Source organism: Xyrauchen texanus, chromosome 11 (assembly GCF_025860055.1).
Source record: "Xyrauchen texanus isolate HMW12.3.18 chromosome 11, RBS_HiC_50CHRs, whole genome shotgun sequence".
NCBI classification, from domain to species: Eukaryota; Metazoa; Chordata; class Actinopteri; order Cypriniformes; family Catostomidae; genus Xyrauchen; species Xyrauchen texanus.
Genome location: NC_068286.1, coordinates 16,131,626 through 16,203,714, shown reverse-complemented (window position 1 = coordinate 16,203,714; position 72,089 = coordinate 16,131,626). Strand labels below are relative to the sequence as shown.

Sequence of the window (72,089 nt, the reverse complement as noted above, 5' to 3'; positions counted from 1 at the left end):
ACGCCATTTTTGTCCCGACAAAGTAGTCAGGAGAGAGAAGATTAACGTCGGTGGATTTGAATTTGAATAATGGATTGTAGGCTACCGTACTGACGTCTTTCCGTGGTTAAAACAACAGTCCTTCTGATGTAGGCTACATTCATGTTTAGCCTATTTGATGCTATAAATTAACCAAGGAAAAGATGATTGGTTCACGAGCAGCTTTAACTGAGGCAATCTGTCATGACACATTAAAGAGCCACAAAATAGTAGGTCTATTTATGGTTTAATTTTCTTTGAATGACCAAATTTGAAAGTTGAGACTTTATTAAATGTTACCTGCTTGGTCCTGTCTGTCAGCGCTTGTCAGTGTCCTCTATGTATTTTTCACGTACATTCATAGCTATAAGCTTATTATTAATAGCTATGTTTAAAACTTTAGGTGTCGATAACGTATCATAGCCTACTCCAACATCGAAAGTGCAAAGTGGGGAGTTGAAAAAAACTTACGGTGCTCTGTCATCTGCAGCTGCAACCGGTGGCGCTCTTAAGGTGCTGGTGCATTGCCGTGGTGCTAGAATGGAAGGCCATCTCCATTTTGCAAAGACGACATATCACGGAATTGTTTCCTTTTAAATTAAAGAATTCCCATACTTTAGAGGAACGAGTGCATGCCGCCTTGCACTTCTGATAGTCTGAGGAGCCACTCGTGTTGCTACTACTCGCCAGCGCCGCCATCTTTGTTTTGGGTCTGACGAATCGACGCGCATATTTTGCGTCGACGTATTTTTTACGTCGACGCGTTGTCCCAGCCCTATTAGGTTGACATCCCAAGCGTTCTGACTCCTGCTCATGACACATCTCATACGTTTGCCAGTTTGCGCTGGATACATTTTGCGAGGGCCCTACATCCCCCTGTGACAGGGGGACTTCTCGTTATTATTAGGGCCCAAGCACTGAAAGTGTGAATGCCCCACTGTTGTTCTAAGGATTATAATTTTCATTATTAGGGCCCGACAGCCTGCACCAGGGGTGCTAAATCCCTATTGTTTTTGGAATGTTTTTTCACAATTATTAGAGCCCAAGCATTGAAAGTGTGGAGGACCTATTGTTCTTCTAAAGATTATTATTAGGGCCCAAGCACTAAAAGTGTGGAGGACCTATTGTTCTTCTAAAGATTATTATTAGGGCCCAAGCACTGAAAGTGCGGAAACCCTTTTGTTCTTCTAAGAATTATTATTAGGGCCCAAGCACTGAACGTGTGAAGCCCTATTGTTCTTCTAAAGATTATTATTAGGACCCAACCACTGAAAGTGCAGAAGCCCTATTGTTCTTCTATAAGGGTTATTATTATTATTAGCACCCAAGCACTGAAAGTGTGAAGCCCTATTGTTCTTCTAAGAAATATTATTATTATTTGGGCCCAAGCACTGAAAGTGCGAAGCCCTATTGTTCTTCTAAGGATTATTATTAGGGCCCAAGCACTGAAAGTGCGAAGCCCTATTGTTCTTCTAAGAATTATTATTAGGGCCCAAGCACTGAAAGTGCAAAGCCCTATTGTTCTTCTAAGGATTATTAGGGCCAAAGCACTGAAAATGCGGAGCGTTATTGTTCTTCTAAGGATTAAATCTTCTTTTCAATGTTTGCAGTATTTTTGGGGTACATAACATGTGTGAAAACTCTTAAAAGTTTGCACACACGTCAGAGTTGCTGGCCATTAGGGTGTGGCAGAGTTACTGGTGGGGGGGGGGGGGGGTGCAGAAGGGGTTCTTCGGCGCCACCTAGAACATGGGCAGCACATCACATTTGAGGTACAGTCACCAAACTTTGTACACATATAGATCTCATCAAGCTGGACAACTTTCACACTGACAGTCATAAGCTCTGCCCAAAAGGAAGTTGGCCATTTTGGATTGTTTGGAAAATGCATGCTGAGGAATTTGATATACTCCTCCCAGGGATTTAATGGTACAGAAAACAAATGTGGGCGACATCATGCCAAGACATTGACGATGCTAAATTTCGAAGGGATTTTTGATATGTCAAATGGTGTTGCCATGGCGAAGTGACAAAATAACATAAAAAATGGAACAAGGAAAAGTCTTGTATCTTTTGCGAGCAGAAAATAAAAAACATCAAAATTGAGCCAAATGTTTGTCCTTGTGGGCTGATCACTTTTTGATCATGTGACTAATGTGGGTCACAGTCATAGCCAACTGTCGGAAGGAAGTGTGTCACTTTTATCAGATGTTGAAAAATCCCTATTATGTTGTAGCGTGGCCACATTAGGGGATGTTTTATATATAAGGTTGATGACTTTAAACTAATTATGTTTGTCATTTATGCCTATTTGTTATATTGCTTTCCCCTGTATTTCTGTTAATCCCTCAGCTCATATGTGTTTATCCCCGATCTCTGTTCACGCGAGAACTTCGCGTTGATTCATCTTACGTGTTTTCCTGCCACGTATTCAGGAAGTACTTTCAGTTTCTATTTAAAGAACCGCTATGCCGGTTTCCAGCGCTCATTTGCGAGTACGCACATTTACTAACTCACTCATTCAATTGGATTACGCTGGTGACTGACCTGGGAGCGCTGAAACGCCGTTCCTCCTGGAGGTTATTCGTTTGGCCCGCAGCCAGGATTACCTTTTATCAGAGGACATTTGGTCATTCATCACTTCATCACTTCATCACTTGGTCGTGCTCACGGACAATACAAACACCCGGTGAGGCTGATCTGGACACTGTAAATAACTCTGTGCACTCTGGACTTCACTTTTACTTGTATATACACCTTGTTTGTTATTGTAAATATTATTAGTTTTGTAAATACACTTGAGTTTATTGGTATTTGCATCAGTGTTGATACATTATTTTCTCCACATCATTTCCTATCTCTAGAAACGGTACGGAAGATCCCATAGTGTAAACTCAACTTTAATATTGGAGAGTGTTACATAGTGGTGGCCCGTACGGGGAACTACGTGCCGTTTCTATTTGTTGATAGTGTTTTTTTTGGTGTTGATAAATATGGAAGACATGACACAGGTAAATGGAGCAGTAATTAATGTACATAATGATGAAATTGAGAATGAGTTAAGGTGTAGCTCTGAGGAGACTGAGGATGCTGATTTCACTGCGGGCCGGTTTGTTACCAGACGTAACCCGACAGATGAAATAGCATCTATAATAAGTTCATTATATAATTCTGATGAAGATGATGAGGATGATAATGTTGAAAAAGAAATGGTGAACATAAATGTTGTACAAACAATGCAAATGGAGATTGATAAACTCAAGGTGGATTTATTGGCTCTTAATGCAAAAATACAACATAATGAACAGGAATTACAACAGTCTGTAGATAGTTCCCTTAATAGGGAAACTAGTTTCCGGGAGTCAGTGGACGCTAGCTTAGCAGACTTAGAAGATCATTTCCAGAGGTCTATAGAGAAGTTGGAGAGAGCGGTGGTTGATTGTTTCCTGCGGAGAGATGCAAGATGGGAAAAGCAAATGAAAAAAATAAGATTCACCAGTACCCCATCTCGATCTCAAGTACAGACTTTTTACCCTGCCTCTTCCCCATCTACAGTCAAGGCCTTGAAAACTCCCATACCAGCAACACGACTTAAAGTCCCACCTGTTAACAGATGCAACGCTACCTATGACGTTACTGCTGGAGTGGGTAAATTGAACAGCAATGAAACAACAAATAAAAGACCACCTGAACGCCATACCTCAAAAAATCTAGCAGGAGTATCCATTGCTCAAGCACACCCTATGACATCCCTTCTAGTAGTGCCAATAACTATAGAAGGACGAGAGGTGAAGGCGGTACTGGATACAGGGAGCACATACACCCTTATGCAGGAAAGCCTGTGGAGACAATTAGGAGGGGAAACAAAACCTTACACTCCAGGCCTTCTTCAACAGTTCATTATGGCTGATGGAAAAATGCACCAGGCGATCAACAGGAAGACAGTCTGTTATGAGTGGCATGAAAAGATATGCAGGTTGGACACCTATGTTATGAAGGATGCTCACCTGGCCTTTCCCCTTATAGCTGGTCTGGACTTCCTGAGAGCTGCTGAAGCCATAGTGGACGTGGGACACTGGAGATATGGTCTGAAAATGGGCAAAGGATATGTTTATCATCCATTCCTAAATGCACTTATAAATCCGATGCTGTCTTCACATTTGATGGGTGAAAACATGGGTACGACCGCTGAGGTGAGTCTATATTATGCCTTACCTCCAACCTGGAATCCACCTACATATGACTTACCCACACAAGTTGTTCCCAGCTGGGACTCCGACAATCAGGAGGAATTACGGAAGCTGATGGATAATTGGCCTCGTACCACCTCTCAAGTCCTGGGAAAAACATCTGTGGAACAGCACAAAATTACACTGTCCGATGAAATGCCCATGAGATCCAGAGCTTATAGGGTCTCACCATTCAAGAAGAAGATTATTGATGCACAAGTAGAACAAATGCTACGAGACCAGATCATCGAGCCTTCTTTCTCTCCTTGGTCATCACCTGTAGTCCTGGTCCCCAAACCCGTTGGTTCCTACAGGTTCTGTGTGGACTATAGGAGACTTAATAGTAAGACCATACCTGATGCTTATCCAATGCCAATTATCCACGACATCTTGGAATCCATGGAAGGCGCCTCCTGGTTCAGTACATTGGATTTGCAGTCAGGGTACTGGCAGGTTGAAATGGAGGAAGCCAGTAAAGCCAAAACAGCCTTCATCACCTGCCAAGGTCTATTCCAGTTCCGCTCCATGCCTTATGGATTACGGAATGCCGCTGCCACCTTCCAGAGGCTGATGGAGAAGGTCCTAGCAGAGTTGAGAGGGAAGTTTTGTTTCGTGTACATTGATGACATCATAATCTACTCAAGGTCTTTATCAGAACATGTACAACATCTGAACACCATCCTGCAACGACTAAACCAAGCATCACTTACACTGAACATGAAGAAGTGTCACTTCTTTAAGAAGCAGCTGAAGTTTCTTGGACATATAGTCTCAGAGAAAGGAGTGGAGGTCGACCCTGAAAAGACCAGAGCGGTTGCTGACTATCCTCCTCCCAAAGACATTAAAGCCCTCCAACGCTTCTTGGGATTAGCCGGGTGGTACCACAAGTTCATTCCCCATTTTGCCGACATCACAGCTCCCTTAAACAATCTAAAAAGAAAGGAGTTAAATGGGATTGGACGCCTGAGTGCCAAACCAGCCTGGAGAATATAAAACAAATATTACAGAACCCCCCAGTATTGATGCAACCTGACCTCAATCAACCTTTCCAGGTTCATACAGATGCCAGTGATGTGGGCTTAGGAGCCATTATTACCCAGCAAACTTCTGAGGGGGAACGGGTAATAGCATACGCATCACGAACATTGCGTGGACCTGAACTGAATTATTCGACGGCTGAAAAAGAGTGTCTAGCTGTAGTCTGGGCGGTGGAAAAGTGGAAACATTACCTGGAAGGAAGACAGTTCGACGTTTACAGCGACCATGCTGCCTTAATTTGGGCCTTCAGCAGCCCTAAAACCTCCTCTCGGCTGAGCCGGTGGACTCTTAGGTTACAGCAATTCATCTTCCAAGTACATCACAGAAGAGGATGTCTGAACCTAGGACCAGATGCCTTGTCACGAGTCTGTGAAGCTCCTGAAAGTGAAGGTGTGCCCTGTCTAGCCATAATCAAATCAAAATGTGCCTCTGACATACCCCACATGTTACAGGAAATCTCACAAGCACAAAGACATGACAATACGGTGTCTCTCCTCCAACTGGCCCAAAAAACCAGAAAGGTTCAAGAAAACCAAATAACCTTTGAGGTCCACCAGGGGTGCTATATCGCCGGGTTCCTGTCAAGAACAATGGAAATAAATTCCAACTGGTTGTTCCTCAGGCATTAATTCCTGGTTTCTTACATTACTTTCATGATAACCCACTGGGAGGACATCTGGGACGACTAAAAACACTGCTGAGGCTCTTGGAGGTGGCGTGGTGGCCTACTGTCCGTAAGGATGTCTGGCAGTATGTCAAAGGATGCGATACCTGTCAAAAATATAAACACGAAAATACCAAACCAAGTGGTTTCCTACAGCATACACAAGTGACAGAACCAGGTCACACTTGGGGGATGGATTTCATGGGACCTTTCCCGACCAGTAAGAAACAAAACGCTTACTTACTGGTGTTAGTCGATTATTACACCAAGTGGGTAGAGTTGTTTCCCCTTCGAGATAGTAAGACCCCTAGGATTGTCAAAATTCTCAGGGAAGAGATCTTTACCCGATGGGGGGTGCCAAAGTACCTCATTTCTGACCGGGAGCCCAATTCACCTCCAATGTGCTCGCAGAGCTATGCAGGTCCTGGGGAAGCATCCAAAAACTTACTACCAGCTATCATCCTCAGACAAACCTGACAGAAAGAGTAAACAGGACGTTAAAAACAATGATTGCGTCATATGTGGGACAACATCATGAGAGATGGGACCAGTGGTTGCCTGAATTAAGATTCGCTATCAACACAGCACATCAAGAAACTACAGGTAGAGCACCTGCTGAGTTAATGATGGGCAGACAGCTACATGGTCCACTGGAGAGGTTAATCTTCAAAAACCCCACTCCTGACCAAACCTCATATAATATAGTTGAAAGACAGACCATCATGGCAGAGGAGGTAAAGCACCGAGTAGGTGTACAACAATCTAGACAAGCTAGATACTATAATGCCCGACGGAAAGATGCGCAGTTTCAGCCGGGTGATCTAGTCTGGGTTAAAACTCACCCTCTCTCGTCTTCCTCGAATAAATACTCTGCTAAGCTAACGCCCAAGTGGGAGGGTCCAGCTGAAGTAATAAAAAAAATGGGGCCAATAAATTACACCGTTCGCTGGGGAGACCCATGTAAAACAGATATTTGAAATGTGGTTAACCTGATACGGACGATCTCCTCCTATGCCGAAGGCTGGGGGGGGGGGGGGAGCTATGTAGCGTGGCCACATAAGGGGATGTTTTATATATAAGGTTGATGACTTTAAACTAATTATGTTTGTCATTTATGCCTATTTGTTATATTGCTTTCCCCTGTATTTCTGTTAATCCCTCAGCTCATATGTGTTTATCCCCGATCTCTGTTCACGCGAGAACTTCGCGTGGATTCATCTTACGTGTTTTCCTGCCACGTATTCAGGAAGTACTTTCAGTTTCTATTTAAAGAACCGCTATGCCGGTTTCCAGGCTCATTTGCGATGCACGCACATTTACTAACTCACTCATTCAATTGGATTACGCTGGTGACTGACCTGGGAGCGCTGAAACGCCGTTCCTCCTGGAGGTTATTCGTTTGGCCCGCAGCCAGGATTACCTTTTATCAGAGGACATTTGGTCATTCATCACTTCATCACTTCATCACTTGATCGTGCTCACGGACAATACAAACACCCGGTGAGGCTGATCTGGACACTGTAAATAACTCTGTGCACTCTGGACTTCACTTTTACTTGTATATACACCTTGTTTGTTATTATTGTAAATATTATTGGTTTTGTAAATACACTTGAGTTTATTGGTATTTGCATCAGTGTTGATACATTATTTTCTCCACATCATTTCCTATCTCTAGAAACGGTACAGAAGATCCCATAGTGTAAACTCAACTTTAATATTGGAGAGTGTTACAATGTTCGCCTGAATTGCTTAAAAAAATACAGACTAATGTCAAGGCATTGCACATTTTAAATTCTGAAGTGTTTCTTGATATTTTAAATACTGTTGGCATGGCAACGCATTAAATGTCATGATTCCTTTTTGTACATATTCACATGTTTTGAGGTATTTGGCATAATTTAATTTTAAAGTTTAATGTTAATAAACATATTTATTACATTTTATTTAAATAAAATATAGTAAAAATATCAACTGAAATGTAAAAATACAAGAAAACTCATGTCTAATCCACTGTCTATTAATCTGAGTGGCAATTACAAGAAATGCCCAATAGAGGGCATCCAAGCTCCATTGTTGAATGATTTCCAACAGTTCTGAGTCCAGAATGGGCGGGGACTGAGTTCATGAGTTGTTTGAGGTCTTTTGCAGGCGAATCCCATAAAAAAAAATGCAAACAACGTGTCCCCACTCAATATATATACATCAACTGAGGTGCGGATGCAATCTTTGTTAAAAACCTTTAACCCTTTCCAGCCGGAGCGTTCAAATTTGGGAATAATTATTCCCATGGTTCTTGTCTCAGTGTCTTTGCCGTCCAATCACCAATTTTATTTCTGAAATCTGCTAGATACTCCTGGCAGTGGCAATATAAGCTAAAGGCACATATGATTGGTTAAGGGGTTACTGGGCATAAATAACAAATCAACGTCATCACCATCATCCTTCATTTGCCTGGGAGGAGACAGAGGTGATATCATGGGAGATTTACTCCAGTGTTGGACTTACTGGTTCAAATTGAAAACTGAGGTAAGGTAAGAACTAGAGATGCACCGATTGCAATTTTCTTGGCCGATTCCAATTTCCGATTTTTTGCAAGTGTGACCTGCCGATACCGATTTTTTCCGATTTTCTTTCTAAGAACTATTATTGACCACATATACAAACAAAATCGACTTTTCTTCAACGCAACTGTGGCAGCGGGGGCGTGGTCAAGCGCCCGTCCGGGAGAAAAAGCGGTAAGGGCGCTCACACCTGAGCTAAATTATGTCTAACACCTGTCTCTAATTGCAGTAGCTTGAGGAGAGTGGCATAAAAAGCAGCAGCAACAGAGCCCAAGGGAGAACCCGACACGAAGGCCAAGAAGCTAGTGTGTTGTATTAGTGAATGATTTAGTGTGTGAATTAGTGTTTGAGAATTAAAAAACAACCTTACCTGAATCCTGTTAGTCCCGGGTTTCGGCACCAGTGTAAAGAGTTTCCATGGAGGAAGGGACGGAAACAGCAACAGGATTCAGGTAAGGTTGTTTTTTAATTCTCAAACACTAATTCACACACTAAATCATTCACAATATCACGTGCACATTTTTCCAGCAGGTGTTTAGCTGAGCGTACAGCCCTCTCAGCTAGCCCGTTTGATTGAGGGTAGTGGGGGCTGCTGGTGACATGGCAAATGTCCCATATGTGGGCAAATTCTTGGAACTCCCTGCTTGTGAAATATGCTGCGTTGTCTGTCATTAACTGTTGAGGAGCTCTATGGGTGGCAAAGTGGCGCTTTAACCTGGTTATGATGGTCGTGCTGGTCACGTTTGGGAGTTGGTCTATTTCAAACCAGCCGGAGTATGAGTCAACGAGCACCAGGTGTTCTTTCCCCCCCCTCTCAAAAACGTCCGCGGCTGTGAGAGCCCATGGCAAGTCTGGTATATAATGCAATTGAAGGGGCTCCTTTGTTTGGTGTGGTCTGAGGGCATTACAAGGAGCACACCTGGAGATTTCATGTTCAATGTCCTGGTATATGCTGGGCCAAAACATGGTTTCTCTGGCCCTGCGTTTTGTTGCTTCTAGGCCCGGGTGGCCCTGATGCAGCTGTCTGATATAATAGGGTTGCAGTGAGTGGGGAATGATGAAGCGCTGACCACGGAGCAATAGGCCATTATCAACTGTGAGTTCGTCTCTTATGGCATAGAACTGCCTGAGGTCATGTGGCAGCTTCTTTGATGAGTCAGGCCAGCCCTCCGCAACGACCTCAGATAAGCGCCTGGACAGATGGTCTGCCTGTGTTTCCTGCCTCAGTTCCACAATTCTTCTTGAGGAGAGAGCTTCCACTGTCATCACGTCGTAGTCCTCACTAGTTTCAGCCCAGTCAGTGGAGGGCAGGTGTGCACGCGAGAGCGCGTCTGCTAGGTATAGCTCTTTGCCTCTCTTGTAAATGACATTGAGGTTGTAGCGCTGCAGCTTAAGCATCATCCTCTGAAGGCGCGCAGAAGCTGAGTGTAGTGGTTTTTTTAGAATAGTGATGAGAGGCTGATGATCAGTTTCGACAGTCACTGGACGGCCATATATGTAGTCGTGGAATTTCTGACAAGCGTAGACAAGGGCCAACAGCTCCTTTTCTATCTGAGCGTAGCGTGACTCAGTCTCTGTAAGTGCTCTTGAGGCAAACGCCACCGGTTTGTTGTTCTGGAGGCAGACAGCACCCAAGCCATGCTGCGAGGCATCTGCAGATAACACCACCGGCTGATGCACGTCAAAGTACTGAAGTACAGGAGGACTTGTGAGTAGTTCTTTAAGTCTGGTGAATGCTGCCATGTGGTGTTCCTGCCAACACCACTCTACATCCTGAAGCAGGAGTTGACGCAGGGGTGCTGTGGTTTCGCTATAGCCCGGGATGAATTTTGACAAATAGTTTGTCATACCCAAGAACCTTTGGACTCCATGCTTGTCTTCTGGGGTTGGCATTGAACGGACAGCATCTGTCTTTGTTGGGTCGGGCTTTATGCCCTTGTCAGTTAGAAGGTGACCCACATACGACACCTCAGACACCCGAAAACGGCACTTGTCAGGGTTAAGCTTAAGGTTTACGGCACGTATTCTGTCCATGACCTGGCGGAGGCGCAGGTCATGCTCTTCTGTTGTGCTGCCCCAGACGAGGATGTCGTCAACCACGATTGCACATGGTTGTCCTTCAAAGAGCTGCTCCATACACCTTTGGAAAACTTCACTACCCGTGGATATCCCATAAGGCATTCGGAGGAAGGCATATCGGCCTACTGGGGTCATGAAGGTTGTCAGCTTTGATGACTCCTCACTGAGTGGCACCTGCCAGAACCCACACTTAGCATCAAGGATGCTGAATACCTTGGCTCCTGGCATGTCAGCGATCACCTGTTCCACTGTTTTCATAGGATGATGTGGCCTGAGGAGGGCTTTGTTGAGGTGGACAGGGTCAATACACAGTCTTACGGCACCATCTTTTTACGTGCAGCCACCATCGACGAGACCCACTCAGTGGGCTCCTGAACTGACTTAATGACTCCCAGTTCAGTCATTCTGTGGAGTTCATTGATTATTTTGTCTTTCATTGCCAATGGCACTCGTCTGGGAGCACATATTGTAGGGTGCACAGAGGGGTCCAAGCGATGTGATACACCACAGGCAGTTTGCCTATGGTGCTGCAGTCAAAGAGATCTTTATACTCTGTGAGCTCGGGGTCCCCTTGTTGGAGATCGTGCACATTCGGGCCAAGATGCACAAAGCCTAATTTGACGCTGTCTCTGAGGCCCAATAGAGGTTTTACATCATTGTCAACAACATGGAACTGTAGTGTCCCACATGTGAAGTTTACATTAGTGACACCTAAAGTCCTTATAATCTGACCACCATAGGCCACAAGGTTGACTACATGGCTGTGGTCGACATGAGCGCCTGGGTCGATGTGCTGGAGAACGCCTCTAGACAGTACATTGCACCGGGCTCCAGTGTCAATCTTCACCTCAAGTTGCTTCCCTGTGTTGGAAGTGGACAGGATGGTAAATATCTCTCCCTTATCAGCTGGCACCTCTACACTTTCACAGTAAAACAAATCTGCTGGTTCATATGCAGTTTGTGCATCAAGTTCACTAATTCTATGTGTCTGTCCTCCTCTGCGTATGGTGTGGGGTGCTCTGTTTGACTGAGATGGACCTTGTTCTGATCTGTTGTATATGCGTGTTTTGCTTGATCTGCAGCATTTAGAGAAGTGATTCCACTTCCCACACGCATTGCAGCGCTTGTTGAAGGCTGGACAGCTGCTGCGGTCAGATGAATGCTGGCCACCACAGTTCGAACACGTAAAATATTGCACTGCACAAACTTCACTTTCCTTCTTTAGTTCTTTGGTACCAGCTTCTTTTTTTATTTCTTTGTTTCCTTTTTCAGACTGCTCATGTAGCATGCATATTTCGATAGCTGAGTTCAAAGTTAGATTTTTTTCTTTCAGCAGCTGTGTGCGGATGTTGTCATTGTGAATGCCACATACCAATCGATCTCTTAACAGTTCGTCGTGCAAAGTCCCAAATTCGCATTTTCTGGCTAGTGTCTTTAACGTGGCAACGTAGGACTGTATTGTTTCATGTGGCTTCTGGTTCGTTGTATTGAATGCATGTCTGTCCATAATTACATTCTTTACAGGCAGGCAGATTTCTTCAAATTTCTTTACCAGTACCTCTGAATCCTCCGGATCTTCCCCCTCCTCGAAAGTGAACGTGTCATATTTATCTTGGGCATCGGGACCAACGAGGTTGAGAAACGTGTATGCTCGCGACTTTTTCGGTTGCTGCTGAGAGACCGGCGTTGCTGTATATGCGCCATTCGGCTTAAACTTAGTCCAATTGTCCGCAATGTTCTCGTCAAAGATGAGGGAGTCGATCTTACGAAGTCCTTGTGCCATCGTCACTTTAGGCTAACTTCTGACACCATGTAGATGTGTGTACAAACTTACTGACACCTCGTGTACAACTCAGGTCTGCTCTTTATTAGTATTATTCACCTCTGCCTTATTTCCGCTTTTTACTAGACCTCCTACGTCATCTTCTACGTCATAAACATAATCTACAGCGATATCAATCTTTTTTTTTTTTGTAACAGTTATTCACTTGTTTAAGTCGATTACAAAAATAAGTGAACGAAATGAAAAAGACGTTTAAATTTCAGCATTTTGAGTGGACTTCAGCTGGGCACTGTTGCGTCCCTCATTGTTCATCCTCAGCTAAATTCAATTCGGCTATTAGTTTTCAAACTTACCCCTCCGACGACCAACAATTCTTTGACATGGTTATCCCCCTAAATATGTTTGGTAACATTAACCAGCTCTATGTAATTGCATGCCTTCTGTTAAATTACCAGAGCTTTTTGCTTTAAATTGCTGGGTCTAAATGGATGCATCAAGACCAGTGCGCAGTTCTGTTTAGTATTTATACTATTTTACTGTTGTTAGCTACTGCTTTTGTTCAGTGATAAAGAATGGATTTACATCTCTACAACATCATACAGGGATCTGTATTTTCCCCTCATTTTCAGTTTCATGCTTCCAGTGAATAAACCTACATTTGCTTGTAACTGCCTTTTTTAAAAGACTCCCCAAAGCATTGTGTAATTTATTGTGGCCATTACAAACAGCATTTAAACAATACTATTTTTTTAGGTACTAATGAGATATAACCTCAAACACTCACATAAATAACATTTATAGGAAAATATGTAATTTAATAAATTAATGATGACATGTTCAACTACATAACATAATTTGTATACATTGTATACTAGAATTCTATTCTATTAGAATATATTTGTGGCAGATGACAATAGTGAGCACATGAAAACTGCTCAGAAATGTAATGAAAACCAAACTATTTGAACTTTGTAAAAAAAAACTGATTGAAAGTTAACCATGGAAATTGACAAGCCAAAAGCATAGGTAGGTAAAAGTAATCAACCTTTTGTTTGATTGTTTTTATGACTCTCCCGTCTCTGAATATTCTTTGAATAAACCATTTAATAAATGCTATTCCCATTGTTGTTGTGGGTGGAGCAGTTTCCCTTGGCATTCCTCGGTAAATCTCATTCACACACAGAACTGACATGTCTGGAAGGTCACAGGTCCGGTCACAGGCCCCTTTGTACAAGTTACTCCTGAAAATATACACAACTGAACAGTTAGACAAGCATGTATGTACTGTTTGTTATTATCATAAATTAATGCTTTTCATGTCAAATTCTACTTCAGTGTTGTGTAGCTCTACGCTACAGGGGTGTAGTGTGTGTCTGTGTATGGACATTCAGTTCAATTAGAGGTTCATCTTAAGTCTAATCAAGACTAGTCTAAAAATACAAAGTACAATTTTACATTTCAAGTACATATTTTAATTCATGTAGCAGACATACTGCCCATTACTACAGATTACCTGATCACTTCAGCCAATCTTCTCTCTTTGGCCTAGCTGACAACACCACCATCTCATTTGTTGGACCAGGCTTAAAGCCCGGTCAAGAAATTTGTACAAGAACTTATTTAATTTGTGTAAAAAATGTTTAGCTCATATGATCATATTTTCAGAAGGAAGGATTCTGCATGGAGCCTTGAAAGTTGATGTGATTTATGTGACATAACCAGGAAGAAGTGAGACAGATAATGTTGAAAACATCACCTGGGTTCTAGGTTTGTGCCACTGCAGCTCAGACCCTGTGCAGCTGTGAGTAGGGGGACAGCAGTAAATACCTGCTGGCTGTAATGTGAGGTCTGGTAGAGCAAATCTGCAACATGATTGCATAGTGCAAGCCCTGCCACACATGAGCAATGACAGGCCAACAGCTCAACGGGTTTAGAGTCTTTGAGAACAACCTGTAAAAAAAATAATAATAATAATTATCAATTGATACTGTATCTCATGTGTTTTGAGATTCAGGTAAATAATTGTATTGAGAGTGGCTGAGATTACTGAAATACATATTTAATAACAGAACTACATGGAGTCACAGTGTAGCTAATTATGCGTTTTAAACATACTCACGGTGTACAATGTCAAATGCTGGCAACCTACCTGCCTCTACTCTCTGGGAATTTTTACCTGTGTCCACGATGTCTACTACACAATAAACAGAGTGTACTATGTACTGTTGAGTAAAATACTTTTTGAAACACAGTGTAGGCCCTAGTTGGTGCACGGTTCTGTTGGTGCAACAGTAGGCTGTAGGTCCAACAGCATTACAGTCACTATCTATTTTTCAGCCTATTTTATACTGGCACATGGAATTCCCAGAAAGCAGAATATATTAACATTATTGAACCTGCTCTCATTCCCCCACACTCAAGTTGTGTGGTCTCTCTTTTTTCCTCATCGACCTGAAGCAGCTTGCCCTCACAGACACCTCTCCTGCCTCATTCTTGTCAGAAACTGAGGCAACGAATTAAGCAAGGACCACATAGCAAGACAAAATGTTATGCTAGTGCCAAGCCAGGTTATGTCAAGGAGAGTAGCGGGAGACAGATCTATATATCTAAATGCTGCCAACTTAGCGGTTATATTCTGTTTACCAATGCTAACATTAAGCTATCGTTGGTCTTTCAACTTAACAGTAGCTAAATTACGTTCGATAACGTTAGCTAAGTTAGCTGTCTATAGCTAGCTTACAGAACGAAATAATTATAGTGTACTTTTGCTAACTTACCTTCGTAGTCATGGATATAGCTGGATATAATACATCCCTTTTCACGTTTGCTTGATGAAGTCTTTGAATTTGAATGAATCAGGCGGTGTAAATCATCATTTGTGTTGACTCGAGGTAGATCCTGCAGGCAGCACATATAGAACATCTTCAGAAATGACAGTTGACCGGAAATGCCTAAGCTGGCTTATCTAAACCAGGAAGTAACCGTGCATATAGCCCATTGCTTTGGTCTTTTCGCTGCTCATACCAAGGAATGATAGGAGAGGCTACTGACTTGTGGCTGGCTCTGAGCTCTGGCTAGCTTTAGCCGCTTTCCCATTTTAGCTTCTTTTTTAAAATGGGGATTTTCAGCTGGGTGATGGTGTTATAAATGTCTAAATAGGTTTGTTGTTCCGAAGGTTATTGTGGTGGTTCCCCTGCGGTTTACTTTGGCCTTACAATTATTACACATTTCGAACTTTATGTATTTTTCACTCACAGTGAAGATCTTCCACACCAATTACATGTTTACATGTGGCTATGGTGTTATTGTCTGCGCTGCTGGCAACAAAACGGACCGGCTTGTAATCGGAAAGACGTGAGGCTGACCGGCCAGTCACCGGTCCAGCTGAGCATGCAGAAAATCGGCTAATTCCAGTCCCTGGCCGGTCGATCGGTGCATCTCTAATAAGAATGTTATTTAAAATGTGTTGTCAATATTATCTATTGAAAATCAAAACGTTTTAGTTATGAAGCATTTATTTGAAGGAGTATTCTTGTTTTAAAATTACATGACCATCTTTGTTCATCGGACAGGAAGCTAGCCTCTATTTTTAAGCAATTTTCTGTGAATATTGCTAAATAAACATTAGGTAGCAATACTATATTCATTTTTAACTAAATATCAAGAATTTTTTTTTTTTTGGCCAATGTTGTCGCTTGTGGAAAAATTCAACTTAAGTAATGTGAGGCACAGAGCAGATGCTGTTCAGAACTTTTTTTTTTAAGCAGTATTTTTTTTAAACCGTCTGAATGCCCGGATGCTTGCTTTATGTTCCAACTCTGTTCGTGGTGGCACAGGAAAATTAATACTGAAGAAACATCACCTGACACTCGAAAATAAGCTGTAGAACAAGAGCGAAAAGCACTTTGTAATTATTTTGGATTCATTGCATATTGCACCGCTCGCTTTGAACATAGATGTTGAATACACTACAAATGATGAAAAATTTCATATTAATAAGTAGGCCATTGTGAATTTGATTTGTACAAAATAGCAATAAATTAATTCGGCTGAACTGTTCTAAGTGTGTTTTGGAAGTGTAGTCAACATAAAGAATATGGCGTGAATAGCATTCAGGAATCACCGTCATTGTTATCTCGTCTGCTCTAATAAGACCCATTTGCCACGCAGCTGGTATAGGTAGATCTAACATTCACGAATCGCACAAACTCTGAAAGCAAATGACTGTTTTTAATTTCCAATGTGTAACCACTGAGACCAAAAATGATCTAAGGATGATCTTACATCATTCACCATTGAAGATCTAACGGGATGAATGGTCCCCTGTCTCTCCATGAAAGGGCTTACTGGACAGAGTAACTTGGTCAAATTAAATCGGCTGTTAATAAGTTTGAATATTGAATATGCCATATTATTTACTGCACGTGAATTAATAATTTAAGCAGTAATTTAGCAATAATTTAATTTATTCCATAACATAGAATAATTGTGTAGGTCCCCTCTTACCATCAAAACTGCGCCTGTACCAAACAAAGAGGCAAGAAAACACTTTCCTGGGCTTTTGATTTCATCGTACCACGTTGGTGGAATGACCTTCCCAACTCCAAGTGCAGCTCATATCCACCATTGAAATCTGCTACTCCGAATAAACACATGGTTGCTTGCTTTGTTTGTTTCTATTTCTCATATGACTGATACTCACAGTAACACTAACACTGTTACTCTTTTTATTTTGGGTATGGCTGGCCATTCTCGCACTGGTCCCAAGTCAGCTAGAAAGCGTAAACGTTTCCCTGACTCTGTCTGTGTGTTCAGACCAGAGGCGGCGAGAGCGTCAAAATTCACTCTGGCTGCCCTGCCAACAACACTATCGCAGTTCCCTTACGAGGGAACTCGCGATGCGTCGATGGCGCTTTGGGAACGCCTTTGCGTGTTTACCCCTGAAGCACGTATGTCAACTAGTCAATGGAATGAATGAACACCACGGGCAGGTGACGTCATGACCAGGAAAGGATATAAGCACATCCGGTGCGTTACTCGCGTTAGCTTTTGTGCCTCAGCAAAGCGCTCTGTGTCAAAACTGTCTGTCTTATTTATTGTTGTCTGTCTCTCTTTATATTGGATATTATGGCAAAACAACTATTTAAAGCCTGTGCTTCTCCTTGCCCTCGTTATATCACGGGTGGAGATACACATGAGCTTTGTGTAGTTTGTTTGAGAGTGGAGCAGGCGATGTCAGCCCTTGAGGGGTCTGACTGTCAGCATTGTGAGCATCTGCCGCTCCGCGTGCTCCGCTCCCGTCTGTCCACATTTGAGGATGATGGACAGACTCGCGAACCTCAGGGTTCTGGACCAGCGGCTGCCGAGGCAGCGCGGAGAAAGCTCACTTGGGGTTCGCAAATGGATCTCTCGGCGGGGTTGGATACGGGCTCTGCCTTATCTCCTCCTTTACCCGAGGGATCCATTGCTCTCTTGCCGGTGTCGGAAGCCCACGCTGCGGCTTCTTCCGCCCGGGAAGAGAGCCTGATGCTTCGGTGCTCTAGCTCTGAGGAGGTGGAGTTACTGAGCATTGTTGAGAGTGACACAAACACTAATACAATAAGGGGAGAGGATTCGCCATCCCTCTCCACAGCATATGAGGAGCTTATTGAGGTGATAACTCGTGCTGTTGATAAATTAAATATTGACTGGCCAGCAGAAAAAAGAGATACTCGTCCTAAAAGCAAATTAGACAAGCGTTTTCTCACATCTAATGTTTCATCTCAATCACGGGCCCTTCCATTTTTTCCTGATCTACATAGTGAGCTATGTAGATCATGGAATAAACCATATTCGTCACGTCTTTTTAGTCCCCATGTTCACACATATTCAAATATAAAGGGGCTGAAAGATTTTGGTTATGGGTCGATGCCCCCAGCGGAACAGACGCTCGCGAGCTATCTGTCTCCTGGGTCAGCATCGTCCCTGAAGGATCCCGTGTTGCCGAATAAACCACTAAAAACCACATCCAATTTAGTGGGTAAGGCTTATACGGCAGCAGGTCAAGCTGGAGCCTGTCTGCACACGATGGCAGTGCTCCAAGCCTATCAGGCAGATCTGCTGGGGATATCGATAGGAGTGAGGGAGTTAGTCCCGACGAAATTCGAGAGCTTCGCTGGGCTACAGATCTTTCTCTCAGAGCTACTGAAGGAGACCGCCCGTGCTATTGGGCGGTCTATGGCAGCCCTCGTAGCTACTGAGAGACATCTTTGGTTAAATCTTGCAGAGATTAAAGATAAAGAGCGGGCTTTTCTTTTAGATGCCCCTATGTCTCCCTCTGGTCTTTTCGGTGACTCTGTGAATACGGTTGTTGAAAGATTTCAAGAAAATAAAAAACAATCTAAGGCTTTTAAAAAAATTCCTTCCTCGCCGAGTCCATCCCCCTGGGGATGCTGGGCGTGAGCATCCCCAGCCAAGTTCCTTGCACCGTGTGCAACAGAAAATAAGTGTTGCGTCTCGTGCTCCCCCGAATAAATCTTGGGGACCGAGCCAACGCTCTCAGCCAAAGTCGGCTAAGTCTAAGCCGGATCTGAGGACCGTACTTACGGCTAAGAAGGCTTCGGCTCAGAAAAGGTCCTGATGCATGCACGTCAGACCATCGAGGACAGCCCCAACCAGGGTGGAGCGGTGTACACCTCAGAATACGGTGCCCGCTCCACTTCGGGGTCCTCATGGGACCAGTCTGCCAACCCCGCCACCCTTGGTGCTTCGGGGCGCAGTGGTATCCAGCGAAAGTTCGGCGCAATGTCGACTCGACGTTGCGTCGGACGTGAGCCCTCTGAGGGGGGTTCAAAAACAGTCAGTTCGGTTGTTTCCTGCCAATATGCTTCAGGTCGCCGAAGTGGCTGTTCCTTTAACACCAGAGACCAGTCTCCAGAGACTGGTACCCTTAGTAGATTTTCTGACAGAGTGGAAGAATCTGACGAATATATCTCCTTGGGTCCTGCAGAAAATAGAGAAAGGTTACAGAATCCAATTCGGTTCTCCTCCGCCTCGTTACAACGGGGTGTTACTCACGGTAGTACATCCCGAGCAGGCTCTGGTAATGGAGCAAGAAGTAGAGTCTCTCTTAGCAAAGAGAGCTATAGAACGGGTGTACTCCCCCGACAGAGAATCAGGGTTTTACAGCCGATACTTCATTGTTCCAAAAAAGGATGGGGGGTTGCGTCCAATTTTAGATCTCCGTTTGCTGAATCGTGCAGTCATGAAAATTGAAATTCAAGATGCTCACACTCAAAAAGTTCCTGAGGTTTTCTTTCGGGGGCAAAGAATACCAATATCGGGTGCTTCCATTCGGTCTAGCTCTGTCACCCCGCACGTTCACGAAGTGCGTAGATGCAGCTCTGGCCCCGCTCAGGCTGCAGGGCATATGCATTCTGAACTACATCGACGACTGGCTGATTCTGGCGGAATCAGAGCAGTCAGCGGGTCGGCATCGAGATGTCGTTCTCGCTCATATGAAGAAATTGGGGTTGAGACTCAATGCCAAGAAGAGTGTGCTTTCTCCATTACAGAGAACCACTTTCCTTGGTGAGGTATGGGATTCAGTCACGATGCGGGCCACACTATCGCCCGTTCGTGGAGCTGCTATCATCACAGCCACAAAAGAGTTGAAGCTAGGCCAGTCACGCACTGTGAAACAGTTCGAGAGATTGTTAGGCCTCACGGCAGCAGCGTCCAATGTGATCCCCTTTGGCCTGCTGTACATGAGACCTTTGCAGTGGTGGCTCAGGACCAGAGGGTTCTCCCCGAGGGGGAACCCGCTTCGTACGATCAAGATCACGCGGCGGTGCATCTGCGCCTTGATTATATGGAGGAAACATTGGTTCCTGTCCCAGAGTCCGGTGTTGGGAGCTCTTTGCCATCGAGTTGCTATCTCGACAGACGCTTCTCTCACCGGCTGGGGAGCGGTAATGGAAGGCCGCTCAGCTCAGGGTCTGCAAACTGGCGCACCAGATCCTCTTGTGGTCCCTGGGGAAAATACTCTCCCTGAGGGCAGTGTATATCCCAGGGTACCAGAATATAGGAGCAGACACCCTGTCGAGGCAGGTGCTGAGGCCAGGGGAATGGAGACTCCACCCCGAGGCGGTGGAGCTCATTTGGGAATTTTACGGCCAAGCAGAAGTGGATCTGTTTGCGTCTCAGCTTACGACACACTGTCCACTTTGGTTCTCCCTCACGCAACCAGCCCCCTTGGGGTTGGACGCTATGGTACAGACGTGGCCGAGGCCACGTCTGTACGCATTTCCCCCTGTTGCTCTGCTCCCAGGAGTTCTGGAGAGAGTCCGCCAGGACGGAGTAAGTCTATTATTAGTAGCTCCACGCTGGCCGAGTCTAATTTGGTTTACGGACCTAATTCATCTCCTCGACGGCCCTCCTTTCGAGGTACCTGTCAGGAGAGACCTTCTGTCTCAGGCAGGGGGCACAATATTTCACCCCCGACCGGAGATTTGGAACTTTTGGGTTTGGCCTCTGAGGGGGCCCAACTTTTACAGAGTGGTCTCCCGACTGAGGTCGTTGAGACCATTCTTAGCTCCAGAGCTCCAGCCACGAGGAAATTATATACACTTAAGTGGAAAGTTTTCACGTCTTGGTGTCACCAGCATCAGCGAGATCCACTTAACTGTTCAGTCACACAGTACTTGAGTTTCTCCAGTATCGTTTTACATCAGGTTCATGTCCTTCTACCTTAAAGGTTTACGTGGCGGCCATTGCGGCTTTCTACGCCCCTGTGGGTAGTACATCTTTGGGTCGAGACCCCCTGGTTATTTGTTTCCTTCGTGGCACCTTGAGGCTGAGGCCTGCGGTTCGAACTAGGGTACCGGCATAACCAATATTCCAAGGCCTATTGTACTGCAGGCATTCTGTCCTCCTCCGTTTACATCTTCGGACCAGGAAAAACTGAATCTCTTGTGTCCAGTGTGAGCACTGGACACTTATGTCCACAGGGCTGCCCCGTGGAGGAGATCTGATCAGTTGTTTGTCTGTTTTGGTTCACCTAAGAAAGGTCTTCCTGCTTCTAAACAGACAATCAGTAAGTGGATAGTTGAGACTATTTCTCTTGCATATGAGTCCTCTGGCCAGCCGTGCCCTTTGGTGGTCAGAGCTCACTCTACTCGAAGTATGGCGGCCTCTAAAGCCCTCTTATCAGGAGTTTCCCTCCAGGAGGTGTGTGATGCGGCAGGTTGGTCCTCGCCGCTAACTTTTGTGAGGTTTTATAGCCTGGACCTGGAAGCTGCCCCAGGATCCCAGGTGCTTTTTACTTAATTTGCTGACAGTTTTTATCATCTGACATTTTGTAATTATGGCGGATTGGGTATTATCGTTCCCAAAGCGTCATCGACGATCGCGAGTTCCTCGTAAGGGAACGTCTCAGGTTACGACTGTAACCCTAGTTCCCTGAGAAGGGAACGAGACGATGCGTCGCCCTGCCATACTTCCTGCATCCCTGCGATCGACTTTGCTTCGGCTCTAAAAGCTAACGCAAGTAACGCACCGGATGTGCTTATATCCTTTCCTGGTCATGACGCCACCCGCCGCGTGCGCTCATTCATTCCATTGACTAGTTGACATACGTGCTTCAGGGGTAAACACGCAAAGGCGTTCCCAAAGCGTCATCGACGCATCGTCTCGTTCCCTTCTCAGGGAACTAGGGTTACAATCGTAACCTGAGACGTTTTGTGGACACTATGACGTAGTTGAAATAGACAGCAATGTTCGTTCGGAATGCTTGGTTTTGTGAACTATATTTAAAGGGGCTGCAAAACATTCAGACATAAATTCATATTATTATATAATATTATATAAACCATAATATCTACTTCATCAACTCACCTGGCACACGAACAATTTCAGACACCTTTGTCCACGCATCGTTTTTAAAAATTTTATTTATATCCCTGTAAGCAAACAGGGACAGATCATATATTACATGAAAACCCGCCACGGCAATAATCAGTTTCTCCTCCATTTTGTCTTCGGAACTAATGTTTGGTGGGAACCAAACTTTACACGGTTGTGTTCTCTAGACTTTGCTAGAGCGGAGCACTTATATATTTCAATAGGTTGCCGCTAAACCGCGTCACAGCTCATTACCATAATGTTGCCCACACTTGAACTTTCCTCTGACGGCCACACCACATTCTCTCGCTGCTGAGAGACGCTGGCTGGCATAGAAAATGAATGACTTCCGGCAGATTTGACGCTTTTGACACCTCTGGTCTGAACGCACCATGTTTCTTATCCCTCGTACTCTGAAATCAATTCACAGGCACCAAAACCTCTCCCATTTAAGCCATCAATTCTGTATTTACCTAGATAGCGTGCGTCAGGCTGTGCGGTCAACCTCCAATATGATGTTGCGAGAAATTTACTTCATGCTGTTTTTACTAAGGATGTAGTTGCTGAGATATGCAGCTTTACAAACTGTTAGGGGTGGAAGCTCGTTCTAAACTGTAGCGCCACCAACTGGTGTGTCACTTTAATAGTGTTGTCATGGCAGTGGATTAAATTACATGAAGTTGTAGTCAAACTGGAATGGTGGCATATATCTATTACACATTGTATGTTTAGGGTCCATGTTTACATTTATGTTGAGTTGTTGCTGTGTCCATCATGCTTTGTTTTCCGAAAGCCACCGAGTGGAAATGGACCCGTGGTGCTTGGGCCCATCATCGCTGCTTGCAGCTATATTTATTATTATTATTATTATTTGGGCCCATGCACTGAAAGTTCGGAGCCCTATTGTTCTTCTAAGGATTCTTATTAGGACCCAAGCACTGAAAGTGCAGAGCCCAATTGTTCTTCCAAGGATTATTATTATTATTAGGGCCCAAGGCAAGCACTGAAAGTGCGGGGCCCTATTGTTCTTCTAAGGATTATTAGGGACCAAGCACTGAATGTGCAGAGCCCTATTGTTCTTCTATGGATTATTATTAGGGCCCAGGCACTAAAAGTGCGAAGCCCTATTGTTCTTCTAAGGATTATTAGGGCACAATCACTAAAAGTGCAGACCCCTATTTTTCTTCTAAGGATTATTATTATTATTATTAGGGACCAAGCACTGAAAGTGCGGAGCCCTATTGTTCTTCTAAGGATTATTAGGGACCAAGCACTGAAAGTGCGGAGCCCTATTGTTCTTCTAAGGATTATTATTCGGGCCCAGGCACTAAAAGTGCGGAGCCCTATTGTTCTTCTAAGGATTATTAGGGCACAATCACTAAAAGTGCAGACCCCTATTTTTCTTCTAAGGATTATTATTATTATTATTAGGGCCCAAGCACTGAAAGTACGAAGCCTTATTTTTCTTCTACGGATTATTAGGGCCCAAGCACTAAAAGTGCAGAGCCCTATTGTTCTTCTAAGGATTATTATTAGGGCCCAAGCACTGAAAGTGCGGAGCCCTATTGTTCTTCTAAGGATTATTAGGGCACAATCACTGAAAGTGCTTGTGCTCCCAGAAGGAGGTCATTCAGTTTTTCCATCATGACAAGGTGGGCTCCTTCCAGATAATGCAATGGATGGATCAAGACACTGGATGGAAACTGGAGCTGTTCAACCTTACCTCTAAGGTTAAGATGGCGCCGATCTATGGCGACGCGGTGTGGCTCTGTGTTTGTGTTTGTCTTGTTTTGCTTTGTTTTATTGATAACTCTGTCAGTCTGATCACATATGACAAGCATGAACTATTATGTATTCGGGACAGTTTGCAAAATTTCCCGGCCTCCGACCACTGGAGGAATGTTGCTGAAATCACGAGCAGTATTGGCGGTCAAGCCAATGCTTACAGACACAAGCGGCATCCAAGGAAGAGAGGCAAACGGGCTGGCGTTTTGGTTCGACTGAGGCGGAGGGTTCACCGCTCTCCGCTTCCCAGCATGATCTTGTCGAATGTCCGCTCTCTGATTAACAAGCAAGACGAGCTGGCTGTCTTAATCCGATCCAAGCGGGATGTCGCCGACTGCTCTGTGCTCTGCTTGACCGAGACGTGGCTGGATGACAGCACACCGGATGAGGGTCTTCTGCTGCCGGGCTTCACTCTACTGCGAGCTGACCGATCGCGGCAGGACTCACGGAAGAAGTCAGGTGGGGGTGTCTGTTTTTACATCAACCAAGGCTGGTCCACTGACTCTGCTGTTCTCTTGCGACACTGTTCACCGGAGCTGGAATGTTTAATTGTTAAATGCAGACCTTTTTACCTCCCGCAGGAGTTCTCCTCTGTCATTTTCGCTGCTGTTTACATTCCACCTAAGGCAGGAGCCAAGGAGGCTTGTAGGCAGCTGGCGACTCACATAACAGAGGTAGAGAATTCTAACCCGGACTCTGTGGTTTTAATTTTAGGCGATTTTAATCACGTGGACTTAAAGAAATCACTACCCAAGTTCAAGCAGCAGATTCAGACTGCTACCAGGAGAGAAAAGACACTTGATAAATGCTACTGTGTAATATCTAATGCATATCATTCTATTGTTTGGCCCCTTTGGGACGGTCAGATCATAATACCATCTTTCTCATCCCTCGATACCGTCAGAGACTGAAATCCACTAAGCCAACTAAAAAGTAATTAAACAATGGTCTATCCAAGCACAAAATGAATTAAAAGAATGCCTTCATACTACAGATTGGTCTGTATTCAGGGATGAGTTCACCACCTTGGATGAATACTGTGATGCTGTTACTTCTTATATTCACTTTGCTGAAGGTGTATGTTTCCCTCTAAAACCGTGATTGTTTTTAGTAATAACAAGCCATGGTTTAGTAACGATATTAAAAATTTGTACTTGGAGAGGAAAAATGCTTTTCAGAGTGGAGATATTTGTCAGTACACTATTGCTAAATATGCATTTGAACGGGCTGTTAAAAAGGCTAAAGCTAACTACAGGGCCAAGCTTGAAGCTAAGCTTGGTGTCCATGATAGTAGGGGTGCTTGGCAAAGCCTTCAACAGATTACAAACTATAAAAACAGTCATGCAGTTCTTGATGATGATCCTTTGCTACCCAATAAACTAAATTTATTTTATTGTAGATTTGAAGGTAATTCTGAATGTACAGTCAGTTTTAATCCCCTTAATGATATAGCTCCCCCTAAACCACCTTTTCTGATAGAAGAAAATGAGGTCAGGCATCTGTTGAAAAAACAAAACAGCAGGAATGCAGCAGGCCCCGACCAGGTCTCTGCTGCCACTATTAAATGGTGTGCCAATGAGCTGTCGTATGTCTTCACTGACATTTTTAATTGGTCTCTTAGACTATGTAAAGTCCCAGCGTGTTTTAAATCAGCTATAATCATTCTTGTGCCTAAGAAATCGAATGTAAGTTGCTTGAATGACTATAGATCAGTGGCTCTAACCTCTGTTATCATGAAAATTTTTGAGCAAATAGTGGCCAATCATCTCACAACTACATCTCTTGATCCTTTCCAATTTGCATATAGGGAGAACAGGTCTGTTGAAGATGCTGTTTCTCTTTGCACCCATAACATTCTTCAACATTTGGAAGGGACAGCCACATATGCACGGGTACTATTTATTGATTTTAGTTCTGCTTTTAATAATATTATTCCAAAGAGACTGTGTGACAAACTCCTAGGGTTGGGTGTTAAAGAGTCCTTATGTAGGTGGATCCTTGATTTTTTAACTGACAGATCACAAGTGGTTAAAGTTAATAACCTCTTGTCAAAATCAATGTCCACCAGCATTGGCGCCCCCCAAGGGTGTGTTCTGTCTCCCCTTTTGTATTCATTTTATACTAATGACTGTTTTTCTCACCATGATTCAGTCAGGATTTTTAAATTTGCTGATGATACCACTGTGGTGGGCCTCATCACCAATGATGATGAAACGGCTTACAGAAAAGAAGTGTCCATGCTGGCTGAGTGGTGCTTAATTAACAACTTGTCCCTTAACATCTCCAAAACCAAGGAGATGGTTGTTGATTTTAGGAATAAAAATATTATGTCGCTCCAGCCCCTGGCCATCAAGGACAAAACTGTGGATTGGGTGGAAAGTTTTAGGTTCCTTGGGACCATCATATCTTCCAACCTTAAATGGGAGACCAATGTCAGCAAGATTGTTAAAAAAGCTCACCAGCTGACTTTTCTTTTTAAGACAACTTAAGAAATTTAAGGTGTCCAAGGTGGGAATGCTCCACTTCTACAGAGCTGTGATAGAGAGCACACTTACTTTCTCCATCACTGTATGGTGGGGTAATTGCTCAGCAGAGGATAAATATGCGCTGAATAGGGTAGTTAGGACAGCATCAAGGATAATGGGGTTGGACCTCCCTAAGATCTGTGACATCTACAACACCCGTCTACTTAAAACTGGACTGAAAATACTTAAAGATTATTTGCACCCCGCTAATTCCCTTTTAATTCCTCTACCATCAGGTAGAAGGCTAAGAAGCATCAGATCCCGAACCACCCGTTTTTCAAATAGCACTTATCCACAAGCTGTGAGGTCCCTCAATTTACACCAACAATCGTTATCTGCTCTGCTTACACAATTATGTCCTTCTCCTCAGTATCACTAAATGCATTAGCATTTTATCTGATTTATTTATTTATTTGATCATTTATTATACTTATCCATTGGTAGCAACCCAAGTATTTGTCTTTTGATTTTGTTTTGTTTTTATTGTATATGTCATGTTTGATGATGTGTTGTAATTTTGGTCCAATACTGTCTTGTACTGTCCTGAGTGAGCCAAATCACTAAAATGAATTCCAGGCGATTTGTATCGTTTTGGCAAATAAAGACTTGAACTCTAGAGAGCTTTTCTGTTGGATCTACGGCGCATTGCCAGCGGCTTTCTCACTCCTCTGCATGCCAGTGCAGTCCACACCCCGGGGCGCTTCAACAGTCTTCTGAAAGATCAAACACTCTCCTAAAAGATTATTATTTTCAAGAAAAATTAAGAGTTACGCTTGGCATTGAACCTCTTTTTTAAGACGCGTCTTTATCAAGATGTCCTTCCGCCTTTGCGTTGTTCCTGGATGTGTCAGATATCTCTCCGCTTCTGATGGCCATAGGCGCTGCCTTGTGTGTCTGGCTTGCGATCACACCTAGGCAGCGTTTGTGGATGGTTCGTGTACCTGCGAGAACCTGACCATGGCATTGTTGCGGTTGCAGCTTTCCTTTCTTAAAGGAAACTCCACTCCAGCCACCCCCCTCGTTGCTGCTTCTTCCCACGGGATTGAGGACAACCCGGCTGGCGATGGAGGCGATTTGGGGAGTTCAGCAGGCACGGTTTCGCCGGGTAAATCCGCACGAACCACCCGCACCCCAGCACGCTCAATTGCTTCTGTCCGGGCTCGACGTGAGGCTGGCTCACCTCACGGCCAGTCTGATGTCTCCATTGGAGCCGTGGAGCAGGATGATGATGTCGCCACTGCATCGGAGAGCATCACGGCATCTGATGTGGAGGTCTCAGCTGGGCCCCATGAGCGTGGGGTTGGACTGGAACCCTCCGTCCTCCCCTCAACCATCACAGCTAGACGATTTGTCCCTCGGGTCAGGGCACCTGTGCTAAATTCAGTTGATTGGACATGATTTGGAAAGGCACACACCTGTCTATATAAGGTCCCACAGTTAACAGTGCATGTCAGAGCACAAGCCAAGCCATGAAGTCCATGGAGTTGTCTGTAGACTTCCGAGACAGGATTGTATCGAGGCACAGATCTGGGGAAGGGTACAGAAAGATTTCTGCAGCATTGAAGGTCCCAATGAGTACAGTGGCCTCCATCATCCGTAAATGGAAGAAGTTTGGAACCACCAGGACTCTTCCTAGATATGGTCGCCTGGCCAAACTGAGCGATCGGGGGAGAAGGCCCTTAGTCAGGGAGGTGACCAAAGAACCTGATGGTCACTCTGACAGAGCTCCAGTGTTTCTCTGTGGAGAGAGGAGAAACTTCCAGAAGAACAACCATCTCTGCAGCACTCCACCAATCAGGCCTGTATGGTAGAGTTGCCAGACAGAAGCCACTCCTCAGTAAAAGGCACATGACAGCCTGCCTGGTGTTTACCAAAAGGCACCTGAAGGACTCTCAGACCATGAGAATCAAAATTATCTAGTTTGATGAAACAAAGGTTGAACTCTTCAGCCTGAATCGCAAGCATCATGTCTGGAGGAAACCAGGCACCGCTCATCACCTGGCCAATACCACCCCTACAGTGAAGAATGGTGGTGGCAGCATTATGCTGTGGGGATGTTTTTCAACGGCAGGAACTGGGAGACTAGTCATTGAGGGAATGATGAATGCAGAAATGTACAGAGACATCCTTGATGAAAACCTGCTCCAGAGCGCTGTGGACCTCAGACTGGGGTGAAGGTTCATCTTCCAACAGGACAACGACCATAAGAACACAGCCAAGATAACAAAAGAGTGGCTACAGGACAACTCTGTGAATGTTGGCTGTGCAAAATGGCTGTGCACTGATGCTCCCCATCCAACCAGATGGAGCTTGAGAGATCCTGCAAAGAAGAATGGGAGAAACTGCCCAAAAATAGGTGTGCCAAGTTTGTAGCATTATACTCAAAAAGACTTTTAGGCTGTAATTGGTGCCAAAGGTGCTTCAACAAAGTATTGAGCAAAGGCTGTGAATACTTATGTACATGTGATTTTCTTTAAAAAAAATATATATTTTATTTGTAAAAAGATTTCAAACAAACTTCTTTCACGTTGTCATATATATATATTTTTACATTAAAATTATTTTCATATTTCTTTACATACAGATATCCAAGTATGGGGGTTCAGGGGAGAGAAACTTTTGAAAATGTAAAAGTCTAGATATAGAACACATGCTAAATATCGAGGAGTTTTTTTATCGCGATAAATATTGATATCGTTTTATCGGCCAGCCCTATGCCAAAGGATAGAAAATATTCAGCAAAATACTTCAAACAACCTTTTTCAAACATAGTATACCTATGTACACCTGACCAATCCTAAAATCTTAGGACAATGGCAACCGAAAAAGGTAATTCATTATTTTATCATATTGGAGTGGTGGTGGCGTAGTTTACTAAAGCACATCACTGGTAATCAGAAGGTCGCTGGTTCGATCCCCCCACCATTGTGTCCTTGAGCAAGACACTTAATCCAAGTTGCTCCGGGGGAATTGTCCCTGTAATAAGTGCACTGTAAGTCACTTTGGATAAAAGCGTATGCCAAATGCATAAAATGTAAATGTATATTTGTTTAACACATACAGTGCAGTTTATTTGTTTTTATTTTAACAGAGAAATGTTTAGTGAATTTAAATTCTCCTGCTTAGTTGGAATAGTAAATTATACATATAAAGTATATTTTCAATAATAGTTTTTGTTTGATTATTATTATGCAGAGGAAAGTGTAAGTAAAAAAGAAATCTGAATCTGAAATAATTATTTGGGAATTTAGAACTGCAACAATGGAAAAAGTGTGGAATTACACTCCCAATAAATAAATAAATAAATAACAAATTTTGAGCAGTACAATATTGTAAATTGCAAAGCATCTGCATGTGCTTTGGCATTAATTAAACAAATGTTATACTTTATATAAAATGTATGCATATGTATAAGAGTGTAAGTGAAACGTCTCGGGTTACATGTGTAACCCTTGTTCCCTGAAAAAGGCGGAACGAGATGTTGCGCTGCTAAGCGCTAGGGGAACAATCTTGCATTGTGAGCAGCTGTGAATTTGTGTGAAACACGTCAATGAAAATTGACCTGAATTTATAGCCTCGGCTGGTGAAGATCATTAGATGCACCTGTGGCCAGGCTATAAAACAGAGGCGTCACCAGCGTGTCGACAGATACCTTTTCTGAAGAGCAGTCCTGGGGCGTCCCAGTGCGGCAAAGCAGCGCAACATCTCGTTCCGCCTTTTTCAGGGAACAAGGGTTACACATGTAACCGAGGCGTTCCCTTTACAAAAGGCTTCACTACAATGTTACGCTGCTAAGCGCTAGAGAACACAATACCCACGCCGCCGCGCGGGGCTGTCCGGACCCCTACGGTTGTGCAGCGTACTCACAAAAACACGAGAGGTCTCAGACATGAGCTTGAGATGTCGGCTCAAGGGCATAGGGGCCGGAGTCGCATAAACATCCAAGCCATTCATTTTTGATGAATGTGTGCGGAGAGGATCAGCCTGCCGCATCACAAACTTGTTCAGGCATGAGCTGAGATGTCGACTCAAGGACATAAGAGTCCGGAGTAGCAAAGCATCTAACCCATAAAGTTCGATGAATGTGTGCGAAGAGAACCCTATTGCAACACAAACTTGTCATAAAAACTGATGAATGTGGCGGAGAGGACCAGCCTGCCGCATCATAAACTTGTTCAGTCATGAGCTGAGATGTCGACTCAAGGGCATAGGAGCCGGAGTAGCATGAACATCAAACTATAGAATCTGATGAATGTGTGCGGAGAGGACCAGCCTGCCGCATCACAAACTTGTTCAGGCATGAGCCTGTCATAAAAACTGAAGAATGTCTGCGGAGAGGACCAGCCTGCCGCGTCACAAACTTGTTCAGGCATGAGTTTGGGATGTCGACTCAAGGGCGTAAGAATCGGAGTAGCAGAAACATCTAACCCATGAAGACTGATGAGCGTGTGCGGAAAGGACCAGCCTGCCGCATCACGAATGTGTTCAGGCGCGAGCCTGCCATAAAAAACCGAAGGATGTGCTGCGGAGAGGACCAGCCTGCGGCGTCACAAACCCGCTCAGGCATGAGCTTGGGATGTCGACTCAAGGGCGTAAGAGCCGGAGTAGCATGAACATCCAAACTATAAAATCTGATGAATGTGTCGGAGAGGACCAGCCTGCGCATCACAAACCTGCTGCAGAGGACCCCTCTAGCCAAGGCTTTAGAGCGGCGACCCCTCTGGTGGAGTGAGCCCTGACACCTACTGGCGAAGCTTGACCTGGCGCCTCATAGGCCAGGGCAATAGCATCCCTCACCCAATGTGACATAGTCTGCTTGGTAGCGGCTGCCCCTGTTGCGGCCCCCAAAGCAGACAAACAATTGCCCAGACTTACGCCACTGGCTAGTCGCGGTGGACATAAGTTTGAAGGAGCACGGACTGGGCAGAGTCCGTGAAGACTTTCCTGCTCGGCGTTAAAAGCGTGGGGAGCAGAAGGCTTCAGAGTGACAGGGTGTAGTGTCGAAAAAGGCACCTTAGGAAGGTAGTCAGGATGAGGATGCAGGATAGCTTTGGCCATACCTGGGGCAAACTCTAAACAGGCCGGCAAAACAGACAGAGCCTGTAGATCCCGATTCTCTTAAGAGAGGTAATTGCCACAAGAAAAACCAGCTTGAGAGTCAGAAGTCTATCAGGCGCTGACTCTAGAGGTTCAAAGGGGTTTCGGCCAGACCCTCCAGGACTATTGCTAAGTCCCATGAGGGAGTTCTGGTCCTAACAGGGGGCCTCAGTCAGCCTGGCTCCACGAATGAAGCGGCGAGAAGAGGTGCCTCCCCAAAGGCGCCCGTCCATCAAGGCGTGGCAAGCCGAAATGGCGACCACATAAACCCTGAGAGTAGCGGGGCATATGCCTGCTGACAGTTTTTCCTGCAGAAAGTCCAGAACTGAAACAATTTGGCAGTGAACTGGGTCTGCACCATGTAAACTGCACCACCTTTCGAAGACACCCCATTTATTGGTGTAGATTCTTCTGGTGGAGGAGCCCTAGCACTAAGAATGGTCTCGATAACTTCAGGCGACAGCCCTGTGTTCCTCAGTTGGTACCCTTCAGGGGCCAAACATGAAGTTTCCACAATTCGGGCGGGGATGAAATATAGTCCCCTGTGCCTGAGACAGAAGGTCCCTCCTGTCGGAATCAGCCCAAGGCTGAGCCGTCGAGGAGAGATATAATTTCTGAGAACCAAATCCTGTTAGGCCAGTGAGGCTATCAGTAAGAGGCAAGACCCTTGCTGGCGAACTCTGGCTAAGACTCCGGGAGCAGAGAAGCAGGGAAAAGCATACAGACACATTCTGGGCCATGTATGCGCCATCGCGTCCAGACCCAGGGGGCTGGGTGACTCAGAGAGAAGTAGAGGGACATTGCGCAGTCTCTTGAGAGGCTGAAGAGGTCCACTTCTGCTCTGTAAAATCTCTCCCAAATTTGTTGTACTACCTCGGGGTGGAGTTTCCACTAGCCCCTCGGTATGTTCTGTCTGGACAGCAAATCTGCTCCCACATTTAGGCGTCCAGGGATGTAAATTGCCCTGAGTGACAGGAGCTTGCCCTGGGCCCAAAGGAGAATCCGGCGTGCCAGCAAATTCAGGTGGCGAGGCGTGAGACCTCCTTGGCCGGTTTATGTAGGAGACTGCTGCTGTGTTGTCCACCCGCACAAGGACATGGCAGCCTCTGAGATGTTGGAGGAAGTATTTCAGGGCCAGAAATACGCCATCAGCTCGAGGCAGTTGATGTGCCAATCGAGCTGATGACCCTCCCATTCCCCTTGGGCTGGGCGACCACTTAAGATCGCACCCCAACCCGTCAGGGAGGCGTCTGTCGTTAGCATCCTGCGACGACATGGCCTTGCAGAGTGGGACCCAAGGTAAGGAACCGGGGTCTGAGCCACATAGAAAGGAGCAAGCGTCGTGGCGTAACCCTTATTTGCCTTAGGGGACTGGCCCTTGGATGAAATCCCTGGCTTTTAGCCACAGCTGAAGCAGTCTCATATGGAGAAGGCCCAAAGGAATAACCGTGGGCGCTAGGCGCCATGAGACCTAGTATTCGTTGATACTGAAGAACAGTGCAACTTTGACCTAGCCTGAGATTGCTCAGGGAGTTCAGGATGGAGCTGACACGAGCGGGAGACAACCGTGCCGCATCGTGAGCGAGTTCCATATAATCCCTAGATAGGCAATTTCCTGGGTTGGAGCAAGAGCGCTCTTCTGGACGTTGAGCCTCAGACCCAGAGAACCTAGATGAGCCAAGGCGATATCCCTGTGATGTACTGCCAGTTCTTGAGATTGTGCTAGTATCAGCCAGTCATCTAAATAATTCAGAATCGCGGATGCCCTGGAGTCGCAAAGGAGCCAGTGCTGCATCCATGCATTTACGTGAATGTCTTGGGGTGATAGGGCTAGGCGAGATGGAAGAACCTGATACTGGAAGGCTTCGTCCCGAGCGAACCTCAGGAACTTCCTGTGCTGTGGCAGAATTCCAATATGGAAATATGCATCCATGAGATCGATCGTGACCAGCCAATCGTAGCGTTGGATCTGAGACACGACCGACTTGACAGTTAGCATCTTGAACTTGAGCACCCTGACTGAGCGGTTCAAGCCTCGAAGATCTAGAATCGGGACGCAACCCCCACCCTTCTTGGGAACCAGGAAGTATCTGCTGTAATAGCCTGACTCTTTCTCTGGAGGGAACATGTTCTATGGCCCCTTTTGCCAAGAGATTCTGCAGTTCTTTCCACAGTAGACATGCCTGCTCGGTCTTCACGGTAGTGGGAACCACGCCGTTGAAGCGTGGAGGCGTGAGCGAATTGAATTCTGTAGCCTTTTTCTACTGTCTTTAGAACCCACATAGAAATACCTGGCAGAAGTTTCCACGCTGCCAGGTTCTCTGAGATGGGTACTAATTTCAACACTTCCTGTTGAGGGGGTGTTGAGTGTTCCGTGTCCTGGACTAAGGCAGGAAGCAGCGGTACACCCAACTCTTCGTTGGAAGCCTCTATCACCCGAAACACCAAAGGCGGGGAGTGAAGAGGTTTCAGTGAGGGTATCGGGAGGGCGAAGTGGATGATACAGCGCCCGTCCTGAAGGGAACTACCCTCACAAAGTTGGGCACAAGAACGTCAGGGCTTCTTTCTTTTAGAGATCACAGCCCTGAGGTCCTTCTTGAGCGGCTGCTGAGGCTGACGAGCCTGTCCCCAGTCCCTCGATGGGGAGCCACGACTCGCCACGCTCTGTTTTGAGCCTCTCTCCTAGCAGAGGCGAGGCGAGACTGGGTGGCCGGCGGCCCCGCCCCTGAGTCTGGCGAGGAAGAAACTGCCCAAAGGCTTCCTCATGGCTTTTAGCCTCCTGGAATCTGGAGATAACCCGTATTCATAGGCGTCTCGAAGAGACCAGAAGGCGAAACCGGGCGTCGATTAGGAAAACTCTGTCCCTATCTCGGATGCCTGACAGATTAAGCCATAAATGCCTCTCCGTGCTGACTAAAGCGGACATAGACCGGCCAATGGCACGGGCTGACTGCTTGGTCGCGGAGGAGACAAATCCGTAGCTCGACGAAGCTCTAAAAGGCCTCTACGTCGAGAGTTTTCCCGCACTCAGATCTTTTAGCAGGTCAGCCTGAGTACGCCTGTAACACAGCCATGGTGTGCAGCGCAGCACCAGCCTGACCTGCAGCTTGATAAGCCCTCCCCACTAGCATGGAGGTAGTCCTGCATGGCTTAGAGGGAGAGCAGGTTTTCAAGGGCGATGCGAACCCGAGAGATAACCCGCAAGTGTCTCTTGGGCCGGAGGCATCCTCGAATACCCTCGCGCCTCAGCACCCACGATGGTCGAATATAACGGCGTCGAAGGCGCGTGAGCAGCGAGGTATAAGGGTTCCTCCGCGAGCGAGCAAGCTCATCGTGGAGGTCATCAAAAGGGAAGGGACTGATGAGGTGTTCCCTTCCCTTGGCCATCAGACAGAAATCTATCCTCTAATTTGGGCGTTTGGGGGTTTCTTGGTCACGTGGCCAGTCTAATTGAAGTCTGGCCACAGCACGAGTCACCACATCGAGTAACTCCTCAGAGGATTTTGTATCCTGCTTTGAGTGCTCTGATGTGGGTAACTCGAAATCTATAGACCCAAGGGAATCGAGGTCCCCTCCTGAACTGAAGAGGCCGGGCCTTCAAGAACTACGAGAAGGACCAGCCGGATCTGGGGAGAGAGCGGCGAAAGGGGCGCACCCGTCTCTCGCTCCTCAGCCAGATCCATCACGAGCCCCACGAATGAAGTCGCGGTGCTGGCTCTCGGAAGTAAGCAGGCGGCTGAAGCATCCCGACCGAAAGAAGGTCACAATCGCGCACCCGCCCGCCCCAACGCGAGCAGCGTGCTCTTCCCCAAACAAACAAAGCAAAACTCATGCGTGTCTTTGTTAGATCATGAGGCGTTGACAAGGAAACACGCATCGTTTGCTCTGTTTCTCCGTCATTTTCTCTTTTCTCTTTTTTATATATAAATATAAATATATATATATATATATATATATATATATATATATATATATATACTCTTTCAGAGTAGAGAGAGAAAGAAAGAAAGTTCTGCGCACTGCCTAACGATTTCTAACTCCTAACAAAGAGAGAAGAAAGTTTTCTAGCAGGTTGTGAGACACACAGCATAGTATGCTCTGAATGAAAAATTTTTGTCGACACGCTGGTGACGCCTCTGTTTTATAGCCTGGCCACAGGTGCATCTAATGATCTTCACCAGCCGAGGCTATAAATTCAGGTCAATTTTCATTGACGTGTTTCACACAAATTCACAGCTGCTCACAATGCAAGATTGTTCCCCTAGCGCTTAGCAGCGCAACATTGTAGTGAAGCCTTTTGTAAAGGGAACATATTTGTTTGAATGTGACCTTAGCCACAAATATTTTTTTAGTGTATGATTGCAACAAGACAAGAGGAAAGAGGAAAACATTATATGTAATCATTTATCTATTATTTGTTATGCAAAACAACATTAAAAAAGATCTAGAGTAAATAAAAATATAATCAATTAAAAACTAAAAAAAAGTACATGATTTAAATGCATAGAATGTGCAAAAAAAAGATTTCACTTTGACACTCGAGTGGTACTGAATTCAAGAAATAATAAAAATCATCATAAACACAGGATATTATTTTTAGACAAGACATTTCTCTGCAATGTTTTTCAAGTTCTCTGCTCTTAAGAATTAAAAGATGGATTAGGGATTTCAGGACTAGAAATTATACAAAAAGGACTGTAAACTCAGGAAATTCATGTACAGTATGCTGATGAAAGGAGCCAATTCATCAGCATCACCATTTCATATCACCTCGTTAAATAGACAAGGATGTCAAGGATTTATTTACAAAAGTGACTTTCAAAGGAAATGGGGTGCTTGCTTTACACATCCCAAAGTGAAGGTGAAAATAAAGTAAAACTCATCAATTTACTCTAAAGCTTAGTTTACACTTTTCACTCTCTTTAACTGAGAAGCTACCATAATTGTGAATACAGATGTAATTATATCCTTGTCCTTTAACAGTGCAGAGGAATCAGAAGAACAGTGATGAAATAAGAATTGTGCTGATTGGGAAGACTGGTGTAGGAAAGAGTGCAGCAGCAAATACCATCCTGGGAGAGAACAAGTTTTATTCAGATCTGTCAGCCTCCTCTGTGACTACAGTATGTGATAAAGACAGAGGGCGTGCCAGTGGAAGAAAGGTTGCCATTATTGACACTCCAGGCCTTTTTGACACACAAGTGAACATAACAAAGACTGAGGCAGAAATTAAAATGTGCATATCGATGTCTGCACCAGGCCCTCATGTATTTCTTATTGTCGTGCAGCTCGGGAGATTTACATTAGAGGAAAAAAATACAGTGCATCGACTTCAGAAAATCTTTGGCGAAAGTGCATCAAAATACACCATTGTGCTGTTCACTCATGGAGACATGTTGAAGCGAGGACAAAAAAACTTTCATCAGTTTGTTAAAGAAGGTCCTGATCTGCATAAATTTATCATGACAACCATGTTTTTGACAATGCTGTTGAAGATCCAAACCAGGTTGACATGCTGTTTGAACAGATAGACCAACTTGTCATAGCAAATGGTGAAAACCATTACACCAATGATATGCTTCAGGAAGCTGAGAGAGCGATTGAGGAAGAGAAGACACGCCTCATGCAAATGGAGAAAATGAAATGTAATCTTTGAGGGCAAGTGATTTTTTTTTTTTTGCTTAAAGATTGGGGTAACACATTAGTTTAGGGATCAGACATTAGACAGTAATTAATGACTAATAACTACACTTTTAAGTGACTAATTATGGACTTGTTTGGCATTACAATGTATTTATTAAACCTGTATTGGCTGATTTCTTATTCCAGCATTATAGCCCCTTCATATTTGCTTTAGTCATAACAATGAATTTCTTAGTTAAAAACAAAACATATCAATAGCTAGTATGATGCAAAATACATCTTTGAAAGCTACTCAGTACTGTGTGAATGTGCGGTTTATAAGTATGAATTACATGTAGAATGCATATTTTATTTCGACAAAGCAGGGAAGTTTAGGGTTAGGTTTAGGTTTAGGGTTATGGGTTGATGTAGTGTTTGTGGGACTCTAAATAAACACAATAAACATGCTGCAGTGATGCACCTATACTGTATGGTAGTATGTAATTAGGAGTAAAAATACCATCTAACACTATTTGCCCTTAGTGCAAAGATGCTTTTTGTTGCCACTTACACTAAGCAACCAAGGTCTCTGCCTTCTATATTTATTTTATTCTTATAAGTTGCACATTCACATAGAGTAATGAGAACTTTACTATCTATTGGTATCTTTTGTTTTTACCTAATAAGTTCATTGTAGTACAAAAACATCTGTAAAGAGGCTATTAGGCAAGGGTAAGAAATTAGCGATTTCGATTGGACAGCGAAGTCCAATTATTAGTCATTAATTACTGTCTAATTTCTGATCCCTAAAATATAGTGTTATCAAGATGGGCAATAGAGATGTGAACTAAGAAATAATTTGTATGCCAAAAAAATAAAAAATGTTTTTTTTTTTTAGGTAGGAATTATGCTCAACACAAACAGTAATTAAATTACAATTACAGTCAAATGTTTGGACACAAACTAGAGTTAAGTCCAAACCCAAGTATCACAAGACTGAAGAAATGGCATGGGGAAATCAATGACAATCTAAATCCATGGCAAATACACATTGTTATATAAAGTTTTTATAAGTCATTCATATTAATGCAAAAGAGGATTGAAGAAAAATTAAAACTATTATCATTTCACTTCAGAATAGATCCTGGTATTAAAGTTGTGACCTGTAGGAATTTTTAAAACAGTTTGGAGATGTGCCAGAAGGGCAACTATGTCTGAGTCATTTGAGGCTCCTCCTCTTTTCAGCTGCACAAGACATAAAGCACAGCAATGCAAATGAAACTAAAACAAATACGAGCACATTCTGCAGATCTACAATGAAAGGTAGGATTCAAGTTATAGAATTTAATTTTCACATGGAAAAATCGAATTACAATAGCAAATTTCCTTAATATTATACATTTACAAATAAATACTATGACATAATTTTAACACATTATATTAACAGTTGGACCTTTAATCTCAAATTTCCTAAATTACAGCTGAAAGCAGCCAGTCTATAGTGCATCTGAATGAATCCAAGACCTGGTTTCAGTCTTTCTGCAGCACTGTTGCAATTGGTCTATGGGTAATTATTTAATTTTCAGAAGCAACATATTGATTTATTTTGTGATCATGATTCAGTATCATTGCTTGTTGTGACTCTTGCAACTCTGTGGCTTAAATAGATAGTTCGGCCAAAAAATAAAAACTCTCTCATCATTTACTAACCCTCATGCTATCTGTATGACTTTCTTTCTTCTGCTGAACACAAATAATTGTTTTTAGAATGATATCGCAGCTCTATTGGTCCATACACAAGTAAATGGTGAACAGAACTTTGAAGATCCAAAAAGCTTATAAATTCAGCATAAAAGTAATCCATGTGACTCCAGAGGTTAAATTCATATCTTCAGAAGCAATATGATAGGTTGAGATACAGATCAATATTTAAGTCCTTTTTTTCACTATAAATGCCCACTTTCAATTTTACTTCCACATTCTTCTTCTTTGGTTTTGGCGATTGACATTGTTCATGCATATCAACACCTACTGGGCAAGGAGGATAATTTATGGTACAATATGACTTGAAGTATTGATCTGTTTCTCACCAACACCTATCATATTGCTTCTGAAGACATGGGTTTAACCACTGGAGTTGTATGGATTACTTTTATGCCTTTATGTGCTTCTTGGAGTCTCAAAATTCAAGCCACCATTCACTTACATTACATTTTTTAAACTTCTTTTATGTTTAGAAGAAGAAATAAAGTCATACACATCTGGAATGTCATGAGGGTGAGTAAATTATAAGGAAGTTTTCATTTTGGTTGAACTATTCCTTTAAGAATAGATTACATTACTGGTGAGACAAAAGGAAAAGTATTACCCAAACCATAAATCACTGGCAGGCTGTCTACCAGCATTTACATATGAAAAGCCTTTAGGCATGAATTTCCTTGGGAAATAAGAGGGGAAATATGTGTTTCTCATACTTCTTTGAAATTTTTTTTTTTTTTTCAATAATTAGTGATGTACTTCCTCTAAAGAATTCCTTAAACAGACAGCAAAACATGGTGTAATATAACAATATTTGATGGATCAGTTGTGATAATATTTCAATGTAGGCCTATATTTTTGTAATTTCACACTTAAATGACATTCAACCATTCAATCCACATTATTTTACTCTAATTATATACTCATTAACAGATTAGGAAGCCTGACATGAACACTTCATGCAATGGTGATCTCAACAAAAATGAGACAGGTAAAATAAAAAGTCAAGTTTCATAAATTGGTGGATATTTTCCAATAGACCTTACAGTCAGTGTAGCACCATATTTAATTTTTGACAGTAATGAAAATGAGGCTGTCGGGGATATCATCTATTTTTCTGGAGTTTTTATTTTTTAACTGAAAATATTTTGGAAAGATGTTTGTCAGTGGAACAATCAAAACCAAAATGAAAGTACAACCTATTGAAGAGACTGTAGGCTTATTCTATCCTCACAGCCTTGTATTCTTTCCATCAAAAATTAAACATAGATCTACGTTAATTACGGTCCATTGTACATTTTTGTTTGTATGTGTTTTTATGCATAAACATAAATTATTAGACTGGCCTAAATGTTACATATAAAATATAATTTCGTCAATAAAGCATATTACTTTATATTCATGAAAATTAATGATAAAAAATTTAATAGATCGCAGAATCAAACAAATGTGTCTTCTTATATTCTTGTCATCTATAACAGAACAGAAAAGTGAGCTCCGGATTGTCCTGGTTGGAAAGACGGGGGTGGGAAAAAGTGCAACTGGAAACACCATTCTAGGAGAAAAAGTATTTGAATCCACCCTCTTAGCTGGATCTGTAACAAAAACATGTAAAAAGGAGTTTAGGTTTATCAATGGAAGAAAAATTTCAATTATTGACACTCCTGGTCTTTTTGACACACGCATGAGCAAAGAGGAGGTAGAAAAAGAAATAAAGCAGTGTATATCTTTTTCTGCTCCAGGTCCACATGCCTTTCTAGTTGTAATTAAATTAGAAAGATTTACAGAAGAGAATGCCAAAACGATAGAATGCATAGAGGAAATATTTAGTAAGACAGCTTTAAATTATGCAATGGTATTGTTCACTCATGGAGATCAACTTGAAGGACAGGACATTAAAAAATTTGTGCACAGCAACAGAGAACTGCGAACAGTACTCAGAAACTGTGAGGGGCGGCTTTTTGTGATTGACAATAAAAAGCAGGATTCAGCACAGGTTAAAAAGCTACTAGATCAAATTGATGAAATGGTTAGTGATAATAATGGAGAACACTACACTAATGACATGCTTCAAGAGGCAGAGAGAGCAATTGAGGAAGAGAAAAAACGGATCCTGAAAGAGAATGAAGATAAATTGCAGAGGGAGTTTGAGGCTCTAAATTATAAATATCAAGGTGAAAAACTAGAGGAAATGAAAATGCAATTAGCAAAGACACATGAGGAAAAGGCAAGAATTGAAGCTGAGAAAAATAATTATTTCCTTTGGACTGCACTTTTGACAGCCGTCAATGTCATAAAATTATGGTTTTCGTCCTAAAAGTTTGGTATGATTTTAAATCATTACATTTTCCCAAAGAAGTATGCTCTCCACTGAAATTCCAGCAGAATCTCAGAGTTTTCAAACCATATTATTTGCCAAATGAAGGTTCTTAAATAACCAAATGTACAAATAGTTAAATGAAAGATTGACTGGTTTTATTTTGTTATTATTGTTTTTGCATGAAAAACATTAATAACCATTTTATTTGCCCAATATTATTTGTTTTTTACAGAGAGTATAATTGATTGTTACACTTAATATTTAATATGTATTGCTGAACTGATTATTCAAAGTATGGGATGAAAATATTTGTCTGATAAACATTGAAATGTTTTGATTATTGTTTTATTTAATTATTTTTGGTGAATTGGTACTGAACTGTTTTCATAAAACGTTTTCTTTCACTATGCCTGCAATCAGGGGCGCCGCTAGGGTTTCTGGGCCCCTTTTTTATTTATTTATTATGTGATCATATACTCCTTTGATTCTGCCTGACACTTTTGTACCATTGTCATAACTCTGGCTCCTGCAATCTGCTATATCTATGCTATAGTCTTGCACATCATCAAGGTTTTTAGTTTTACCACGAAAAGGCAGGTTTTGAGATGCTAAATGTAGCATCACATCTAGAATTAGTTCTAGAAGAGCTCTGTTTTCCTCAATTTCGGTTTTTAATTGTTCATCCATTTGTTTATTGATACCACTTGTGGTCATCACTGAGTGATCACTGAGTAGGGTTTTCCATTTAAAATAGGAACTTCTGTGTACTTTGTTGCTTTCATGATTTGGAAGCTTGTCAAATATCCTGTGCCATGATACTTCAGACATCTCGTATCCACCTCTATTGCTTAGACCACTCTGGGAACCTCTTTTCAGTTCATTTGAGAAAAGCAAGAATGGAATACAGTATAAAGCATTTGTGCTTTTGCTGTAAGAAAGTCAATCCCTTCTGAGCTTTTCCCTTCCATTGGCGGCCTTTGTGAACTGCAAATATTCTGGAAATTGTTTCCCTTGTGAATCTACTGGCATCTCCTTCAACATGTCTACAACCTTTGTTGCTAACTTTCTGGCAGTCATCTCCCTTTCAGTGTCCATTAATTTGTCTGGCCACAGACCTGGGTCATCGGTTAGGTAATTTGTTTTCTCATCTCCCTCATCACCAAACTCTTCACTCTGCCTCTTTTCTTCAGCTAGACTTTTGTTGCCTTGACTGTACTGCCTATTTCCTTCACCATTGTCACTGCTTCTGTACTTGACCTGATCTTCCTGCCCAGCACTGTTCTCCAATGTGAAACCATGTGAAGGCCCTGGGTCTGGACAAGGCAAAACATTTCAATATACTAATAAAATAAGTCTGTAAATCTTAGTCTGTTAATTAAGATAACTACCCCATATTCATTACATTAGCAACTTACAAATCCTTTCTGCACACATATCACATGAGCTGTTACATATTGACACCATTTCAATTATATTTCAATACATTTAAACAACAATAATAAAGCTTGTTTTCTAAAGTCACCTCCTCCTCCCCCTGTCTCAGATCTTCTTCAGTCAAGGCATGAGTGGTTTCTGACACAGAAGGGGTAGTTTATAGGTCAATGAACAGCTGGTAAAAGAACAATGAACTTTACTATTCACTGAGTGATTAATAAGTTTCTCACACCAGCAGCTCCAGAAAGAAATGTGGAAATTAGCTAAAACACAGACATTGAATCAGTGAGTTGAACTCGAGAATCAGATCATTTCTATTCTCAAAATCATTGAAATGAACGGACTCAAACAAACTATTCACTCACGAATCGGACATCATTACAACACTTCTCTCATAAACTCACCCGAGACAAATAAAGCAGATTTATATGATTACAGTGTAAATTTGGATTGATTCCTCACAGAAAGCCGTTGCAAGGCATCAGAAAGCTTGAATATATACAACTAGTTTTGGACTAGTTTTTGAAGCTGTTGTAATCCCCCCCTCCCCAGTACGGTGCCAATGACTACCCTGATTCAAATTAATATTTGACTGTTTAAAAAAGAGATTTACTGTATTAATTACAAATTCTTGATTTCTGACATTGCATTCTTTTTCACCTTTGTTAATGTAATGCATAAAACATTTGCTGTGACTGACCACATTTACAATAAGTGTCTATAATGTTATACTTTAACTCATGCTGTATATACAATAGTTGGGGGAATAATTTGGTTCTCCAGACATTACATTAAAGATGCTTCTGGGCTGTTTTGAAACTGGCTTGTTTTAATTATTATTATTTTATTTTTTTATGTTAAATTTGAAAGAAAAAAAAGTTCCCAGATGATCAGTTCCCAACTTCCCCATGGATTATTACATTTGACCTCACCAGTCTTCAGTGCTGAACTGATGAATCTAATGAAATTTCTCTGAATTAAATCAGGTTTGAACTTTTGTTTACACCAATTATTAAAATAATAATAATAAACTTTATTTTAGCACCTATAAAAGTAGCTTCGCAAGGTGCTTTACACAGTAAAAATATAAGAGTACAAAACATTATGATTAAAGAAATATATAAACATGCACATCAAAATACAATTAACAATAAATCAGACACACAATAAAACATGCAAATGTGAATACATAACATAGAAACAAAACTAAAATAATCGTCTGTGCTTCTCAAATATCAACTGGACGTGAATTCCACAATTAAGGAGCATAAGATGAAAAAGCCCTGTCACCCATGGAACATGTGCAAATTTGAGGGACCGCCAAAAAAACAGATTGGGAGGAGCGCAGATTACGCTTTGGTTGTATATTGTTAAAAGTTCAGACAAATACTGAGGATCCAGACAATGCAGTGCTTTAAGCATAAGTATTTTAAAATAAAAATGAAACATGACAGGGAGCCAGTTTAAGGATTCCAAAATAGAAGTAATATGGTCACTTGTTCTTGTCCTAGTCAGGATCCTAGCTGCCGAATTTTGTACATATTGCAATTTGTTAAGTGTGGATTTAGAGACCCCAAGAAGACGTGCATTACAATAGTCAAAGGTGTTGATCAGCTCTTCAGCCAGAGAAAAAGTATAGGGGTTAATCTTGCAATATTTCTGAGAAAAAAAAAAAAGTAATTCTGAACAGTATTCTGCACATGGGGATCAAATGTCAAACTAGCATCAAAAATCACTCCAAGATTATTCAGTTTTCTTTGAAACTCCAGAAAAGACCCATAAACAGAGTTATAGTACCAGCTTTGCGAAGATGGTGAGAAGAGCAAAACAAGTGTTATTTACCGTTTAGACAGAGATAATTGTTAGTCATCCATATTTTTAGACAATTTAAAAGAAAAGAAACAGCTGCCATTTTTTCCATGTTTAGAGAGGATATAAATCTGAGTATCGTCTGAATAAAAGTAATGGTTAAGGCAGAGTGATCTTAGGAGCTGACCAAGAGGAAATAAATAAATACTAAAAAGTAATGGGCCTAAAACTGAACCCTGGGGGATACCAGTATAAACTAAACCAATCTCAGGCCTGTAAATACCCATAGACACAAACTGGCTACGATAGGAGAGATAGGATCTAAACCAGTTTAAAACGGTCTCAGAAACACCAAAAACAGTTTCAAGGTGGGTGAGTAAAATATTGTAAATGGCATTGTCGAAAGCGGCACTGAGATCAAGAATTAGTTCATAAATCATTGGTGACCTTGACCATGGCCGTTTCTGTGCTATGGAATTTTCGAAAACCAGACTGAAGGGGCTCAAAGAGATTAACAGTAAGGTGATTATGCAATCGAGAGGCACCAACATATTCTAGGATTTTTGCCAAAAAAAGAAAGATTAGAAATAGGATGGAAGTTGTTTAAATGGTCCAAATTAATGTTTAGCTTTTTTGGAACTAAAGTTACAGCAGCAATTTTTAATGCTGCTGGCTCAACAACAGTACACAGGGAGTTATTTATTATGCAGACAACAGTTGGACACAAGGAGACAAAAAAAGTTTTAAAATTATCTTGTAGGGAGAGGATCAAGTATGCAAGTGGTAGCTTTCATACATGATACAACTTTTAACAAGCAAATCAGATTCAAGTTGAAAGAAATTTGAAAAAGAGGTACCAGAATAACTGGACAAACAGAGTGGTGAGGTAGAAGAGACTGATAGAGTAATCAAATGGATGAGCACCACCTTGAGGGCATTGTCGATTTTAGAACTAAATAAATAAATTAAATTATTGCATAACTGATGTGAGACAGGCAAGGTGGTGCTCATCCATTTGGCTCACTGTCAGTGCTATATTGTTGTTATAGCCATTTTTTTTATTGTTAGTTGGAAAACGTCTGAAAGAATAAAAAGAAAGTAAATATAAACCACATTCCTGATTTCTGGTTAGTTATTTAATGAATAGTGATCGTGTTAGTGTACTTATATTGTTAATTGATTTTCTTTACCTTTTTTGGGGGCTTGTAATTTTATTGGCCAGGACAATGAAGACTGGACCGGACAGTAGCGGAGAGAGAGAAATGGGAATGGGATGCTGGCTGAATTCAAACCTGCACTTTTACATGTCATGAGCTCAACCCACTGTGCTACAGCTCTGGCTCCTGTCCCACATATTGATCAGACTCATCATATGTTTATTATCATTACAATGCTCAGTTCTGATTGCCATTAACCATTTCTATCTAAAATTTTAAATTAGTTTATCTCTAAAAATGACAGAGAATCTTACATTCAGTCTTTTTAATTGATGAAATTGTCATAAATAACATAACTCTTTGACATTTATTAAAGCTGTTGTTCCCCAGAACTAATAACAATAATCATAAGTGCTTTGCTTAAGAGAGAAAGTCCTCTCTTAAAAACAAACAATTATATTTTTTTTACACAGCAATGTGACACATGGACTTTACAAATCCTTCCCAATCTGTTATAACATCACTTCATCACTGACATAAAGGAGGCAAGTTATGACTGTCTGTGATGTACAAATACACATGATCAAATGGTTTTCAATGGATTATCTCTTCAGTGCACTGAAAATTATAAATTAGTCATAATCAGTGAGGCATTTATCAACTTTCTGAAAAGAGAGGACATTATTTTCACAGCTCACTTCCAGGCTTGACAGATTAGTATTCAAAAACTTCAACTCTTTAAAGTACTAAAAACAATTTAGTTCATTAAAATATATTCCTCAAGTTTTAAAACTATATCTGACTGGAATTCAAACTTGACTTGAGACAACTTCACCTCTGATGCCAGCCTGAAGAAAACTACTAACGGACTTGAAAGCTTTTTGCCTATTGTCATGCATCGATATGTACAGTACAGATCACTCTTTTGTACAGTGCTCAGCATGCACATACTTCCTATGCTCATAAGCAGGTGATCGTACACAAGCATGAGGAAACTCATAGTGGATGCATTTCTAAGGTGTTACTTCAGAAACTCTGCAGTTTGGTCAGACCATAAATACACCAGAACACACAGAGCAATACAGTCTCTCTAAGATTCTGGTTATATCTAAAGACCATAAACTAATACAAAACTGCAAAAGGTGAATTAGAATTCTGAAATCACATTCAATCAATTTAGACTGAAGATGTAGAGATGGTCAGTTCAGGATCTATAGTATATGAGACCACATTGAATCTAGGCTGCTGGGAAAATGTACACTCATGTACATTTTCAAACACAAGAGATATATTAAACACTTGCCTCATATTTGCCTTAACGGAATAGTTCACCCAAAACTGAAAATTCTTTCATGGAACACAAAAAAGACATTAGGGTACAACGGGACTAGTAGCCATTTATTTTTTCTCGATCTTGAACATATTGTGTCCAGAAAAAAGCAAATTTCCTTAAAGTTGTGCCTTTAGTCCAATTGTACACTCGGCTAAATATCTCCTTCTGTATTCCATGAAAGAAAAACAAACATACAGTTTGGAATTTTTGTTTTTGAATTAACAATCCCTTTCCAATTTCTATGGTGGCATCTGGAAACACTTTGTGCAAAATGCTTTTTGTGCTGATCTAGGACAATGTTTCTACATATGATTCATTAAAAATTATAAAAAAGCTGAGCTAGAGGGGCCTGAGTAGCTCAGTATTTAAGACACTGGCTCCCACCCCTGGAGGTCGCTAGTTTAATACCAAGGGTGTGCTGAGTGACTCCAGCCAGGTCTCCCAAGCAAACAAATTCGCCCGGTTGCAAGAGAGGGTAAAGTCACATAGGGTAACCTCCTCGTGGTCGCTATAATGTGGTTTGTTCTTGTTGGGGCGCGTGGTGAGTTGGGCGTGGATGCCGCAGGGGATGGCGTGAAGCCTCCACACGCGCTATGTCTCAGTGGCAACACGCTCAACAAGCCACGTGATAAGATGCGCTGGTTGACGATCTCTGATGCAGAGGCCAGCTGGGTTTCGTCCTCCGCCACTCGGATTGAGGCTAATCACTACGCGACCACGAGAACGTTAGTCCCAACACGTTGGGAATTGGGCATGCCCAATTGGGAGAAAAAGAAAAAAAAAAGATGAGCTAGCTTTAGATTAAAGGTGAAAGTCAACTTTCTACATTATAACATCACTTTCAGCAGAAAAATCTGTTTATTCCTAATAAGAGTAGCATTAATGGACAAGAGTGAATCCTCCTGACCACTAAGGGGAGATGATGACAAAATTGAAACTGCTATCCTACATGAGCAGTCCACAAAACCTTCCTTTCTGTAAAACTAAAAGTTTGCAGCATTCACAAATGCCTATTAAATAGTATATCATTTACAGTATTACCATAGGACATGCACACACTGCTTTTAAACTAACACGTGTATCACAAAGAATTATCAACAAAAGTTTTACATCAGTATGCAGCATCACACACCTCATATACTCTCAGGGCAAAGTGAAGAGCACTCAGTCTTGAAGAGGAATGATTATCTAATAAATAAATGAATAAATAAATAAGCTGAAAATGCTTAACCTTCCACTATTATTTGGGATGATGGGTCTCCATCATCCCAAACACAGTTTCATGGCTTGTTTTAAACACAGTCACTTTAAGTGCATCCAAAAAGAGCAAACATTTAAAAGTACCCTTTGTTAATATATTAATAATATTAACTGTGAATCAGGATTATGTTAAATAACCAAAACTATGACACAAAACTGGCCCTACAGGACCAAAAATGTGTCTCTTAATGTGCCTCATCCACACATTGCAAAATCGAACCACCAGTAGTTAAAGCAATTCTCTGTACTTGCTTTTCTCTGCACCACATCCAGTAAGATGACCATACTGATATTACTGCTGCAGCCTGACAGTGTGGTGTTGTAAATACAGTGTCATTTCTAAGATGTTGCAGATTTTTTGAAGTCACTCTCTTTAGGTCTGGGCCTCTGGAAGGGGTAAGCTTGGCTCACAAATTGCTGTGGGTGGAGCCAGACCCTTAGTTCCACGACAGAAATTTGCTGTGGCTGCAGATGCCTCACCTCCATTGAGGTTCCTATACGGTCGTCGCAGGGGTGCACGACGAGGAGGAGCTCCACGCAGGCACATGGAAGGGATGCTGAAACCAGCCAGACAGCAAGCAGGACAGGAAATTACATCGTCTTGTTCGGTAGTGGGTCGTACTGGCTTCGGGGCAGGGCTGCGGTAACCGTTTAGTCTAGCCCATGCAATAGGCCGCCCAGGCCTCAGCAGTCCATTGTAATTGTCCAAACGGGGAAGGGGAGGTAACAATGGCGGTCCATTAGAGACAGGCATAGCCCAGCCATTTGGCTGCAAAGAGGAGGAAGAGGAATAAGAACCACTAATAAGCCTCTTTACTGGTGTGGTGCCCTCTGCTGTGTCAGGGGAGCTACTACAGTCCATGGGCTCTGTGAGGCACTTCTCCACCTCTTCCTCCTCCTCTTCTTCAACTCGTTCTAAAGACACCATCTCTAAATCCAGTACCAGGCCTGAGTCTTCAACTCCATCTTGCCATCCCTCCACTTCTTTCGCTAACTTTCCATCTCCTAGTTCTTCTTTCCTCTCCATATTTTCCTCTTTCTGCTCCTCTTGGTATTGGAAAGTTAGCAGCTCAGGGGTGCACGGCAGGGACCGACACCTTCGAGGGGGTCCGCGGAGTCCCTGTCTACCGCTGAGGGATGGGGAGGCACATGGGTCTGGAGTTTGCGGAAGAGTAAAAGTGAGGGAGATGACAGATTTGCTAGGGGTGTCAAACAGCTTGATGCGACCACCATTGAGGTCTTGGCGAAGAGAGAAGGGGTTGACCCTTACAGGTGTGCCTAAACACGGTGATGTGGCCGGAGGCAATATGTCTGACTGACTGCGTGACAGACGCTGGTCACCTGGATGGAATGGCGAACTTCTTCTCCTATATGGGCTGTCTTCAATGGCAACAGGTTCTGGAGAAATCACAACAAGGAGTTGTCAAACTGAACACAGTTACAGTTGAGGTCAGATATGTACATACACTTAGGTTGAAGTCATTAAAACAATTTTTTTTAACCCAACTAAATTCATATTAGCAAACTATAGTTTTGCAAAGTTGTTTAGTACATCTATTTTGTGCATGACACAAGTAATTTTTCCAATAATTGTTAACAGACAGATTGTTTCACTTTTAATTGACTATCACAATTCCAGTTGGTCAGAAGTTTACATACACCAAGTTAACTGAGCCTTTAAGCAGCTTGGAAAATTATGTCAAGCCTTTAGACAATTAGCTTCTGATAGGAGGTGTACTGAATTGGAGGTGTACTTGTGGATGTATTTTAAAGCCTACCTTTAAACTCAGTGCCTCTTTGCTTGACATCACAGGGAAATCAAAAGAAATCAGCCAAAACCTCTGAAAACAAATTGTGGACCTACACACGTCAGGTTCATCCTTGGGAGCAATTTCCAAACAACTGAAAGGTACCATGTTCATCTGTACAAACAATAGTACGCAAGTACTAACACCATGGGGCCACGCAGCCATCCTACCGCTCATGAAGGAGACACATTCTGTCTCCTGTAGAGGAACGTAGTTTGGTGCGAAAAGTGCATATCAATCCCAGAACAACAGCAATGGACCTTGTGAAGATGCTGGAGAAAACAGGTAAACAAATATCAATATCCACAGTAAAAAGAGTATATATACCTATATCGAAATAATCTGAAAGGCTGCTCAGCCAGGAAGAAGCCACTGCTCCAAAACCACCATAAAAAAGCCAGACTACAGTTTGCAAGTGTACATGGTGTAGCGTATGAATGGATAATCATGGACTCAGCGATTCCAAATACAAAGAACCCACTGTTAAAGCTCCTCTAATCACTGAAATAAGCCAACTAGTCTGTGAAGTACAATGAACTATTGACAAACCTCCCTTCCATGTGACACCCCCAAATCCTTGTGTTTTACCATGTGAGAAAAGCCATGGGAGACTTTGAACGTAAAAATGTGTGTGCCTTTCACTTAAAACCTAGAAATGTCTAGTTTTAAGGAAATATGTGTAATCCCTGTATGTTGTGTATTTCTGATGTTAGATCAAAACCAGTTGAAATTTGTTTTGTTGTGTAGTTTAAACTCTGAGGCCTTATATTTAATAGCCTAAGAGTGTATATACACTTTTAAGTGTACTAAATACACTTTTTTGGTATCAAATTAAACCTTACGACTTGTCCTAGCTGAATATAAATATAAGATCACCTTAGAATTGTATTCAGCTAGGTTTTTACCATCTTTTGAGTCATTCAACCCAAAATCTCTTACGGTCATAAAATATGCAAATGAGCCTTGACTGGACAAAGGGAGCAAACTCGCGCCCAAAACGGAGGGGTCTCATTGGGTCACTTCTACCAAAGGAGGTGTGACCTCCCTACTTTAAAAGTCAGATCCAGCATTGACTCTCTCTCTTTTGCTGCCCCCACTTCACCTTACATCTCTTCAAACACTTCAACTTCTCTTACTTCCCCGCTTCACTTCTGGACCTCCCTTGGACTTCCCCGGCACCCCTCTCTCTTCTCTTCTGCTGAACATTGCAACTTCCCGGAACAACCCTTCAACTCTCTCTTCAAGTGAGTTTCAACTCCACGCTCTGGAAACACCGAACCGAAATCCTCCGTCTCAAGAACGCCACGAGGACACGACATACACGCAGTCTTGCTCAGCCACACTAAGGTCCATTGTGCAAGTATTATTTCATCTGAAATCCAAACGCGTTAAAGTGTGTAATTCCATTTGCTGGCTCTTAAAGGGTTAATTGTTGTAATAAGTTGCTATCCTTATAATAATCCATCTATTTTCCTTATTGCTTTTAGTTTGCTTATTTTATGTTTATTCTATGTTAAATGTCTGTTTGTCGAGTGTAGTGATATATCCTAGTGCCTTGTATTAAAATCAATTATACGCTTGATTGTCTGTGTTTGTTGGTCATAAAACAAAGCCTCTTTAATGTGCGATTTTAAGCTACGAGCTGATATTATCAAAGTAAGTTAACGTGCTTTTGATGAATAAGCTTATAACTAAGAATAACCCTTCTGGAGAATTGATCAGGAGTATCGAGTAAAGTGGTTCGGCGGACGAACTGACTGGTTGCGGTAGCCTACGGGTCAATTCCATTAAGGTGTTATTAAAATTAATATATCCTGTCTGCATATGATGTATATTCCTAATTAATTATAATTCGTTGTGTTTAATTATCTATATATGTTTGAAGCAGACTCTTGGACTATATAAGCCCTTTTTGGGGCATTTTTGTATCTATTGTTATCTGGGTCAAACCGTATGATTACGTGGGCAGTGGTGGCTCAGTGGTTGAGGCTCAGGGTTACTGACCAGAAGGTCGGGGTTCAAGCCCCAGCACCACCAAGATGCCACTGTTGGGCCCTTGAGCAAGGCACTTAACTCCAGGTTGCTCCGGGGGGATTGTCCCTGTAATAAGTGCTCTGTAAGTCGCTTTGGATAAAAGCGTCTGCCAAATGCATAAATGTAAATGATTAATCATTGATTACGATCATTGAAATTAATTGTACATTCCCCAAACCTGACCTGGATACTCTACAATGGGGACAAAGATCTTACTTCTTGGAGAAATTTCCTCTGGTCTGATGAAACAAAAATGGAGCCTTTTGGCCATAATGACTGTCGTTATGTTTGGAGGAAAAAGGGTGAGGCTTGCAAGCCAAAGAACACCATCCCAACTGTGAAGCATGGGGGTGGCAGCATCATGTTGTGGGAGTGCTTTGCTGCAGGAGGGACTGGTGCACTTCACAAAATAGATGGCATCATGAGGGAGGACAATTATGTGGATATATTAAAGGAACATCTCAAGACACCAGCCAGGAAGTTAAAGATTGGTCGCAAATGGACAATGACCCCAAGCATACCTCCAAATTTGTGGCAAAATTGCTTAAGGACAACAAAATCAAGGTATCGGTGTGGCCATCACAAAGCCCTGACCTCAGAATTAGCTTTATTTCCAAGTGTGCTTCCACATACAAGGAATTTGTCTTGGTTACAGGAGCTTCCAGTGCACAACAATACAAAACAGCAACAAAACTAAACTTTAAAAAAATTAAAATATTTTTTTTTTTAATAGAAAATAAAGTATATCTAGAATACATAATATGACACACACACACATGCACGCACACGCGCACGCACACACACACACACACGCTTGGATAAATACAAAAAGACTAGACTGTGAATTGCACATAATTATTGCTCAATGGGGCAGATTTAGCTGTTCATGAGATGGATAGCCTGAGGGGAAAAAACTGTTCATGTGCCAGTTCTGGTGCTCAGTGCTCTACAGCATCAGCCAGAAGGCAACAGTTCAAAAAGGTAGTGGTCAGGGTGAGTGGGGTCCAGAGTGATCTTTCAAGCCTTTTTCCTCACTCTGGTTTAGTGTTTAGTTCTTGAAGGGAGGGCAGGGGGCAACCAATAATCCTCTCAGCAGTCTGAACTGTCCTTTGTAGTCTTCTGATTTTGTAGCTGAACCAAACCAGACGGTTATTGAAGCGCAGAGGACAGACTCAATGATTGCGGAGTAGAACTGTATCAGCAGTGCCTGTGGCAGGTTGAACTTCCTTAACTGTCGAAGGAAGTACAACCTCTGCTGGGCATTTTTCACAATGGAGTCAATGTGGGTCTCCCATTTCAGGTCCTGTGAGATGGTAGTGCCCAGGAACCTGAATTACTTCACTGCTGCCACAGTGCTGTTTAGAATGGTGAGCGGGGTCAATGTTGGGGTGTTCCTCCTAAAGTCCGCAATCATCTCCACCGTTTTGAGTGTGTTCAGCTCCAGGTTGTTTTGACTGCACCAGACATTTAGCTGTTTAACCTCCCTTCTGTATGCAGACTAATCGTCATCTCAGAAGACGCCAATGACAGTGGTGTTGTCTGCAAACTTCAGGAGCTTGACAGAGGGGTCTTTGGCGATGCAGTCATTGGTGTAGAGGAAGAAGAGTAGTGGGGAGAGCACACATCCCTGGGGGCACCAGTGCTAATTGTAAAGGTGCTGGAAGTGAATTTGCACAGTCTCACTAACTGCTGCCTATCTGTCAGGAAGCTGGTGATCCACTGACAGATAGACATGGGAGCACAGAGCTGGTGTAGTTTAGTCTGGATAGATCTGATTGAAAATTTGTGAGCAGAACTGAAAAAGTGTGTGCGAGCATGGAGGCCTACAAAACTCAGTTACACCAGTTCTGTCTGGAGGAATGGGCCAAAATTCCAGCAACTTATTGCAAGAAGCTTGTGGAAGGCTACCCAAAACATCTGACCCAATTTAAACAATTTAAAAAGGCAATAATACCAAATACTGACTAATTGTATGTAAACTTCTGACCCACTGGGAATGTGATGAAAGACATAAAAGCTGAAATAAATAATTTTCTCTACTATTATTGTGATATTTCACATTCTTAAAATAAATTAGTGATCCTAACTGACCTAAGACAGAGAAGGTGTATGTAAACTTCTGACTTCAACTGTACTCTAGCAGTGATAAAAAAAAAAAAAAAAACTCCATCTTTGTTCAGTACAACTTACGCTCAAATCGACAAAATTTGTGGCATAATATTGATTACCACAAAAAATTATTTTAACATGTCCATTTTTTATTTCAAAAAACACAAAAATCATGTTTACAGTAAGGCACTTACAATGGAAGTGAATGGGCCCAGCGAAACATACACACTGTTTCAAAAGGATAGCCAGAAGATATGCAATTTTATTACACTAAAATCATGTAAACACATATAATGTTTATATCTCATGGCTGTTCTTTTGAAACAGTGTCTATTTAAATGTTTATGAACTGGCCTCATGTTTTTTTTTTTTTTTTCAATAAACGGGGGATGAGTTAAAATAATTTTTGTAATAATCAAGAGTTTGCTACAAATTGAGCTTAACTTGTATTGAAAAAGGAAAAATGATCACATTAGCCTGAAATCATGCTCCACATAAATGTGTATTAAAAAAATCAAATATGTTCTGATTAGCTGTGACTGCATCACGACACACAGCAATTTCACTTTCAGTGTGGACTGACTGCCTGTTGCATTGCACAAGGTTATATAAGTAATTACGTTTATACATATGTAAATTATTTTATATATACAGTATGTGCATGTGAGTTTATACAAATTATTTATGTCTTTGTATTTTGGTTCAGTTTGGGCTTTGAAAGTTCTCAAATGGCTTAACAGCTAATTTCTGTTACAGCTTTTATTTTATTTTTAACTATTAATAAATAAATACTTACCAATGTGTAATTTGTAACAAACTTACCTAAGATAACTGGAGCTTCATTTTTCTCCCTCTCTCTCTCAATCCTCTCAAGGATCAGTACTATCTCAGAAAAAGCAGGACGACTGTCTGCACACATCTGCCACAGAAAGAGAATAACAAATTAAGAGAGAGATTCATGGGCAGGTCTAAGGGGTGTGGGGGGGGGGGGGTGGGGGGACTAGATGGGGCATTCCCCCCAAGAGGAATTAGGAGTCCAATGACGAAATTAACAAATTTGCTCAACATATTCACAAAGACTACATGTAATGTGTTTTTATAATTTACAGTATATGTATACGTATATGGCTTACATTGCAGCAGTTGACAGCCAGGCTAAGGAATGAAGGTGGACAGTCTCCCACCATGTGCTCAAATGCGTCAACATCCAGTCCAAAATCCTACAGACAAACAGATTCCTTGGTAATGTTTCATGAGTAATGTACAGATAAGACACTGTAACAGGGTGGAGGGCAGGGCTAATCAGGCTAATCAAGCCTCAGAGAGGGATAAAGGCCGACTGGAGACTGCAGTGGAACAGAGTTTAATAAGTTCCTTATTAAAATATTATTTATATCGTCAAGCCGGTTCTCACCTCCTCCTTTCCCTTAATCCCTTTACAGACACTCACATATTCCTTGTTTTCGAGACAAAATACAAGACTATTGTATATAAATTCTGAGGTTTGAACATTGATTTAAACAGCTACATATGGAAATATGCAATATGCTGCATCACCAGCAGAGGGACATAGCTGTCTAAAATGAAGATGCTGAATTCAACTCAAAAAGTAAATGCTGCAGCAACCACGAAAAATCACGAGTATTCTCCTGTTGGATCAATTATGATTTGAAAATCATGTCGTGAAAAAAAAAAAAGCATGTGAGTAATGAAACAATCAAAATAAATTAAAATTTTAAGACCAGTCATTATTTAAACTGACTTGAGGCAATTATCCACAGAACAAATTTTAAGCCTTGATCTAGGCTTGATTTATGTCTGTTAACCCCTCAAATATTTCTTCTATGTTTAATTTGCTACTGTGGTGGTGTGCGGTCATGTACCTCTGTCCGTGGCAGGATATCTGGATCAGCCTCAATTCGGCCAATAATCTCACAAAGGATTATTCCATATGCAAAGACATCCACCTACGATACAAAAATGCTTATTTTACACAAGTGACAACAGCAAAATCTTGGATGTTGAGAATGAGATGCTAAAAATAAAAGTGTACCTTCTCATTGTAAAGCTCTCCTCTCAACATTTCTGGGGCCATCCAGTAGGGGGAGCCCACAACAGTCAAAGGTTGCTTTTCAACACCATCACTATGACAGAAAAGACAGAGGTTTCATATTTCCTTATCAAGGGGTCAAGGTTTGGTTGATTAGCATGGGGCCATAGGCAATTAGCCCCTACTTTTAGATACCATAGCTACACTATTAAGGTGCCGTAAAGCAACTTTCTTTAATGAAGGCCATTTAAAAGAAGTACTGTATTTAGATTAACTAAAAAAATTTGCTAGTAACATTACTATTATAGGAGATGTTTTGCCAGTGACTCTGCCAGAGGTCTACTAAAAGTGAAAACTGTACTAACTGTTTTCTCTCTCTGCTGCCTGTCATATTACAGCTCAGGATAGATGATAGTGAACAGTTTGAGTGCATTCCACTGGGTACTATCAGACAATCAGCATTGTCATCATGTCAGAACATAATTTTCCTGTGACTCCAGAGTGATTAGGCATATGGTATTTATGGATTCGATAGCTTAACAACTCGCAATGATATGAATAGGAATGGTAATGCAATCCAGTTATAACACAGCTCTGGAACACTTGAATTCTGTTATTAACCAATCAGAATCAATGGTCAAATATTCCTGATTAAAGATCACACATTATTTTGCGGTAATGACTGGCCGACTGTACATCATCACTTATGTATTACTTTCCTTCTTGTTCCTTTCAATCAATAGGTGGAATTCCCAGATAAGTTAAGATACTTTAAAGTAATAGTTCACAGAAAAATGAAAATTCTCTCATTATTTACTCACCCTTATGACATTTCAAACTGTCTTTCTGCTGCAGGACAAAAACAAGGATTTTCAGAAGAATATTTCAGCTCTGCAGGCCCATAAAATACATGTGAATATTGACTAAAACTTTTAAGGTCAAAATGCACATAAAAGGCAGCATAAAAGTAATTCATATGACGCCAGTCAATTTGGGATGAGAACAGACCAAAATATAACTATTTTTTTTCACAATAAATCTTGAAAGCAGTCTCCTTGAACATGATTTCAAGCTCGATTACACACATGACTGTGTGGCAACACATAGCTCCAATGCCATCATTAAGTTTGCTGACGATATGACGGTGGTAGGTCTGATCACTGACAATGATGAAACAGCCTACAGAGAGGAGGTGCACACTCTGACACGCTGGTGTCAGCAACACAAACTCTCCCTCAACGTCAGTAAAACCAAGGAGCTTGTACTGGACTTCAGGAAGAAAGACGGAGAACACAGCCCCATCACCATTAATGGAGCACCGGTGGAGAGAATCAGCAGCTTCGAGTTCCTCGGTGTCCACATCACTGAGGAACTCACATGGTCCGTCCACACTGAGGCCGTTGTGAAGAAGGCTCACCAGCGCTCTTCTTCCTGAGACGGCTGAGGAAGTTTGGAATGAACCACCACATCCTCACACGGTTCTACACCAGTACTGTAGAGAGCATCCTGACTGGCTGCATCACCGCCTGGCATGGCAATAGCACAGCCCACAACCACAAAGCCCTGCAAAGGGTGGTGCGAACTGCCAGACACATCATCGGAGGTGAGCTTCCCTCCCTTCAGAACATATATAACAGGCGGTGTGTGAAAAAAGCTCAGAAGATCATCAGAGACTCCAGCCACCAAAGTCATGGGCTGCTCTCACTGCTACCATCAGGCAGGCGGTATCGTAGCATAAGGACCCGCCCCAGCCGACTACATGACAGCTTCTTCCCCCAAGCAATCAGACCTTTGAACACTTGATCTCTCACGATCAATAATCAGCACTACACTTTATTAATCTTATATCTCACACTGGTCTGTCATAAATATATTCTCCACAACACAACTACTGTGTATATATATATATATATATATTTGTTTTATATACTCTTTATTTTTTATTGTATGTTTATTCTATATTGTGTATTGTTTACTGTACATTGTATAATTATAGTGTTGTTCTAAGTAGGTGTACATTTGATATGTAAATTGTGTTGTGTAAGTATGTTGTTTACTGTAATTGGTATATGTCTCGTCACTGTCATGACTGCTATGTTGCTTGGAACTGCACACAAGACTTTCACCTACTGTTGCACTTGTGTACATGGTAGTGTGACAAAGTGATTTGATTTGATTACACTTCCTGATGATCATATCAGTATATTACAGACTTTTGCAGTTTAATCATCACATTAAGACATATCGCAAATGTAATTTTATTAATTGTGCATTCAAACATACATTTTTATCCAAATATGTCATATTCCATGACTGCGTTTTATAGCTTTAAAAATTGTGGTCCGGCCGTCATTGTTGTCTAAACTTTATAACTCAAATGTTTATGTGGTTCACGCTATCAATGTTGGAACCAAAAAAAAAAATCATATTTTGTACTAAATCAACACTTAAATTGTTGCATCGAAGCAAAGCAGAGATGACAGCAGATGAGCAGAGAATGTATGTGACGGGTAACTGTTCATGACAGACGGCAGTGTCAAAACTATTTGAATTTGTGTATTTGACTGGTTGTTACCATTTTATTATGTACATGCAACAAAATCCTGGTTAGCTACACAGTCAAACAGTTTTATTATACTAAAAATATTTCCAGGAAGAATAACTTGTTTCCAGGACATTTAGGTATTTTTTCAAATTTTCCATGAATGGAAAAATGCATTGCAAAATTCCAGGTTTTCCAGGACGCGTGGGAACCCTGTCTCTGCTCACGTATTAAGCACTAGGAAGTGTAATCGAGCTTGAAATCATAATGGTGCCTAGAGACTGCAATGGCAAGATGTACAGTGAAAAAGGTATTACATTTTGGTCTATTCTTGCTCAAAACCAATTGGATTGCTTCTGAAGACATAGATTTAACCACTGGAGTCTAATGGATTACTTTTATGTTGCTTTGATGTGCTTTTTGGAGTTTAAAAATTCTGGTCTCCGTTCACTTGCATTGTATGGACCTACAGAGATTCGTAAAAAAAATCTTTGTGTTCTGCTGAAGAAAGTAAGTCATACACATCGGAGATGGCATGAGGGCGAGTACATTTTGAGAGAATATTCATTTGAGTGAACTATTCCTTTAACATTTAAAATGTTAATTACAAAAATATCACGATAAAATGAGTGTCAATAAATATGTTTTTGGAAGTAAAAGGGGAGTTAGACAGACCTGTAATCAGGGATTTTTTCTGCCAGTCCAAAGTCACCAACCACAGCTGTGAAAGCACCATTTTCACAACGCACCAAACAATTCTGCAAAAGGGTGACAAGTTAAGAATATATATATATATATATGGTATTTTTTATGTTCCTATAAAAGTTTCAACATCTCAGCTTTATTTATTTGTCTCATAAATGCTTGCAACAAGCATACAGGGCCTAGAGTAAAGTGATGGTTTAATAAACTAATATAAAAATTGTATTTGTGTTTGTTTACCTTGGATGTGAGATCTCGGTGGAAAATGCCCTTGCTGTGTAGATACTGCAGCCCTCTTGCAATATCCAGAGACAGACCTATCCTCACAGTCCATGATAGATATACATCACTGTCTAGCAGCTGCTCCAGGTTGCCCCCGTTAATGTACTGTAACCATGACACCACTGTTATAATCACATCAACCAGACAGACCATTAACTCCTGTAGTCTGGATTTCTGTGTGAAGTCTTACCTCAGTAAGAGCATGAAGCTGTCCTTCTTGAACACAAACCCCCAAAAACCTAACAGGGAGATAAAGAGAAAAAGGGGGTGAAGATGAGTATACAATTATTGTAAAGTGTTTACTGTAATTGTATAATTTTGCAGTACATAGTCTTATGATCTCATCACATTCAATTCAGACTACAACGTGATGTGGCACTATACATTCACCAGCTGTGCAATTCTGCTACCAAATAGTGGCACAGGAAACGCTACATTGTAGTATTTTCAAATAATTTCATATATTAACAATGAAGTACTCCCAGTTTTATGAGGAAAGTGGAGAGAATGGTGCATTTCAGACCTGAGGATGTTGGGGTGGTAGAGGCGGTTCATCAGTTGCACCTCTCTCAGCATGTTGGCTTTGTTACTGGCCATAGTATTCATCTTCAGAGCCATCACCTGCCCTGTGATCCTGTGCTGCACCTGTTGAATACGCACACACAAACCTTTTTTTTATATCATTGTAGGGACTCTCCATAGACTTCCATGCATTTTATACAGATCTAACTATAATTTCTATCCTAATTTATGGATGCCACCACTGAAAGCACTTTTTGAATGATACAGGTAATACACAATATGTTTTCTGTTGATTATCCATTATTTTTCCTGGGATGTACTATTTATAATATTTCAAGATGTTGTCAACTCTTGCCACACAGATTATCTGATTTGAAAATTCATGCCAAGTCTTCTATATCAAGACATGTTCAGTAAAAACTAATAATTTAGCTCATCATTTCCATCTAGTGTCAAGATCTTGTGTTTTCACTCTTTTTATATATATATATATATATATATATATATATATATATACACATATATATATATACATATATATACACACACACACACACTCACCTAAAGGATTATTAGGAACACCTGTTCAATTTCTCATTAATGCAATTATCTAATCAACCAATCACATGGCAGTTGCTTCAATGCATTTAGGGGTGTGGTCCTGGTAAAGACAATCTCCTGAACTCCAAACTGAATGTCAGAATGGGAAAGAAAGGTGATTTAAGCAATTTTGAGCGTGGCATGGTTGTTGGTGCCAGACGGGCCGGTCTGAGTATTTCACAATCTGCTCAGTAACTGGGATTTTCATGCACAACCATTTCTAGGGTTTACAAAGAATGGTTTGAAAAGGGAAAAACATCCAGTATGCGGCAGTCCTGTGGGGCAAAAATGCCTTGTTGATGCTAGAGGTCAGAGGAGAATGGGCCGACTGATTCAAGCTGATAGAAGAGCAACTTTGCCTGAAATAACCACTCGTTACAACCGAGGTATGCAGCAAAGCATTTGTGAAGCCACAACACGCACAACCTTGAGGCGGATAGGCTACAACAACAGAAGACCCCACCGGGTACCACTCATCTCCTCTACAAATAGAAAAGAGGCTACAATTTGCAAGAGCTCACCAAAATTGGACAGTTGAAGACTGGAAAAATGTTGCCTGGTCTGATGAGTCTCGATTTCTGTTGAGACATTCAGATGGTAGAGTCAGAATTTGGCATAAACAGAATGAGAACATGGATCCATCATGCCTTGTTACCACTGTGCAGGCTGGTGGTGGTGGTGTAATGGTGTGGGGGATATTTTCTTGGCACACTTTAGGCCCCTTAGTGCCAATTGGGCATCGTTTAAATGCCACGGCCTACCTGAGCATTGTTTCTGCTTTATTCCATCCCTTTATGGCCACTATGTACCCATCCTCTGATGGCTACTTCCAGCAGGATAATGCACCATGTCACAAAGCTCGAATCATTTCAAATTGGTTTCTTGAACATGACAATGTACTAAAATGGCCCCCACAGTCACCAGATCTCAACCCAATAGAGCATCTTTGGGATGTGGTGGAACGGAAGCTTCGTGCCCTGGATGTGCATCCCACAAATCTCCATCAACTGCAAGATGCTATCCTATCAATATGGGCCAACATTTCTAAAGAATGCTTTCAGCACCTTGTTGAATCAATGCCACATAGAATTAAGGCAATTCAGAAGGTGAAAGGGGGTCAAACACAGTATTAGTATGGTGTTCCTAATAATCCTTTAGGTGAGTGTATATATAAATACACATACACATACACACACACACACACACACACACACACACACACACGTGAAGACAATCTGCCAACAGAAATCAAAACAGGTCTTGATATCTTTGGTATTTTTTCTTGTTTAAATGTATTGTGTTTTAAGGTTGTATAAATGTTCTTACTGTAAAACAGGACAGAGAGACTGATTAAGATTTTTGCAGTGTATACTGTACAGTAGGCAAAATATTGCCATTCACAATACAGCAATGCTGCAAAATCTATTTTCTAAAACAAGTTTAGGCCACATCCACACTAATGTGTTTTTGTTTGATTTTTTTTTTTATTATTCTAACGATATAGTTTTAAATGTATTAGTGTGGACACAGCCATAAACAGCAAATTGTAGGCCACTTTTTCCCACCAATATTAAGTTTTGATCCAGACTTATAAATATTAATCTGTTAGGGATGATAATGAATAATCGATGATCAATTATTTGTCATTGATATTCAATCCATTAAGCTTTTCGATTCTCTATGAACGTTTTTTTTATAGAAAAACATTGTGTTTACTGGGTAAACCATGATAGCGTGTTAAAGTACAACATGACAACAAGCAGAGTTGATCCGCCATTCTGCCTGTATCATCGACACTGACAAACACCTCCATTCTTGCCAGTAGGAGCATGCAGGTGCAGCAGTTATAAACTGTATTCACACAGCGTGTGACTTAATTTCAAATAAAGTAAGGTCTGAAATATCCCACAATCTACAACAAGTTTTTAATTAACTTAAATCTGTATCTTCTATACAAATTATTATTAACATTAATGCAATAAAAGTTTGCACTCACACATTTTTTTCCTCATTAAAGATAGCAATTTTGCAAGTAGGAAATCATGACCACTCACATTAAAATGAAGACTCATTAAAATCGGTTTTAATCTACATGGAGAGGGTCCCCTCATGGGGACTGCCATTTTAGAATCACATGACCAGCTGAATACTACTCGCTTAATCTCAGAAACCAATCTGTTTTTTGGCACGTTCACTCGTTGATTAAAGTAATCATGGCTGACTGTGAAAACTACAATGGCATCTGAAACTGAAAACAATTGATTTTAAATTATACTGTATTCAAACTGCTAGGTGTGAGTGTAAGTCCAAGATGACACAAAGACAAAAAGTTACTGTGTGCACCTTTAACAGTAAATTAAACAATTCACAAATTCATATTAAACACAGGCTGAATTAATTAAAAATACACTTAACTGAACATATATTAAGAGAATTCAAGACATTACCAATATTCTCATTTATTAAGCGTATTTAAATTATATTTAACAGTATGCTACATACATATACTTCACTATCTCATGCTTTAACATTTCCTTCTACAGCAAGGAATTTTCTCAGATGTTGAGGTTTTCAAGTTTGCATTAAGACAGTTAATCAGTCAAAAATAAAAAACATTATATATAAAGCTTTGATTGAAGAAAAATATGCATCTTAAGTTTTTCGAGTTTCAAGCTGTTCATCACATGCACTTTATTATTGATTAATTGATTTTCATTCATTAACGTTAATGATTGTTAAGAAAAGTTCTTAAAATTTGCAACCCTGGAATCTGATATATCTTCCTAAATATATTCTTTTCTTACCCAAAATACTAATCAAAAGTGTATCACTGCACTGGAGTGCCTTAAACCTCCACAGCTGGTCAGCACAGCAATGTTGAGTGCATGATGGGTAATGCCATTCAGTCATGCGGTTAACCTGCAGTCATTCAGGATGAAATCGATATATACTGTACAGCAGGACAAGGGCATCTAATACAGATTTATCTGGCCATATTAGGCAGAATTAGTCAGAAACATGCATTGGACTGATTTGACATTCATTTTAAGGTTAGTAAAGGATAGAAGAGTTGAGTTCAGAAAACAGCTGTAGGTATTTATTGGTTCAGAAAATAGTTGCATTAGCGTTTTTTTTTAATTTGAATTACATATGACCATCGGCCTGAGAAAGAGAGAGAGACCAAAAGATCCAGTATGGTGTGTTGAGTATTAATAGCCATTAGGCACTAATAGGCTTTCTGGATTTCCCATCATCCCACCTAGTCTGCTGGGATCCAGGACATCATCGCAATGACATCACACACAAAACTTTATATGGGCTGTAACCACTCCCACATAATATCTATCACCAAACATCATAACACACAGCATCCCACAAGTATAAATCAAGATATCAGACTGACTTTGATGAATAACTATTTGCAATAGCTGAAACCCAATCATATCAGCAACGCAGTACATTCATATCTCATTCTCTGTCTCTTTAACACAGAGCATTTTGACAGTCAGATGTAATTTGTCTATGACGCATTTGTTGTATAGTAGTGATAAATTACAATTCTGACTTCCAAGTCATATTGCTCATCTTGGACAATGGGAAAGGACTGTTGCAAAGACCATTTTTTCTGATGTCTGGCACAAAATTAATTAAATATTCAATTTCTGTCCCAAAAGAAATTAATCAATATATTGAAGAGTGCTATAATTTAATTGGACTGATGTTGAAAGCTTTGCACCCAGTTTTTACTCAGTAAGTGGCCTTTTAGTGATGCACTAAACCTACATTGCTCTTTTGTATCTAGTTGTAGATCTCAGAAGTACAAAATACTGTAATGTACAGCAGTTAAGAATATGTAAAGACAAAAAGTTCACAAATAAGAAAAATTGCCATATTAACATCGGTTTCTTTATGATTTATATCAATAAATCCAATAAAAGTCCTAAGTCCGGTAGGCTTTTTAAATTGGAAAACCTGATTAGTTTAACCTCATAACTTATGATGTTTGCTCATGTATCAGTAATAGCCTACTGTAATACATCTGTAATACTGAAGAGACTCAACTAGGAACCACTGATGAAGAAAAGTGTCATTTCTTTGTTAACAAATGTTCAAAATGACAGCCACAAATAACAGAAAAGTATAAGAGGCTGGAATACTCCACAAGGCCCACCATGTGCCAAGTCCAAAAGGAGTGTCTGTGGTTTGTTAATGATTAAATACAGTATGTTACTTGTTGAAGTTCACTATACTAATTTGTGCCCAAACTGAAGGAATGTGCATCAAAGTGAAGGGTCACGCTGTGATGTCATCAAAATTATGCAGAACAAAGAACCTGAACTGTTTTATTATTGTGTTCTTTCCACAACAAGAAAGCCAGAGAGGTCAACAATGTCAGCATGAAATATTATTAATATTTTAAGCCTGACTGTTTAATAGCGTGGCAAAAGCATAGCTTTTAAATAAAGGGAATAGACAGATACGGTATTTTGTGGACTAAAGACTTGGACACTGAGACATTCAACAGAGACATGGGCCAAAAACATTTCTGTGATGAGGTAGACAGATTAGGACAGGTTGGTAATCTGATTATGCTGTCAAGTAGAACTGACCTGCCTTATAAATTAATCCCAGATGCTGATGTTGCTTTTAACATTGATACACTGTACCCATCACAAGATGATTGGGAAACAGTGATTTGAGCTTTTATGCATTGTAGTTCATGAGACTTCAATTAAAGTGAAATATTCTCTACATCTAGCTACATATTGTAGGCATTCAAATTTAAGTGTGTATGTGTTTACAGGTTCCTACTGTTTGAACAACAGGTTAATGTTGCATTATTGATAAGAAGGCTATTATGCATCCCATGAGATCCAGTAAGGACCATAATGAATGCATTTCACAGTCTTCTGGACCTTCTTGATCAGATTTAAAAGTGTATTTTATTATTATTATACATGTTCTGTTATGGATCGTCCCCAGAAATCTTTCTGATTGCTTTCATCCCAAACTTGAAGTCATAAGTATATTTCATCAAACCAGCAGCCAGTAGGCACATGTGCAACCAAACATCTGTCAGTAAAAGCATGACCACTGCAATTTGTCTACAACAGCAGATAATCATTTGTGGGTGAAAAGAGAAAAGGTTACCTTGAACACTTCAGAGAAAAATCCAGAGCCGATTTTTTCACAGAAGAAATCATCAATTCGTGCCAGGCTGGACACTGCACTCCGCAGAGCCCGGTACGATGATGGCCGGATCCGGTGGGGCCCGTAAAGCACTTGCGGAGGGGGCTCGCATGGTTCTTGGTTATCATCTTGATCCATTATGATCGAAGGATAGGCAGCAGGTACCTTAACGCAGCCAAGTCCAAATATCCATGACTCAAGTGTGACGAAATACAATTAATCCTAAACTGCGGCAATACACCTGTATAGTTAATGATTCTCCCTGTTATACAATTCCGTATTTAACCACATAGAATTACCCAATTAAACATTCTCAAAAAAGGGCTAAATGCAAATGATGAGGAGTGTGCTTGAGTTCTTTCCAAAGTGATGCGGTTGTCATGTTTCATATTCTGGTCGGTCGTCCTCTCCAATCTCTGTTGCCCGGTTTGCCAGAAGCTTCAGTCCATGTGGGTTATGGTACCAAACCTCCTGTAAAAACAATTAAATACAATTTTTAATAAAAAATAGCTAGCATTAGGGTCCATGTTGTTGTGCTAAAAAAAGCTAGATGCTATGGTGATATGAAAAGTTTTTAAGTTAAAAGGAATATTCTGTGTTCAATACAAGTTCAATTGACAGCATTTGTAGCACAATATTGAGTACCACAAAAAGGGACTTAAAAATTTTGGTTACAGTGAAGCACTTACAATGGACATGATTGGGGCCAATTTTTGGAGGGTTTATAGACAGAATTGTGATTTCAAAGTTGTTTGAATCAAGTTTTTTCCAGGATCACAGGGTTTATGATATTATGTTGTCATGGCAACAAAGTTGTAAAATTGGATTTAACTTTACACCGAAAATGTTAGTGACTTCACATTAAAGTAATTTTAACATGAATACGGTTTACGTTTTGTGGTTAGAGCCTAATTTTGAAACAGCGAGTATTTTAATGTTTACACTTTGGTCCCATTCACTTCCATTGCAAGTGCATTGCGGTTAGCCGTATTTTTGCTTTTTTCAAGAAAAGGAAGGACAAGTCGAAATAATTTTTTTTGGTAATCAACATTATGCCACAAATGCTGTCGCTTGATGTTAACTTGTATTGAACACGGAATATTCCTTTATCACAGCGTCGAAAAAACGCAGCGCTTACGCGAAAGACGCTAAGAACCCAGCGAGACGCGGCGCAACGGTCAAAGAAGTCCGTCTAGCGCATCTTAACATTGAAATACAAAGGGACCAGCGCAGACTGACGCAAAAACTAGTTCGTGGTGAACGGCACCTTATTCCAAGTGCCTCCTCATTATATTGCCATAGGCTGATCTATTCAATGCTGTCACTATTTATGTAGGCTTAAAACAATTGTAAAAGTATACCAGTGGGTTGAATGGTGTCTTTTGCTGCAAGCTCTTTAAATCACTTTACAATCCAGAAAATGTATTCCATCATAGAACTAGCATTTATTTTGTTGCTGAAAGAGAGACGGTGTGTTGTCCGCACCATCTGTCAACCCTGGCTACAGGCTCCATTGCGGATTGTTGCTGAAATGGCATGACCGCTACAGCTGCTCAATGCAATTCGTGTCTCGCCATCACCGAGTTTAAAAGCGACTGTCGTTTCACAATTTTTGCAGGCTTAACTGAAAACTATTTTATATTATAAATGTGATATAATAATAAAAACATGTATAAGTAGGCACATGCAAGCCTACCGGTTAGCACAGGGTCGGCATGCACGTAACCGGGCCCATCCGGCAGCCGTAGAATAAGACACCTTACCTGATTTAAATAAGATCGAAGAAATAAGAATGCCTCGCCAAGGGACAAAAGTCGCATGAAGCAGATCTTCGGTGTTTAGACATTCAATATCTCGTCCATAAGCCGTCACTGTCCGCATCGGCCATTTACCGCTTATTCCGCTTGTAAATTTGCCCGTTCATTGGTGAAGAATAGGGGAGGGTCTTGGCAAGGCTGGACATTGCTATTAAAGCATGCGCAGTGAGTGCCTCCACGCATCCCAGTTTGACACTGCACGAGATTCAGAATTTCAAATGTGCGTTCAGGTCAACTTGGATGTCCACAAATTCCACCAAGTAGCTTTTTAAGACCCTAACAATGCTGCTTCCATTCAATAAATAAAGTTATCAGTCTTTATCTCAGAAGCAGCACGTTATTTACCACCACTGGCTGCTTGCTAATCGTGGAAATAAAGCTTGATTCTATATCAATACAGCCTAAACACATTACAGGCTTATTACATTTCATGTTTTGAAATAAAACCTCGGCTGCACTACAAAAACTATTTATTTTCCCTTTCACATGATATAGGCTCTCATCCGTTGGCTTGTCATTGGCTGTATTCTACATCATTCAAGCATTTGAGCCAATAAGCGGCCAGTCCGCTAGCTTAGATGAACGATGACATCACCTCCACATTTTATTTCGCAACTCCACATGCAAAATATTTTTTAATTATTTTTATCCGTAGGCCTGCTTTTATGTTTTTTTTTTCTTTCCTTTATAAGACTAGTAAATTTGTTCTTACTGTGCTGATCTTTATCTGAAATGTTAAGATGTAATTTACCAACATATTACTGTTATTTTGTTGAAACTATATAAATAATAATAATGATGATAATAATTGAATCAGTGAATCAGCCATGCAAAAACGTACTACTGACCCATTTATATGAAATGAAAGTATTGCATCATTTCAATTTGGTCACTGATGTGAGGTCAACAAAGTGCAAACATCCCAAACTTTGGTTGTAAATTAAATGAATGTTACATTTATATATCTTTTTTATATTTATATAAATACTGTTTGCTGGTGACTACACAGTGATCTTTTCAATTTGGTCACTGATGTGAGGTCAACAAAGTGCAAACATCCCAAACTTTGGTTGTAAATTAAATGAATGTTACATTTATATATCTTTTTTATATTTATATAAATACTGTTTGCTGGTGACTACACAGTGATCTTCAGCTCCTCTCAGTCGAAGCCACAGTTCCTTCACCTTAAAGCCTTTGCTGTTCAGTAATGTCAGTATTACAACCCCTCGCACAGTGAATTTGATTTAACCTGAAATATAAATGTTTTGATTCAATTTGACTGTCCGTATTTCTATTTCTTTTTGCCTTGCAACTATGTGTCACAATGTTCTCTTGGAACCGTACCATTAGTTTATAATAATAATCCAGTTATAGTTTATTCCAGTATCTAGATATTTCAGCAAAAACGTGTGTCACAACCAGGGACTAAAGCCAAAATGTTTTTAATTTCGTTCTGAGCAAAAATAGTATTTTTTCATACAGGTTCAGAAGTTCCAGCCTCTTTTCCAAATGGTTACTGGTTAGACCAAAATAAAAGAATGGTTGTATAATGACAGTATACTTACTCTAAGCTAAGGGTGGGTGAAATACCAATTGCAGTGTTGCCAGATCTTGCAAGAGAAACAAGCAACCTGTTCTGGAAAAACAAGCCCAAAAATAAGTCACTTGTCTAAAATAAATTAGTGAAATTAAGCAATAAAATATTTTCCTGTATAGTGGATTTATCAGCATAGAAATCACAACAGTACAAATAATTAACAGTGAAGTATAATTTTAATTACAGATCTACTTCTCTGTCAAAACCCAGCAGCATCAAATCTGTATTAATACATCATATCTAACAATAATTCAGTGAAGACTTGGAAACATACATACCTCTAATAATATTTTCCAATTAGCTTTGCCTATATTTAGTATTTTCACATAAACGTCTTCTCACTTTCAGCTGCTTTTATTTTCAGCAAACTTAACATGTGTAAATATTTGTATGAACATAAAAAGATTCAATAACTAAGACATAAACTGAACACATTTCACAGACATGTGATTAGCAGAAATGGAATAATGTGTCCCTGAACAAAGGGGGGTCAGTATCCAGTGTGGCCACAAGCTGCATTAAGTACTGCAGTGCATCTCCTCCTCATGGACTGCAATAGATTTGCCAGTTCTTGCTGTGAGATGTAACCCCACTCATCCACTAAGCCACTTGCAAGCTCCTGGAAATTTCTGGGGGGAATGGCCCTAGCCCTCACCCTCCGATCCAACAGGTCCCAGATGTGCTCAATAGGATTGAGATCTGGGCTCTTCGCTGGCCATGGCAGAACAATGACATTCCTGTCTTGCAGGAAATCAAGCTCAGAACGAGCAGTATGGCTGGTGGCATTGTCATACTGGAGGGTCATGTCAAGATGAGACTGCAGGAAGGATACCACATGAGGGAGGAGGATGTCTTCCCTGTAACGCACAATGTTAAGATTGCCTGCAATGACAACAAGCTCAGTCAGATGATGCTGTGACACACTGCCCCAGAGCATGACGGACCCTCCACCTCCAAATCGATCCCGCTCCATAGTACAGGCCTCAGTGTAACGCTCATTCCTTCGAAGATAAACAAGAGTCCAACCATCACCCCTGGTGAGACAAAACTGTGACTCGTCAGTGAAGATATCTTTTTGCCAGTCCTGTCTGGTCCAGCAAAGGTGGGTTTGTGCCCATAGGTTACGTTGTTGCCAGTGATGTCTGGTAAGGATCTGCCTTACAACAGGCCTACAAGCCCTCAGCCCAGCCTCTCTCAGCCTATTGCAGACAGTCTGAGCACTGATGAAGGAATTGTGCATTCCTGGTGTAACTCGGGCAGTTGTTGCTGTCCTGCAGGTGTGATATTCAGATGTACCAATTCTGTGCAGGTGTTGTTACACGTGGTCTGCCACTGCGAGGCTGATCAGCTGTTCTTCATGTCTCCCTGTAAAGCTGTCTTAGGCGTCTCACAGTACGGACATCTGCAGTCCTCATGCCTCCATGCAGCATGCTTAAGGCACGTTCACGAAGATGAGCAGGGACCCTGAGCATCTTTCTTTTGGCATGTTCAGAAAGGTCTCTTTAGTGTCCTAAGTTTTAATAACTGTGACATTAATTGCCTACCTTCTGTAGCTGTTAGTGCCTTATCGACCATTCCACAGTTGCATGTTCATTAATTGTTTATGGTTCATTGAACAAGCATGGAAAACATTGTTTAAACCATTTACAATAAAGATCTATAAAGTTATTTGGATTTGTACAAAATTATCTTTAAAATACAGTGTCCTGAAAAAGGGAAGTTTATTTTTTGCAGAGTTTATTTGTTAAAAAGGCCTTCATTCACAGAATGTGACATTCACATGCAGCCATTTCCTTCAGGATCAAAGCATGTTTCATTTTTTCTGGCAACATGAAGTTTAGTTCCAAAATGTACTGTGATAAACCCTTTAGCCTTTGGTTTCATGAAAATTAACAGAACAAAATTAACCCATTATAACAGATTACCAGCATTTAAAAGATAAAGTTTTCACTCTGGAACAATTGAAAATCACATTGTTCCCATTTTTAGTTACGTTATGCATAATATTTTTTTTGTTTTCGGTTTTCGTTTTTGTTCCTTGAACCGGTTTTACTCCCTGGTCACAACTACCACCAAGGCCTCTGCTAATGTTTACCTAGAGAGCTGAAAAATTCTTCTAAAAATCTGAATTTGAGTTCTGCAGAAGAAAGAAAGTCATACAAATCTGGGATGGCATGAGGGTGAGTAAATGATGAGAACATTAAAATTTTTAGGTGAACTATCACCTTCAGGGGTGTTGATCTCCCAGTAGCTGGGCCCCTGAAAGCTGTCCCCTTTTCCCCCACCTTATGGGCAGCCCTGCCTCCATGTGGTACATTAAAATGGTTTAATGTACACCTAGCCATGACTTCACTGAATCAACCTGAATATATTAGGTTGTACCAGCAAAACACATTTTAAGGGTTAGATCAAGTAATAGCTTGATAAATAACAATTGCAGGTTACCGCTTTTTACAGTGTGGTCTTGTGGATGCTGAAA

At 41.3% G+C, this 72,089-nt stretch overlaps 1 protein-coding gene across 1 annotated transcript; it reads right to left on the bottom strand.

The window, feature by feature from the left end:
• Nucleotides 1-45,902: 45,902 nt before the first annotated feature.
• Nucleotides 45,903-68,104, bottom strand: LOC127651801 (dual specificity testis-specific protein kinase 2-like). The gene is made up of 11 exons (XM_052137817.1): nt 67,957-68,104; nt 66,155-66,664; nt 60,405-60,526; nt 60,072-60,120; nt 59,840-59,986; nt 59,573-59,655; nt 56,359-56,449; nt 56,189-56,272; nt 55,439-55,525; nt 55,128-55,224; nt 45,903-49,752 (listed from the first exon to the last, which is right to left on the bottom strand). The coding sequence occupies exons 2-11, from the start codon at nt 66,329-66,331 to the stop codon at nt 48,728-48,730; spliced, it is 1,962 nt and encodes a 653-aa protein (XP_051993777.1). The 5' UTR covers nt 66,332-66,664; nt 67,957-68,104; the 3' UTR covers nt 45,903-48,727.
• Between the last annotated feature and the right edge of the window lie 3,985 nt (nt 68,105-72,089).

Excerpts from the sequence above, each read along its gene's own strand:
- LOC127651801 (XM_052137817.1), bottom strand. The coding sequence starts at position 66,331 with ATGGATCAAGATGATAACCAAGAACCATGCGAGCCCCCTCCGCAAGTG. Across the intron at positions 60,121-60,404 it reads TACCACCCCAACATCCTCAG|GTTTTTGGGGGTTTGTGTTC; the intron begins GTCTGAAATGCA and ends TCTCCCTGTTAG. Across the intron at positions 55,526-56,188 it reads ATATCCTGCCACGGACAGAG|GATTTTGGACTGGATGTTGA; the intron begins GTACATGACCGC and ends GTTTGTCTGTAG.